This window comes from Phyllobates terribilis, unplaced genomic scaffold (assembly GCF_046119375.1).
Source record: "Phyllobates terribilis strain yellow unplaced genomic scaffold, ASM4611937v1 Scaffold_2__4_contigs__length_985480577, whole genome shotgun sequence".
NCBI lineage: Eukaryota > Metazoa > Chordata > Amphibia > Anura > Dendrobatidae > Phyllobates > Phyllobates terribilis.
In genome coordinates this window covers 593,926,028-593,998,116 of record NW_027362762.1, presented here as the reverse complement: position 1 = coordinate 593,998,116, position 72,089 = coordinate 593,926,028, and positions in this window count along the sequence as shown.

Sequence of the window (72,089 nt, the reverse complement as noted above, 5' to 3'; positions counted from 1 at the left end):
TTTTGGATTTTTGAAAATTTCACGTTTTTGTGAAAATATCCACTAAATGAGGGAATAATATGTGTGAGGGTACTCCATGAGAGTTCCAAATGTGTGTGTTTAGAATATATATCCCACGGGGTAAAATTAAAAAAAGTAAAAAAAAAAAATTCTTGGACTTAGTCATTTTTCCGGCGTTTATCAGACTTTCAGATAGGGGAAATGTGACTGAGCATTCTGATTTCAGTTCCAAAGCGATTCGCCCAATGAGTCCTTGATATTTAGTCGTTTTCAGCTAATATTTTGGATTTTTGAAAATTTCACTTTTTTGTGAAAATATCCACTAAATGAGGGAATAATATGTGTGAGGGTACCCCAGGAGAGTTCCAAATGTGTGTGGGTAGAATATATATCCCACGGGGGTAAAATTGAAAAAAGTTGAAAAATTTTTTTTTCGACTTAGTTATTTTTCCGACGTTTATCAGACTTTCAGATAGGGGAAATGTCAGTGAGCGTTCCGATTTCAGTTCCAGAGCGATTCGCCCAATGAGTCCTTGATATTTAGTCGTTTTCAGCCAATTTTCTGGATTTTTGAAAATTTCACTTTTTTGTGAAAATATCCACTAAATGAGGGAATAATATGTGTGAGGGTACCCCAGGAGAGTTCCAAATATGTGTGTTTAGAATATATATCCCACGGGGTAAAATTGTAAAAAGTTTAAGAAAATTTTTTCTTGGACTTAGTCATTTTTCCGGCGTTTATCAGACTTTCAGATAGGGGAAATGTCAGTGAGCATTCCGATTTCAGTTCCAGAGCGATTCTCCCATTGAGTCCTTGATATTTAGTCGTTTTCAGCTAATATTTTGGATTTTTGAAAATTTCACTTTTTTGTGAAAATATCCACTAAATGAGGGAATAATGTGAGTGAGGGTACCCCAGGAGAGTTCCAAATGTGTGTGGGTAGAATATATATCCCACGTGTGCAAAATTGAAAAAAGTTGAAAAAAATTTTTTTTTGGACTTAGTCATTTTTCCGGCGTTTATCAGACTTTCAGATAGGGGAAATGTCAGTGAGCGTTCCGATTTCAGTTCCAGAGCGATTCGCCCAATAAGTCCTTGATATTTAGTCGTTTTGAGACAATTTTTTTATGGATTTTTGAAAATTTCACTTTTTTGTGAAAATATTCACTAAATGAGGGAATAATATGTGTGAGGGTACCCCAGGAGAGTTCCAAATGTGTGTGTTTAGAATATATATCCCACGGGGTAAAATTGAAAAAAGTTTAAAAAAAATTTTTCTTGGACTTAGTCATTTTTCCGGCGTTTATCAGACTTTCAGATAGGGAAAATGTCAGTGAGCATTCCGATTTCAGTTCCAGAGCGATTCCCCCAATGAGTCCTTGATATTTAGGCGTTTTCAGCCAATATTTTGGATTTTTGAAAATTTCACCTTTTTGTGAAAATATCCACTAAATGAGGGAATAATATGTGTGAGGGTACCCCAGGAGAGTTCCAAATGTGATTGTTTAGAATATATATCCCACGGGGTAAAATTAAAAAAAGTAAAAAAAAAAAATTCTTAGACTTAGTCATTTTTCCGGCGTTTATCAGACTTTCAGATAGGGGAAATGTGAGTGAGCATTCTGATTTCAGTTCCAAAGCGATTTGCCCAATGAGTCCTTGATATTTAGTCGTTTTCAGCTAATATTTTGGATTTTTGAAAATTTCACTTTTTTGTGAAAATATCCACTAAATGAGGGAATAATATGTGTGAGGGTACCCCAGGAGAGTTCCAAATGTGTGTGGGTAGAATATATATCCCACGGGGGTAAAATTGAAAAAAGTTGAAAATTTTTTTTTTTGGGACTTAGTTATTTTTCCGACGTTTATCAGACTTTCAGATAGGGGAAATGTCAGTGAGCGTTCCGATTTCAGTTCCAGAGCGATTCTCAGATTGAGTCCTTGATATTTAGTCGTTTTCAGCTAATATTTTGGATTTTTGAAAATTTCACTTTTTTATGAAAATATCCACTAAATGAGGGAATAATATGTGTGAGGGTACCCCAGGAGAGTTCCAAATGTGTGTGGGTAGAATATATATCCCACGTGTGCAAAATTGAAAAAAGTTGAAAAAAATTTTTTTTGGACTTAGTCATTTTTCCGGCGTTTATCAGACTTTCAGATAGGGGAAATGTCAGTGAGCGTTCCGATTTCAGTTCCAGAGCGATTCGCCCAATGAGTCCTTGATATTTAGGCGTTTTCAGCCAATATTTTGGATTTTTGAAAATTTCACGTTTTTGTGAAAATATCCACTAAATGAGGGAATAATATGTGTGAGGGTACCCCAGGAGAGTTCCAAATGTGTGTGTTTAGAATATATATCCCACGGGGTAAAATTGAAAAAAGTTTAAAAAAATTTTTTCTTGGACTTAGTCATTTTTCCGGCGTTTATCAGACTTTCAGATAGGGAAAATGTCAGTGAGCATTCCGATTTCAGTTCCAGAGCGATTCGCCCAATGAGTCCTTGATATTTAGGCGTTTTCAGCCAATATTTTGGATTTTTGAAAATTTCACCTTTTTGTGAAAATATCCACTAAATGAGGGAATAATATGTGTGAGGGTACCCCAGGAGAGTTCCAAATGTGATTGTTTAGAATATATATCCCACGGGGTAAAATTAAAAAAAGTAAAAAAAAAAAATTCTTGGACTTAGTCATTTTTCCGGCGTTTATCAGACTTTCAGATAGGGGAAATGTGAGTGAGCATTCTGATTTCAGTTCCAAAGCGATTTGCCCAATGAGTCCTTGATATTTAGTCGTTTTCAGCTAATATTTTGGATTTTTGAAAATTTCACTTTTTTGTGAAAATATCCACTAAATGAGGGAATAATATGTGTGAGGGTACCCCAGGAGAGTTCCAAATGTGTGTGGGTAGAATATATATCCCACGGGGGTAAAATTGAAAAAAGTTGAAAATTTTTTTTTTTGGGACTTAGTTATTTTTCCGACGTTTATCAGACTTTCAGATAGGGGAAATGTCAGTGAGCGTTCCGATTTCAGTTCCAGAGCGATTCGCCCAATGAGTCCTTGATATTTAGTCGTTTTCAGCCAATTTTCTGGATTTTTGAAAATTTCACTTTTTTGTGAAAATATCCACTAAATGAGGGAATAATATGTGTGAGGGTACTCCATGAGAGTTCCAAATGTGTGTGTTTAGAATATATATCCCACGGGGTAAAATTGAAAAAAGTTTAAAAAAAAATTTTCTTGGACTTAGTCATTTTTCCGGCGTTTATCAGACTTTCAGATAGGGGAAATGTCAGTGAGCATTCCCATTTCAGTTCCAGAGCGATTCGCCCAATGATTCCTTGATATTTAGTCGTTTTCAGCCAATATTTTGGATTTTTGAAAATTTCACTTTTTTGTGAAAATATCCACTAAATGAGGGAATAATATGTGTGAGGGTACCCCAGGAGAGTTCCAAATGTGTGTGGGTAGAATATATATCCCACGGGTGTAAAATTGAAAAAAGTTGAAAAAAATTTTTTTTTGGACTTAGTCATTTTTCCGGCGTTTATCAGACTTTCAGATAGGGGAAATGTCAGTGAGCATTCCGATTTCAGTTCCAGAGCGATTCTCCCATTGAGTCCTTAATATTTAGTCGTTTTCAGCTAATATTTTGGATTTTTGAAAATTTCACTTTTTTATGAAAATATCCACTAAATGAGGGAATAATATGTGTGAGGGTACCCCAGGAGAGTTCCAAATGTGTGTGGGTAGAATATATATCCCACGTGTGCAAAATTGAAAAAAGTTGAAAAAAATTTTTTTTGGACTTAGTCATTTTTCCGGCGTTTATCAGACTTTCAGATAGGGGAAATGTCAGTGAGCGTTCCGATTTCAGTTCCAGAGCGATTCGCCCAATGAGTCCTTGATATTTAGGCGTTTTCAGCCAATATTTTGGATTTTTGAAAATTTCACGTTTTTGTGAAAATATCCACTAAATGAGGGAATAATATGTGTGAGGGTACCCCAGGAGAGTTCCAAATGTGTGTGTTTAGAATATATATCCCACGGGGTAAAATTGAAAAAAGTTTAAAAAGTTTTTTTCTTAGACTTAGTCATTTTTCCGGCGTTTATCAGACTTTCAGATAGGGGAAATGTCAGTGAGCCTTCCGATTTCAGTTCCAGAGCGATTCGCCCAATGAGTCCTTGATATTTAGTCATTTTCAGCCAATATTTTGGATTTTTGAAAATTTCACTTTTTTGTGAAAATATCCACTAAATGAGGGAATAATATGTGTGAGGGTACCCCAGGAGAGTTCCAAATATGTGTGTTTAGAATATATATCCCACGGGGTAAAATTGTAAAAAGTTTAAGAAAATTTTTTCTTGGACTTAGTCATTTTTCCGGTGTTTATCAGACTTTCAGATAGGGGAAATGTCAGTGAGCGTTCCGATTTCAGTTCCAGAGCGATTCGCCCAATGAGTCCTTGATATTTAGTCGTTTTCAGCCAATATTCTGGATTTTTGAAAATTTCACTTTTTTGTGAAAATATCCACTAAATGAGGGAATAATATGTGTGAGGGTACTCCATGAGAGTTCCAAATGTGTGTGTTTAGAATATATATCCCACGGGGTAAAATTGAAAAAAGTTTAAAAAAAATTTTTCTTGGACTTAGTCATTTTTCCGGCGTTTATCAGACTTTCAGATAGGGGAAATGTCAGTGAGCATTCCCATTTCAGTTCCAGAGCGATTCTCCCATTGAGTCCTTGATATTTAGTCGTTTTCAGCTAATATTTTGGATTTTTGAAAATTTCACTTTTTTATGAAAATATCCACTAAATGAGGGAATAATATGTGTGAGGGTACCCCAGGAGAGTTCCAATTGTGTGTGGGTAGAATATATATCCCACGTGTGCAAAATTGAAAAAAGTTGAAAAAAATTTTTTTTTGGACTTAGTCATTTTTCCGGCGTTTATCAGACTTTCAGATAGGGGAAATGTCAGTGAGCGTTCCGATTTCAGTTCCAGAGCGATTCGCCCAATAAGTCCTTGATATTTAGTCGTTTTCAGCCAATTTTTTTATGGATTTTTGAAAATTTCACTTTTTTGTGAAAATATTCACTAAATGAGGGAATAATATGTGTGAGGGTACCCCAGGAGAGTTCCAAATGTGTGTGTTTAGAATATATATCCCACGGGGTAAAATTGAAAAAAGTTTAAAAAATTTTTTTCTTGGACTTAGTTATTTTTCCGGCGTTTATCAGACTTTCAGATAGGGAAAATGTCAGTGAGCATTCCGATTTCAGTTCCAGAGCGATTCGCCCAATGAGTCCTTGATATTTAGGCGTTTTCATCTAATATTTTGGATTTTTGAAAATTTCACTTTTTTGTGAAAATATCCACTAAATGAGGGAATAATATGTGTGAGGGTACCCCAGGAGAGTTCCAAATGTGATTGTTTAGAATATATATCCCACGGGGTAAAATTAAAAAAAGTAAAAAAAAAAAATTCTTGGACTTAGTCATTTTTCCGGCGTATATCAGACTTTCAGATAGGGGAAATGTCAGTGAGTGTTCCGATTTCATTTCCAGAGCGATTCGCCCAATGAATCCTTGATATTTAGTCGTTTTCAGCCAATTTTCTGGATTTTTGAAAATTTCACTTTTTTGTGAAAATATCCACTAAATGAGGGAATAATATGTGTGAGGGTACTCCAGGAGAGTTCCAAATGTGTGTGTTTAGAATATATATCCCACGGGGTAAAATTGAAAAAAGTTTAAAAAAAAAAAATTCTTGGACTTAGTCATTTTTCCGGCGTTTATCAGACTTTCAGATAGGGGAAATGTCAGTGAGCATTCCCATTTCAGTTCCAGAGCGATTCGCCCAATGAGTCCTTGATATTTAATCGTTTTCAGCTAATAATTTGGATTTTTGAAAATTTCACTTTTTTGTGAAAATATCCACTAAATGAGGGAATAATATGTGTGAGGGTACCCCAGGAGAGTTCCAAATGTGTGTGGGTAGAATATATATCCCACGGGGGTAAAATTGAAAAAAGTTGAAAATTTTTTTTTTGGGACTTAGTTATTTTTCCGGCGTTTATCAGACTTTCAGATAGGGGAAATGTCAGTGAGCGTTCCGATTTCAGTTCCAGAGCGATTCGCCCAATGAGTCCTTGATATTTAGTCGTTTTCAGCCAATATTTTGCATTTTTGAAAATTTCACTTTTTTGTGAAAATATCCACTAAATGAGGGAATAATATGTGTGAGGGTACCCCAGGAGAGTTCCAAATGTGTGTGTTTAGAATATATATCCCACGGGGTAAAATTGAAAAAAGTTTAAGAAAATTTTTTCTTAGACTTAGTCATTTTTCCGGTGTTTATCAGACTTTCAGATAGGGGAAATGTCAGTGAGCTTTCCGATTTCAGTTCCAGAGCGATTCGCCCAATGAGTCCTTGATATTTAGTCGTTTTCAGCCAATATTTTGGATTTTTGAAAATTTCACGTTTTTGTGAAAATATCCACTAAATGAGGGAATAATATGTGTGAGGGTACCCCAGGAGATTTCCAAATGTGTGTGTTTACAATATATATCCCACGGGGTAAAATTAAAAAAAGTTTAAAAAAAAAATTTCTTGGACTTAGTCATTTTTCCGGCGTTTATCAGACTTTCAGATAGGGGAAATGTTAGTGAGCATTCCGATTTCAGTTCCAGAGCGATTCGCCCAATGAGTCCTTGATATTTAGTCGTTTTCAGCTAATATTTTGGATTTTTGAAAATTTCACTTTTTTGTGAAAATATCCACTAAATGAGGGAATAATATGTGTGAGGGTACCCCAGGAGAGATCCAAATGTGTGTGGGTAGAATATATATCCCACCGGGGTAAAATTGAAAAAAGTTTAAAAAAGAATTTTCTTGGACTTAGTCATTTTTCCGGCGTTTATCAGACTTTCAGATAGGGGAAATGTCAGTGAGCGTTCCGATTACAGTTCCAGAGCGATTCGCCCAATGAGTCCTTGATATTTAGTCGTTTTCAGCCAATTTTCTGGATTTTTGAAAATTTCACTTTCTTGTGAAAATATCCACTAAATGAGGGAATAATATGTGTGAGGGTACTCCAGGAGAGTTCCAAATGTGTGTGTTTAGAATATATATCCCACGGGGTAAAATTGAAAAAAGTTAAAAAATTTTTTTTTTTGGGACTTAGTTTTTTTCCGGCGTTTATCAGACTTTCAGATAGGGGAAATGTCAGTGAGCATTCCGATTTCAGTTCCAGAGTGATTCTCCCATTGAGTCCTTGATATTTAGTCGTTTTCAGCTAATATTTTGGATTTTTGAAAATTTCACTTTTTTGTGAAAATATCCACTAAATGAGGGAATAATATGTGTGAGGGTACCCCAGGAGAGTTCCAAATGTGTGTGGGTAGAATATATATCCCACGGGGGTAAAATTGAAAAAAGTTGAAAATTTTTTTTTGGGACTTAGTTATTTTTCCGGCGTTTATCAGACTTTCAGATAGGGGAAATGTTAGTGAGCGTTCCGATTTCAGTTCCAGAGCGATTCGCCCAATGAGTCCTTGATATTTAGTCGTTTTCAGCAAATTTTCTGGATTTTTGAAAATTTCACTTTTTTGTGAAAATATCCACTAAATGAGGGAATAATATGTGTGAGGGTACTCCAGGAGAGTTCCAAATGTGTGTGTTTAGAATATATATTCCACGGGGTAAAATTAAAAAAAGTTTAAAAAAAAAATTCTTGGACTTAGTCATTTTTCCGGCGTTTATCAGACTTTCAGATAGGGGAAATGTCAGTGAGCATTCCGATTTCAGTTCCAGAGCGATTCGCCCAATGATTCCTTGATATTTAGTCGTTTTCAGCTAATATTTTGGATTTTTGAAAATTTCACTTTTTTGTGAAAATATCCACTAAATGAGGGAATAATATGTGTGAGGGTACCCCAGGAGAGTTCCAAATGTGTGTGGGTAGAATATATTTCCCACGGGGGTAAAATTGAAAAAAGTTTAAGAAAATTTTTTTCTTGGACTTAGTCATTTTTCCGGCGTTTATCAGTCTTTCAGATAGGGGAAATGTCAGTGAGCACTCCGATTTCAGTTCCAGAGCGAGTCGCCCAATGAGTCCTTGATATTTAGTCGTTTTCAGCCAATATTTTGGATTTTTGAAAATTTCACGTTTTTGTGAAAATATCCACTAAATGAGGGAATAATATGTGTGAGGGTACCCCAGGAGATTTCCAAATGTGTGTGTTTAGAATATATATCCCACGGGGTAAAATTAAAAAAAGTTTAAAAAAAAAATTTCTTGGACTTAGTCATTTTTCCGGCGTTTATCAGACTTTCAGATAGGGGAAATGTTAGTGAGCATTCCGATTTCAGTTCCAGAGCGATTCGCCCAATGAGTCCTTGATATTTAGTCGTTTTCAGCTAATATTTTGGATTTTTGAAAATTTCACTTTTTTGTGAAAATATCCACTAAATGAGGGAATAATATGTGTGAGGGTACCCCAGGAGAGTTCCAAATGTGTGTGGGTAGAATATATATCCCACGGGGGTAAAATTGAAAAAAGTTGAAAATTTTTTTTTGGGACTTAGTTATTTTTCCGGCGTTTATCAGACTTTCAGATAGGGGAAATGTTAGTGAGCGTTCCGATTTCAGTTCCAGAGCGATTCGCCCAATGAGTCCTTGATATTTAGTCGTTTTCAGCCAATTTTCTGGATTTTTGAAAATTTCACTTTATTGTGAAAATATCCCCTAAATGAGGGAATAATATGTGTGAGGGTACCCCAGGAGAGATCCAAATGTGTGTGGGTAGAATATATATCCCACCGGGGTAAAATTGAAAAAAGTTTAAAAAAGAATTTTCTTGGACTTAGTCATTTTTCCGGCGTTTATCAGACTTTCAGATAGGGGAAATGTCAGTGAGCGTTCCGATTACAGTTCCAGAGCGATTCGCCCAATGAGTCCTTGATATTTAGTCGTTTTCAGCCAATTTTCTGGATTTTTGAAAATTTCACTTTTTTGTGAAAATATCCACTAAATGAGGGAATAATATGTGTGAGGGTACTCCAGGAGAGTTCCAAATGTGTGTGTTTAGAATATATATCCCACGGGGTAAAATTGAAAAAAGTTAAAAAATTTTTTTTTTTGGGACTTAGTTTTTTTTCCGGCGTTTATCAGACTTTCAGATAGGGGAAATGTCAGTGAGCATTCCGATTTCAGTTCCAGAGTGATTCTCCCATTGAGTCCTTGATATTTAGTCGTTTTCAGCTAATATTTTGGATTTTTGAAAATTTCACTTTTTTGTGAAAATATCCACTAAATGAGGGAATAATATGTGTGAGGGTACCCCAGGAGAGTTCCAAATGTGTGTGGGTAGAATATATATCCCACGGGGGTAAAATTGAAAAAAGTTGAAAATTTTTTTTTGGGACTTAGTTATTTTTCCGGCGTTTATCAGACTTTCAGATAGGGGAAATGTTAGTGAGCGTTCCGATTTCAGTTCCAGAGCGATTCGCCCAATGAGTCCTTGATATTTAGTCGTTTTCAGCCAATTTTCTGGATTTTTGAAAATTTCACTTTATTGTGAAAATATCCCCTAAATGAGGGAATAATATGTGTGAGGGTACCCCAGGAGAGATCCAAATGTGTGTGGGTAGAATATATATCCCACCGGGGTAAAATTGAAAAAAGTTTAAAAAAGAATTTTCTTGGACTTAGTCATTTTTCCGGCGTTTATCAGACTTTCAGATAGGGGAAATGTCAGTGAGCGTTCCGATTACAGTTCCAGAGCGATTCGCCCAATGAGTCCTTGATATTTAGTCGTTTTCAGCAAATTTTCTGGATTTTTGAAAATTTCACTTTTTTGTGAAAATATCCACTAAATGAGGGAATAATATGTGTGAGGGTACTCCAGGAGAGTTCCAAATGTGTGTGTTTAGAATATATATTCCACGGGGTAAAATTAAAAAAAGTTTAAAAAAAAAATTCTTGGACTTAGTAATTTTTCCGGCGTTTATCAGACTTTCAGATAGGGGAAATGTGAGTGAGCATTCTGATTTCAGTTCCAGAGCGATTCGCCCAATGAGTCCTTGATATTTAGTCGTTTTCAGCTAATATTTTGGATTTTTGAAAATTTCACTTTTTTGTGAAAATATCCACTAAATGAGGGAATAATATGTGTGAGGGTACCCCAGGAGAGTTCCAAATGTGTGTGGGTAGAATATATATCCCACGGGTGTAAAATTGAAAAAAGTTGAAAAAAAATTTTTTTTGGACTTAGTCATTTTTCCGGCTTTCAGATAGGGGAAATGTCAGTGAGCATTCCGATTTCAGTTCCAGAGCGATTCTCCTATTGAGTCCTTGATATTTAGTCATTTTCAGCTAATATTTTGGATTTTTGAAAATTTCACTTTTTTGTGAAAATATCCACTAAATGAGGGAATAATATGTGTGAGGGTACCCCAGGAGAGTTCCAAATGTGTGTGTTTAGAATATATATCCCACGGGGTAAAATTGAAAAAAGTTTAAAAAATTTTTTTCTTGGACTTAGTCATTTTTCCGGCGTTTATCAGACTTTCAGATAGGGGAAATGTCAGTGAGCATTCCGATTTCAGTTCCAGAGCGATTCGCCCAATGAGTCCTTGATATTTAGTCGTTTTCAGCCAATATTTTGGATTTTTGAAAATTTCACTTTTTTGTGAAAATATCCACTAAATGAGGGAATAATATGTGTGAGGGTACCCCAGGAGAGTTCCAAATATGTGTGTTTAGAATATATATCCCACGGGGTAAAATTGTAAAAAGTTTAAGAAAATTTTTTCTTGGACTTAGTCATTTTTCCGGCGTTTATCAGACTTTCAGATAGGGGAAATGTCAGTGAGCGTTCCGATTTCAGTTCCAGAGCGATTCGCCCAATGAGTCCTTGATATTTAGTCGTTTTCAGCCAATTTTCTGGTTTTTTGAAAATTTCACTTTTATGTGAAAATATCCACTAAATGAGGGAATAATATGTGTGAGGGTACCCCAGGAGAGTTCCAAATGTGTGTGGGTAGAATATATATCCCACGGGTGTAAAATTGAAAAAAGTTGAAAAAAATTTTTTTTTGGACTTAGTCATTTTTCCGGCGTTTATCAGACTTTCAGATAGGGGAAATGTCAGTGAGCATTCCGATTTCAGTTCCAGAGCGATTCGCCCAATGAGTCCTTGATATTTAGGCGTTTTCAGCCAATATTTTGGATTTTTGAAAATTTCACGTTTTTGTGAAAATATCCACTAAATGAGGGAATAATATGTGTGAGGGTACCCCAGGAGAGTTCCAAATGTGTGTGTTTAGAATATATATCCCACGGGGTAAAATTGAAAAAAGTTTAAAAAATTTTTTTCTTAGACTTAGTCATTTTTCCGGCGTTTATCAGACTTTCAGATAGGGGAAATGTCAGTGAGCATTCCGATTTCAGTTCCAGAGCGATTCGCCCAATGAGTCCTTGATATTTAGTCGTTTTCAGCCAATATTTTGGATTTTTGAAAATTTCACTTTTTTGTGAAAATATCCACTAAATGAGGGAATAATATGTGTGAGGGTACCCCAGGAGAGTTCCAAATATGTGTGTTTAGAATATATATCCCACGGGGTAAAATTGTAAAAAGTTTAAGAAAATTTTTTCTTGGACTTAGTCATTTTTCTGGCGTTTATCAGACTTTCAGATAGGGGAAATGTCAGTGAGCATTCCCATTTCAGTTCCAGAGCGATTCGCCCAATGATTCCTTGATATTTAGTCGTTTTCAGCCAATATTTTGGATTTTTGAAAATTTCACTTTTTTGTGAAAATATCCACTAAATGAGGGAATAATATGTGTGAGGGTACCCCAGGAGAGTTCCAAATGTGTGTGGGTAGAATATATATCCCACGGGTGTAAAATTGAAAAAAGTTGAAAAAAAATTTTTTTTGGACTTAGTCATTTTTCCGGCTTTCAGATAGGGGAAATGTCAGTGAGCATTCCAATTTCAGTTGCAGAGCGATTCTCCCATTGAGTCCTTGATATTTAGTCATTTTTAGCTAATATTTTGGATTTTTGAAAATTTTACTTTTTTGTGAAAATATCCACTAAATGAGGGAATAATATGTGTGAGGGTACCCCAGGAGAGTTCCAAATGTGTGTGTTTAGAATATATATCCCACGGGGTAAAATTGAAAAAAGTTTAAAAAATTTTTTTCTTGGACTTAGTCATTTTTCCGGCGTTTATCAGACTTTCAGATAGGGGAAATGTCAGTGAGCATTCCGATTTCAGTTCCAGAACGATTCGCCCAATGAGTCCTTGATATTTAGGCGTTTTCAGCCAATATTTTGGATTTTTGAAAATTTCACGTTTTTGTGAAAATATCCACTAAATGAGGGAATAATATGTGTGAGGGTACCCCAGGAGAGTTCCAAATGTGTGTGTTTAGAATATATATCCCACGGGGTAAAATTGAAAAAAGTTTTAAAATTTTTTTTCTTAGACTTAGTCATTTTTCCCGCGTTTATCAGACTTTCAGATAGGGGAAATGTCAGTGAGCATTCCGATTTCAGTTCCAGAGCGATTCGCCCAATGAGTCCTTGATATTTAGTCGTTTTCGGCCAATATTTTGGATTTTTGAAAATTTCACTTTTTTGTGAAAATATCCACTAAATGAGGGAATAATATGTGTGAGGGTACCCCAGGAGAGTTCCAAATGTGTGTGGGTAGAATATATATCCCACGGGTGTAAAATTGAAAAAAGTTGAAAAAAAATTTTTTTTGGACTTAGTCATTTTTCCGGCTTTCAGATAGGGGAAATGTCAGTGAGCATTCCGATTTCAGTTCCAGAGCGATTCTCCCATTGAGTCCTTGATATTTAGTCATTTTCAGCTAATATTTTGGATTTTTGAAAATTTCACTTTTTTGTGAAAATATCCACTAAATGAGGGAATAATATGTGTGAGGGTACCCCAGGAGAGTTCCAAATGTGTGTGTTTAGAATATATATCCCACGGGGTAAAATTGAAAAAAGTTTAAAAAATTTTTTTCTTAGACTTAGTCATTTTTCCGGCGTTTATCAGACTTTCAGATAGGGGAAATGTCAGTGAGCATTCCGATTTCAGTTCCAGAGCGATTCGCCCAATGAGTCCTTGATATTTAGTCGTTTCCGGCCAATATTTTGGATTTTTGAAAATTTCACTTTTTTGTGAAAATATCCACTAAATGAGGGAATAATATGTGTGAGGGTACCCCAGGAGAGTTCCAAATATGTGTGTTTAGAATATATATCCCACGGGGTAAAATTGTAAAAAGTTTAAGAAAATTTTTTCTTGGACTTAGTCATTTTTCCGGCGTTTATCAGATTTTCAGATAGGGGAAATGTCAGTGAGCGTTCCGATTTCAGTTCCAGAGCGATTCGCCCAATGAGTCCTTGATATTTAGTCGTTTTCAGCCAATTTTCTGGATTTTTGAAAATTTCACTTTTTTGTGAAAATATCCACTAAATGAGGGAATAATATGTGTGAGGGTACTCCATGAGAGTTCCAAATGTGTGTGTTTAGAATATATATCCCACGGGGTAAAATTAAAAAAAAGTTTAAAAAAATTTTTTCTTGGACTTAGTCATTTTTCCGGCGTTTATCAGACTTTCAGATAGGGGAAATGTCAGTGAGCATTCCCATTTCAGTTCCAGAGCGAATCGCCCAATGATTCCTTAATATTTAGTCGTTTTCAGCCAATATTTTGGATTTTTGAAAATTTCACTTTTTTGTGAAAATATCCACTAAATGAGGGAATAATATGTGTGAGGGTACCCCAGGAGAGTTCCAAATGTGTGTGGGTAGAATATATATCCCACGGGTGTAAAATTGAAAAAAGTTGAAAAAAATTTTTTTTTGGACTTAGTCATTTTTCCGGCGTTTATCAGACTTTCAGATAGGGGAAATGTCAGTGAGCATTCCGATTTCAGTTCCAGAGCGATTCTCCCATTGAGTCCTTGATATTTAGTCGTTTTCAGCTAATATTTTGGATTTTTGAAAATTTCACTTTTTTGTGAAAATATCCACTAAATGAGGGAATAATATGTGTGAGGGTACCCCAGGAGAGTTCCAAATGTGTGTGGGTAGAATATATATCCCACGGGGTAAAATTGTAAAAAGTTTAAGAAAATTTTTTCTTGGACTTAGTCATTTTTCCGGCTTTTATCAGACTTTCAGATAGGGGAAATGTCAGTGAGCATTCCCATTTCAGTTCCAGAGCGATTCGCCCAATGATTCCTTGATATTTAGTCGTTTTCAGCCAATATTTTGGATTTTTGAAAATTTCACTTTTTTGTGAAAATATCCACTAAATGAGGGAATAATATGTGTGAGGGTACCCCAGGAGAGTTCCAAATGTGTGTGGGTAGAATATATATCCCACGGGTGTAAAATTGAAAAAAGTTGAAAAAAATTTTTTTTTGGACTTATTCTTTTTTCCGGCGTTTATCAGACTTTCAGATAGGGGAAATGTCAGTGAGCATTCCGATTTCAGTTCCAGAGCGATTCTCCCATTGAGTCCTTGATATTTAGTCGTTTTCAGCTAATATTTTGGATTTTTGAAAATTTCACTTTTTTGTGAAAATATCCACTAAATGAGGGAATAATATGTGTGAGGGTACCCCAGGAGAGTTCCAAATGTGTGTGGGTAGAATATATATCCCACGGGGTAAAATTGTAAAAAGTTTAAGAAAATTTTTTCTTGGACTTAGTCATTTTTCCGGCTTTCAGATAGGGGAAATGTCAGTGAGCATTCCGATTTCAGTTCCAGAGCGATTCTCCCATTGAGTCCTTGATATTTAGTCATTTTCAGCTAATATTTTGGATTTTTGAAAATTTCACTTTTTTGTGAAAATATCCACTAAATGAGGGAATAATATGTGTGAGGGTACCCCAGGAGAGTTCCAAATGTGTGTGTTTAGAATATATATCCCACGGGGTAAAATTGAAAAAAGTTTAAAAAAAATTTTTCTTGGACTTAGTCATTTTTCCGGCGTTTATCAGACTTTCAGATAGGGAAAATGTCAGTGAGCATTCCGATTTCAGTTCCAGAGCGATTCGCCCAATGAGTCCTTGATATTTAGGCGTTTTCAGCCAATATTTTGGATTTTTGAAAATTTCACGTTTTTGTGAAAATATCCACTAAATGAGGGAATAATATGTCTGAGGGTACCCCAGGAGAGTTCCAAATGTGATTGTTTAGAATATACAGTGCCTACAAGTAGTATTCAACCCCCTGCAGATTTAGCTGGTTTGATAAGATGCAAATAAGTTAGAGCCTTCAAACTGCAAACGAGAGTAGGTTTTATGAACAGAAGCATAAATCTTACAAACCAAAAAGTTATGTTGCTCAGTTGAATTTTATTAAATTTTAAACATAAAAGTGTGGGTCAATTATTATTCAACCCCTATGTTTAATATTTTGTGGAATAACCCTTGTTTGCAATTACAGCTAATAATCGTCTTTTATAAGACCTGATCAGGCCGGCACAGGTCTGTGGAGTTATCTTGGCCCACTCCTCCATGCAGATCTTCTCCAAGTTACCTAGGTTCTTTGGGTGTCTCATGTGGACTTTATTCTTGAGCTCCTTCCACAAGTTTTCAATTGGGTTAAGGTCAGTAGACTGACTAGGCCACTCCAACACCTTGACTTTTTCCCTCTTGAGCCAGGCCTTGGTTTTCTTGGCTGTGTGCTTTGGGTCGTTGTCTTTTTGGAAGATGAAATTACGACCCATCTTAAGATCCTTGATGGAGGAGTGGAGGTTCTTGGCCAAAATCTCCAGGTAGGCCGTGCTATCCATCTTCCCGTGGATGCGGACCAGATGGCCAGGCCCCTTGGCAGAGAAACAGCCCCACAGCATGATGCTGCCACCACCATGCTTGACTGTAGGGATGGTATTCTTGGGGTCGTATGCAGTGCCATCCAGTCTCCAAACGTCACGTGTGTGGTTGGCACCAAAGATCTCGATCTTGATCTCATCAGACCATAGAACCTTGAACCAGTCTGTCTCAGAGTCCTCCAAGTGATCATGAGCAAACTGTAGACGAGCCTTGACATGACGCTTTGAAAGTAAAGGTACCTTACGGGCTCGTCTGGAACGGAGACCATTGCGGTGGAGTACGTTACTTATGGTATTGACTGAAAACAATGTCCCCACTGCCATGAGATCTTCCCGGAGCTCCTTCCTTGTTGTCCTTGGGTTAGCCTTGACTCTTCGGACAAGCCTGGCCTCGGCACGGGACGACACTTTCAAAGGCTGTCCTGGCCGTGGAAGGCTAACAGTAGTTCCATAAGCCTTCCACTTACGGATGATGCTCCCAACAGTGGAGACAGGTAGGCCCAACTCCTTGGAAAGGGTTTTGTACCCCTTGCCAGCCTTGTGACCCTCCACGATCTTATCTCTGATGGCCTTGGAATGCTCCTTTGTCTTTCCCATGTTGACCATGTCTGAGTGCTGTTCACAAGTTTGGGGAGGGTCTTAAATAGTAAGAAAAGGCTGGCAAAAGAGATCTTTAATCCACACATGTGAAGCTCATTATTCTTGGTGCCTGAACTACTTCTTAATACTTTAGGGGGACCAAACAGAATTCTTGTGGTTTGAGGGGTTGAATAATAAATGACACTCTGAATTAACTTTTAACATTTAAAAAAAAAAAAAAAAAAATCGAAAACAAAATTTGCTGCAGTGCATTTCCCACTTCCAGGCTGATCTACAGTACAAATGTCACAATGCCAAGTTAATTCCGCATGTGTCAACCAGCTAAATCTGCAGGGGGTTGAATACTACTTGTAGGCACTGTATATCCCACGGGGTAAAATTAAAAAAAGTAAAAAAAAAAAATTCTTGGACTTAGTCATTTTTCCGGCGTTTATCAGACTTTCAGATAGGGGAAATGTGAGTGAGCATTCTGATTTCAGTTCCAAAGCGATTCGCCCAATGAGTCCTTGATATTTAGTCGTTTTCAGCTAATATTTTGGATTTTTGAAAATTTCACTTTTTTGTGAAAATATCCACTAAATGAGGGAATAATATGTGTGAGGGTACCCCAGGAGAGTTCCAAATGTGTGTGGGTAGAATATATATCCCACGGGGGTAAAATTGAAAAAAGTTGAAAATTTTTTTTTTTGGGACTTAGTTATTTTTCCGACGTTTATCAGACTTTCAGATAGGGGAAATGTCAGTGAGCGTTCCGATTTCAGTTCCAGAGCGATTCGCCCAATGAGTCCTTGATATTTAGTCGTTTTCAGCCAATTTTCTGGATTTTTGAAAATTTCACTTTTTTGTGAAAATATCCACTAATTGAGGGAATAATATGTGTGAGGGTACCCCAGGAGAGTTCCAAATATGTGTGTTTAGAATATATATCCCACGGGGTAAAATTGTAAAAAGTTTAAGAAAATTTTTTCTTGGACTTAGTCATTTTTCCGGCGTTTATCAGACTTTCAGATAGGGGAAATGTCAGTGAGCATTCCCATTTCAGTTCCAGAGCGATTCGCCCAATGATTCCTTGATATTTAGTCGTTTTCAGCGAATATTTTGGATTTTTGAAAATTTCACTTTTTTGTGAAAATATCCACTAAATGAGGGAATAATATGTGTGAGGGTACCCCAGGAGAGTTCCAAATGTGTGTGGGTAGAATATATATCCCACGGGTGTAAAATTGAAAAAAGTTGAAAAAAATTTTTTTTTGGACTTATTCATTTTTCCGGCGTTTATCAGACTTTCAGATAGGGGAAATGTCAGTGAGCGTTCCGATTTCAGTTCCAGAGCGATTCGCCCAATGAGTACTTGATATTTAGTCGTTTTCAGCCAATTTTCTGGATTTTTGAAAATTTCACTTTTTTGTGAAAATATTCACTAAATTAGGGAATAATATGTGTGAGGGTACCCCAGGAGAGTTCCAAATGTGTGTGTTTAGAATATATATCCCACGGGGTAAAATTGAAAAAAGTTTAAAAATTTTTTTTCTTAGACTTAGTCATTTTTCCGGCGTTTATCAGACTTTCAGATAGGGGAAATGTCAGTGAGCATTCCGATTTCAGTTCCAGAGCGATTCGCCCAATGAGTCCTTGATATTTAGTCGTTTTCAGCCAATATTTTGGATTTTTGAAAATTTCACTTTTTTGTGAAAATATCCACTAAATGAGGGAATAATATGTGTGAGGGTACCCCAGCAGAGTTCCAAATGTGTGTGTTTAGAATATATATCCCACGGGGTAAAATTGAAAAAAGTTTTAAAAAAAAAATTCTTGGACTTAGTAATTTTTCCGGCGTTTATCACACTTTCAGATAGGGGAAATGTCAGTGAGCATTCCGATTTCAGTTCCAGAGCGATTCGCCCAATGATTCCTTGATATTTAGTCGTTTTCAGCTAATATTTTGGATTTTTGAAAATTTCACTTTTTTGTGAAAATATCCACTAAATGAGGGAATAATATGTGTGAGGGTACCCCAGGAGAGTTCCAAATGTGTGTGGGTAGAATATATTTCCCACGGGTGTAAAATTGAAAAAAGTTGAAAAAAATTTTTTTTTGGACTTAGTCATTTTTCCGGCGTTTATCAGACTTTCAGATAGGGGAAATGTCAGTGAGCGTTCCGATTTCAGTTCCAGAGCGATTCGCCCAATGAGTACTTGATATTTAGTCGTTTTCAGCCAATTTTCTGGATTTTTGAAAATTTCACTTTTTTGTGAAAATATTCACTAAATGAGGGAATAATATGTGTGAGGGTACCCCAGGAGAGTTCCAAATGTGTGTGTTTAGAATATATATCCCACGGGGTAAAATTGAAAAAAGTTTAAAAAATTTTTTTCTTAGACTTAGTCATTTTTCCGGCATTTATCAGACTTTCAGATAGGGGAAATGTCAGTGAGCATTCCGATTTCAGTTCCAGAGCGATTCGCCCAATGAGTCCTTGATATTTAGTCGTTTTCAGCCAATATTTTGGATTTTTGAAAATTTCACTTTTTTGTGAAAATATCCACTAAATGAGGGAATAATATGTGTGAGGGTACCCCAGGAGAGTTCCAAATGTGTGTGTTTAGAATATATATCCCACGGGGTAAAATTGAAAAAAGTTTAAAAAAAAAAATTCTTGGACTTAGTCATTTTTCCGGCGTTTATCAGACTTTCAGATAGGGGAAATGTCAGTGAGCATTCCGATTTCAGTTCCAGAGCGATTCGCCCAATGAGTCCTTGATATTTAATCGTTTTCAGCTAATATTTTGGATTTTTGAAAATTTCACTTTTTTGTGAAAATATCCACTAAATGAGGGAATAATATGTGTGAGGGTACCCCAGGAGAGTTCCAAATGTGTGTGTTTAGAATATATATCCCACGGGGTAAAATTGAAAAAAGTTTAAAAAAAAAAATTCTTGGACTTAGTCATTTTTCCGGCGTTTATCAGACTTTCAGATAGGGGAAATGTCAGTGAGCATTCCGATTTCAGTTCCAGAGCGATTCGCCCAATGAGTCCTTGATATTTAATCGTTTTCAGCTAATATTTTGGATTTTTGAAAATTTCACTTTTTTGTGAAAATATCCGCTAAATGAGGGAATAATATGTGTGAGGGTACCCCAGGAGAGTTCCAAATGTGTGTGGGTAGAATATATATCCCACGGGGGTAAAATTGAAAAAAGTTGAAAATTTTTTTTTTGGGACTTAGTTATTTTTCCGGCGTTTATCAGACTTTCAGATAGGGGAAATGTCAGTGAGCGTTCCGATTTCAGTTCCAGAGCGATTCGCCCAATGAGTCCTTGATATTTAGTCGTTTTCTGCCAATTTTCTGGATTTTTGAAAATTTCACTTTTTTGTGAAAATATCCACTAAATGAGGGAATAATATGTGTGAGGGTACCCCAGGAGAGTTCCAAATGTGTGTGTTTAGAATATATATCCCACGGGGTAAAATTGAAAAAAGTTTAAGAAAATTTTTTCTTAGACTTAGTCATTTTTCCGGTGTTTATCAGACTTTCAGATAGGGGAAATGTCAGTGAGCGTTCCGATTTCAGTTCCAGAGCGATTCGCCCAATGAGTCCTTGATATTTAGTCGTTTTCAGCCAATATTTTGGATTTTTGAAAATTTCACTTTTTTGTGAAAATATCCACTAAATGAGGGAATAATATGTGTGAGGGTACCCCAGCAGAGTTCCAAATGTGTGTGTTTAGAATATATATCCCACGGGGTAAAATTGAAAAAAGTTTAAAAAAAAAAATTCTTGGACTTAGTCATTTTTCCGGCGTTTATCAGACTTTCAGATAGGGGAAATGTCAGTGAGCATTCCGATTTCAGTTCCAGAGCGATTCGCCCAATGAGTCCTTGATATTTAATCGTTTTCAGCTAATATTTTGGATTTTTGAAAATTTCACTTTTTTGTGAAAATATCCACTAAATGAGGGAATAATATGTGTGAGGGTACCCCAGGAGAGTTCCAAATGTGTGTGGGTAGAATATATATCCCACGGGGGTAAAATTGAAAAAAGTTGAAAATTTTTTTTTTGGGACTTAGTTATTTTTCCGGCGTTTATCAGACTTTCAGATAGGGGAAATGTCAGTGAGCGTTCCGATTTCAGTTCCAGAGCGATTCGCCCAATGAGTCCTTGATATTTAGTCGTTTTCTGCCAATTTTCTGGATTTTTGAAAATTTCACTTTTTTGTGAAAATATCCACTAAATGAGGGAATAATATGTGTGAGGGTACCCCAGGAGAGTTCCAAATGTGTGTGTTTAGAATATATATCCCACGGGGTAAAATTGAAAAAAGTTTAAGAAAATTTTTTCTTAGACTTAGTCATTTTTCCGGTGTTCATCAGACTTTCAGATAGGGGAAATGTCAGTGAGCGTTCCGATTTCAGTTCCAGAGCGATTCGCCCAATGAGTCCTTGATATTTAGTTGTTTTCAGCCAATATTTTGGATTTTTGAAAATTTCACTTTTTTGTGAAAATATCCACTAAATGAGGGAATAATATGTGTGAGGGTACCCCAGGAGAGTTCCAAATGTGTGTGGGTAGAATATATTTCCCACGGGGGTAAAATTGAAAAAAGTTTAAGAAAAATTTTTCTTAGACTTAGTCATTTTTCCGGCGTTTATCAGACTTTCAGATAGGGGAAATGTCAGTGAGCGTTCCGATTTCAGTTCCAGAGCGATTCGCCCAATGAATCCTTGATATTTAGTCGTTTTCAGCCAATTTTTTTATGGATTTTTGAAAATTTCACTTTTTTGTGAAAATATTCACTAAATGAGGGAATAATATGTGTGAGGGTACCCCAGGAGAGTTCCAAATGTGTGTGTTTAGAATATATATCCCACGGGGTAAAATTGAAAAAAGTTAAAAAAAATTTTTTCTTAGACTTAGTCATTTTTCCGGTGTTTATCAGACTTTCAGATAGGGGAAATGTCAGTGAGCGTTCCGATTTCAGTTCCAGAGCGATTCGCCCAATGAGTCCTTGATATTTAGTCGTTTTCAGCCAATATTTTGGATTTTTGAAAATTTCACTTTTTTGTGAAAATATCCACTAAATGAGGGAATAATATGTGTGAGGGTACCCCAGCAGAGTTCCAAATGTGTGTGTTTAGAATATATATCCCACGGGGTAAAATTGAAAAAAGTTTTAAAAAAAAAATTCTTGGACTTAGTCATTTTTCCGGCGTTTATCAGACTTTCAGATAGGGGAAATGTCAGTGAGCATTCCGATTTCAGTTCCAGAGCGATTCGCCCAATGATTCCTTGATATTTAGTCGTTTTCAGCTAATATTTTGGATTTTTGAAAATTTCACTTTTTTGTGAAAATATCCACTAAATGAGGGAATAATATGTGTGAGGGTACCCCAGGAGAGTTCCAAATGTGTGTGGGTAGAATATATTTCCCACGGGGGTAAAATTGAAAAAAGTTTAAGAAAAATTTTTCTTAGACTTAGTCATTTTTCCGGCGTTTATCAGACTTTCAGATAGGGGAAATGTCAGTGAGCGTTCCGATTTCAGTTCCAGAGCGATTCGCCCAATGAATCCTTGATATTTAGTCGTTTTCAGCCAATTTTTTTATGGATTTTTGAAAATTTCACTTTTTTGTGAAAATATTCACTAAATGAGGGAATAATATGTGTGAGGGTACCCCAGGAGAGTTCCAAATGTGTGTGTTTAGAATATATATCCCACGGGGTAAAATTGAAAAAAGTTAAAAAAAAATTTTTCTTGGACTTACTCATTTTTCCGGCGTTTATCAGACTTTCAGATAGGGGAAATGTCAGTGAGCATTCCGATTTCAGTTCCAGAGCGATTCGCCCAATGAGTCCTTGATATTTAGTCGTTTTCAGCTAATATTTTGGATTTTTGAAAATTTCACTTTTTTGTGAAAATATCCACTAAATGAGGGAATAATATGTGTGAGGGTACCCCAGGAGAGTTCCAAATGTGTGTGGGTAGAATATATATCCCACGGGGGTAAAATTGAAAAAAGTTGAAAATTTTTTTTTGGGACTTAGTTATTTTTCCGGCGTTTATCAGACTTTCAGATAGGGGAAATGTTAGTGAGCGTTCCGATTTCAGTTCCAGAGCGATTCGCCCAATGAGTACTTGATATTTAGTCGTTTTCAGCCAATTTTCTGGATTTTTGAAAATTTCACTTTTTTGTGAAAATATTCACTAAATGAGGGAATAATATGTGTGAGGGTACCCCAGGAGAGTTCCAAATGTGTATGTTTAGAATATATATCCCACGGGGTAAAATTGAAAAAAGTTTAAAAAATTTTTTTCTTAGACTTAGTCATTTTTCCGGCGTTTATCAGACTTTCAGATAGGGGAAATGTCAGTGAGCATTCCGATTTCAGTTCCAGAGCGATTCGCCCAATGAGTCCTTGATATTTAGTCGTTTTCAGCCAATATTTTGGATTTTTGAAAATTTCACTTTTTTGTGAAAATATCCACTAAATGAGGGAATAATATGTGTGAGGGTACCCCAGGAGAGTTCCAAATGTGTGTGTTTAGAATATATATCCCACGGGGTAAAATTGAAAAAAGTTTAAAAAAAAAAATTCTTGGACTTAGTCATTTTTCCGGCGTTTATCAGCCTTTCAGATAGGGGAAATGTCAGTGAGCATTCCGATTTCAGTTCCAGAGCGATTCGCCCAATGAGTCCTTGATATTTAATCGTTTTCAGCTAATATTTTGGATTTTTGAAAATTTCACTTTTTTGTGAAAATATCCACTAAATGAGGGAATAATATGTGTGAGGGTACCCCAGGAGAGTTCCAAATGTGTGTGGGTAGAATATATATCCCACGGGGGTAAAATTGAAAAAAGTTGAAAATTTTTTTTTTGGGACTTAGTTATTTTTCCGGCGTTTATCAGACTTTCAGATAGGGGAAATGTCAGTGAGCGTTCCGATTTCAGTTCCAGAGCGATTCGTCCAATGAGTCCTTGATATTTAGTAGTTTTCTACCAATTTTCTGGATTTTTGAAAATTTCACTTTTTTGTGAAAATATCCACTAAATGAGGGAATAATATGTGTGAGGGTACCCCAGGAGAGTTCCAAATGTGTGTGGGTAGAATATATTTCCCACGGGGGTAAAATTGAAAAAAGTTTAAGAAAAATTTTTCTTAGACTTAGTCATTTTTCCGGCGTTTATCAGACTTTCAGATATGGGAAATGTCAGTGAGCGTTCCGATTTCAGTTCCAGAGCGATTCGCCCAATGAATCCTTGATATTTAGTCGTTTTCAGCCAATTTTTTTATGGATTTTTGAAAATTTCACTTTTTTGTGAAAATATTCACTAAATGAGGGAATAATATGTGTGAGGGTACCCCAGGAGAGTTCCAAATGTGTGTGTTTAGAATATATATCCCACGGGGTAAAATTGAAAAAAGTTAAAAAAAATGTTTTCTTGGACTTAGTCATTTTTCCGGTGTTTATCAGACTTTCAGATAGGGGAAATGTCAGTGAGCGTTCTGATTTCAGTTATAGAGCGATTCGCCCAATGAGTCCTTGATATTTAGTCGTTTTCAGCCAATATTTTGGATTTTTAAAAATTTCACGTTTTTGTGAAAATATCCACTAAATGAGGGAATAATATGTGTGAGGGTACCCCAGGAGATTTCCAAATGTGTGTGTTTAGAATATATATCCCACGGGGTAAAATTAAAAAAAGTTTAAAAAAAAAATTTCTTGGACTTAGTCATTTTTCCGGCGTTTATCAGATTTTCAGATAGGGGAAATGTTAGTGAGCATTCCTATTTCAGTTCCAGAGCGATTCGCCCAATGAGTCCTTGATATTTAGTCGTTTTCAGCAAATATTTTGGATTTTTGAAAATTTCACTTTTTTGTGAAAATATCCACTAAATGAGGGAATAATATGTGTGAGGGTACCCCAGGAGAGTTCCAAATGTGTGTGGGTAGAATATATATCCCACGGGGGTAAAATTGAAAAAAGTTGAAAATTTTTTTTTGGGACTTAGTTATTTTTCCGGCGTTTATCAGACTTTCAGATAGGGGAAATGTTAGTGAGCGTTCCGATTTCAGTTCCAGAGCGATTCGCCCAATGAGTCCTTGATATTTAGTCGTTTTCAGCCAATTTTCTGGATTTTTGAAAAGTTCACTTTATTGTGAAAATATCCCCTAAATGAGGGAATAATATGTGTGAGGGTACCCCAGGAGAGATCCAAATGTGTGTGGGTAGAATATATATCCCACCGGGGTAAAATTGAAAAAAGTTTAAAAAAGAATTTTCTTGGACTTAGTCATTTTTCCGGCGTTTATCAGACTTTCAGATAGGGGAAATGTCAGTGAGCATTCCGATTTCAGTTCCAGAGCGATTCGCCCAATGAGTCCTTGATATTTAGTCGTTTTCAGCCAATATTTTAAATTTTTGAAAATTTCACTTTTTTGTGAAAATATCCACTAAATGAGGGAATAATATGTGTGAGGGTACCCAGGAGAGTTCCAAATGTGTGTGTTTAGAATATATATCCCACGGGGTAAAATTGAAAAAAGTTTAAAAAAAAAAAAATTCTTGGACTTAGTCATTTTTCCGGCGTTTATCAGACTTTCAGATAGGGGAAATGTCAGTGAGCATTCCGATTTCAGTTCCAGAGCGATTCGCCCAATGAGTCCTTGATATTTAATCGTTTTCAACTAATATTTTGGATTTTTGAAAATTTCACTTTTTTGTGAAAATATCCACTAAATGAGGGAATAATATGTGTGAGGGTACCCCAGGAGAGTTCCAAATGTGTGTGTTTAGAATATATATCCCACGGGGTAAAATTGAAAAAAGTTTTAAAAAAAAATTTCTTGGACTTAGTCATTTTTCCGGCGTTTAACAGACTTTCAGATAGGGGAAATGTCAGTGAGCATTCCGATTTCAGTTCCAGAGCGATTCGCCCAATGATTCCTTGATATTTAGTCGTTTTCAGCTAATATTTTGGATTTTTGAAAATTTCACTTTTTTGTGAAAATATCCACTAAATGAGGGAATAATATGTGTGAGGGTACCCCAGGAGAGTTCCAAATGTGTGTGGGTAGAATATATTTCCCACGGGGGTAAAATTGAAAAAAGTTTAAGAAAAATTTTTCTTAGACTTAGTCATTTTTCCGGCGTTTATCAGACTTTCAGATAGGGGAAATGTCAGTGAGCATTCCGATTTCAGTTCCAGAGCGATTCGCCCAATGATTCCTTGATATTTAGTCGTTTTCAGCCAATATTTTGGATTTTTGAAAATTTCACTTTTTTGTGAAAATATCCACTAAATGAGGGAATAATATGTGTGAGGGTACCCCAGGAGAGTTCCAAATGTGTGTGTTTAGAATATATATCCCACGGGGTAAAATTGAAAAAAGTTTAAGAAAATTTTTTCTTAGACTTAGTCATTTTTCCGGTGTTTATCAGACTTTCAGATAGGGGAAATGTCAGTGAGCGTTCCGATTTCAGTTCCAGAGCGATTCGCGCAATGAGTCCTTGATATTTAGTCGTTTTCAGCCAATTTTCTGGATTTTTGAAAATTTCACTTTTTTGTGAAAATATCCACTAAATGAGGGAATAATATGTGTGAGGGAACCCCAGGAGAGTTCCAAATGTGTGTGGGTAGAATATATTTCCCACGGGGGTAAAATTGAAAATAGTTTAAGAAAAATTTTTCTTAGACTTAGTCATTTTTCCGGCGTTTATCAGACTTTCAGATAGGGGAAATGTCAGTGAGCGTTCCGATTACAGTTCCAGAGCGATTCGCCCAATGAGTCCTTGATATTTAGTCGTTTTCAGCCAATTTTCTGGATTTTTGAAAATTTCACTTTTTTGTGAAAATATCCACTAAATGAGGGAATAATATGTGTGAGGGTACTCCAGGAGAGTTCCAAATGTGTGTGTTTAGAATATATATCCCACGGGGTAAAATTGAAAAAAGTTTAAAAAAATTTTTTCTTGGACTTAGTCATTTTTCCGGCGTTTATCAGACTTTCAGATAGGGGAAATGTCAGTGAGCATTCCGATTTCAGTTCCAGAGCGATTCGCCCAATGATTCCTTGATATTTAGTCGTTTTCAGCCAATATTTTGGATTTTTGAAAATTTCACTTTTTTTGTGAAAATATCCACTAAATGAGGGAATAATATGTGTGAGGGTACCCCAGGAGAGTTCCAAATGTGTGTGGGTAGAATATATTTCCCACGGGGGTAAAATTGAAAAAAGTTTAAGAAAAATTTTTCTTAGACTTAGTCATTTTTCCGGCGTTTATCAGACTTTCAGATAGGGGAAATGTCAGTGAGCATTCCGATTTCAGTTCCAGAGCGATTCGCCCAATGATTCCTTGATATTTAGTCGTTTTCAGCCAATATTTTGGATTTTTGAAAATTTCACTTTTTTGTGAAAATATCCACTAAATGAGGGAATAATATGTGTGAGGGTACCCCAGGAGAGTTCCAAATGTGTGTGGGTAGAATATATATACCACGGAGGTAAAATTGAAAAAAGTTGAAAATTTTTTTTTTTGGGACCTAGTTATTTTTCCGACGTTTATCAGACTTTCAGATAGGGGAAATGTCAGTGAGCGTTCCGATTTCAGTTCCCGAGCGATTCGCCCAATGAGTCCTTGATATTTAGTCGTTTTCAGCCAATTTTCTGGATTTTTGAAAATTTCACTTTTTTGTGAAAATATCCACTAAATGAGGGAATAATATGTGTGAGGGAACCCCAGGAGAGTTCCAAATGTGTGTGTTTAGAATATATATCCCACGGGGTAAAATTGAAAAAAGTTTAAGAAAATTTTTTCTTAGACTTAGTCATTTTTCCAGTGTTTATCAGACTTTCAGATAGGGGAAATGTCAGTGAGCGTTCCGATTTCAGTTCCAGAGCGATTCGCGCAATGAGTCCTTGATATTTAGTCGTTTTCAGCCAATTTTCTGGATTTTTGAAAATTTCACTTTTTTGTGAAAATATCCACTAAATGAGGGAATAATATGTGTGAGGGTACCCCAGGAGAGTTCCAAATGTGTGTGTTTAGAATATATATCCCACGGGGTAAAATTGAAAAAAGTTTTAAAAAAAAATTTCTTGGACTTAGTCATTTTTCCGGCGTTTATCAGACTTTCAGATAGGGGAAATGTCAGTGAGCATTCCGATTTCAGTTCCAGAGCGATTCGCCCAATGATTCCTTGATATTTAGTCGTTTTCAGCTAATATTTTGGATTTTTGAAAATTTCACTTTTTTGTGAAAATATCCACTAAATGAGGGAATAATATGTGTGAGGGAACCCCAGGAGAGTTCCAAATGTGTGTGGGTAGAATATATTTCCCACGGGGGTAAAATTGAAAAAAGTTTAAGAAAAATTTTTCTTAGACTTAGTCATTTTTCCGGCGTTTATCAGACTTTCAGATAGGGGAAATGTCAGTGAGCGTTCTGATTACAGTTCCAGAGCGATTCGCCCAATGAGTCCTTGATATTTAGTCGTTTTCAGCCAATTTTCTGGATTTTTGAAAATTTCACTTTTTTGTGAAAATATCCACTAAATGAGGGAATAATATGTGTGAGGGTACTCCAGGAGAGTTCCAAATGTGTGTGTTTAGAATATATATCCCATGGGGTAAAATTGAAAAAAGTTTAAAAAAATTTTTTCTTGGACTTAGTCATTTTTCCGGCGTTTATCAGACTTTCAGATAGGGGAAATGTCAGTGAGCATTCCGATTTCAGTTCCAGAGCGATTCGCCCAATGAATCCTTGATATTTAGTCGTTTTCAGCCAATATTTTGGATTTTTGAAAATTTCACTTTTTTGTGAAAATATCCACTAAATGAGGGAATAATATGTGTGAGGGTACCCCAGGAGAGTTCCAAATGTGTGTGCTTAGAATATATATCCCACGGGTGTAAAATTGAAAAAAGTTGAAAAAAATTTTTTTTTGGACTTAGTCATTTTTCCGGCGTTTATCAGACTTTCAGATAGGGGAAATGTCAGTGAGCGTTCCGATTTCAGTTCCAGAGCGATTCGCCCAATGAGTAATTGATATTTAGTCGTTTTCAGCCAATTTTCTGGATTTTTGAAAATTTCACTTTTTTGTGAAAATATTCACTAAATGAGGGAATAATATGTGTGAGGGTACCCCAGGAGAGTTCCAAATGTGTGTGTTTAGAATATATATCCCACGGGGTAAAATTGAAAAAAGTTTAAGAAAATTTTTTCTTAGACTTAGTCATTTTTCCGGTGTTTATCAGACTTTCAGATAGGGGAAATGTCAGTGAGCGTTCCGATTTCAGTTCCAGAGCTATTCGCCCAATGAGTCCTTGATATTTAGTCGTTTTCAGCCAATATTTTGGATTTTTGAAAATTTCACGTTTTTGTGAAAATATCCACTAAATGAGGGAATAATATGTGTGAGGGTACCCCAGGAGAGTTCCAAATGTGTGTGTTTAGAATATATATCCCATGGGGTAAAATTAAAACAAGTTTAAAAAAAAAATTTCTTGGACTTAGTCATTTTTCCGGCGTTTATCAGACTTTCAGTTAGGGGAAATGTCAGTGAGCATTCCGATTTCAGTTCCAGAGCGAATCGCCCAATGAGTCCTTGATATTTAGTCGTTTTCAGCTAATATTTTGGATTGTTGAAAATTTCACTTTTTTGTGAAAATATCCACTAAATGAGGGAATAATATGTGTGAGGGTACCCCAGGAGAGTTCCAAATGTGTGTGGGTAGAATATATATCCCACGGGAGTAAAATTGAAAAAAGTTGAAAATTTTTTTTTGGAACTTAGTTATTTTTCCGGCGTTTATCAGACTTTCAGATAGGGGAAATGTTAGTGAGCGTTCCGATTTCAGTTCCAGAGTGATTCGCCCAATGAGTCCTTGATATTTAGTCGTTTTCAGCCAATTTTCTGGATTTTTGAAAATTTCACTTTTTTGTGAAAATATCCACTAAATGAGGGAATAATATGTGTGAGGGTACTCCAGGAGAGTTCCAAATGTGTGTGTTTAGAATATATATCCCACGGGGTAAAATTGAAAAAAGTTTTAAAAAAAAATTTCTTGGACTTAGTCATTTTTCCGGCGTTTATCAGACTTTCAGATAGGGGAAATGTCAGTGAGCATTCCGATTTCAGTTCCAGAGCGATTCGCCCAATGATTCCTTGATATTTAGTCGTTTTCAGCTAATATTTTGGATTTTTGAAAATTTCACTTTTTTGTGAAAATATCCACTAAATGAGGGAATAATATGTGTGAGGGAACCCCAGGAGAGTTCCAAATGTGTGTGGGTAGAATATATTTCCCACGGGGGTAAAATTGAAAAAAGTTTAAGAAAAATTTTTCTTAGACTTAGTCATTTTTCCGGCGTTTATCAGACTTTCAGATAGGGGAAATGTCAGTGAGCGTTCCGATTACAGTTCCAGAGCGATTCGCCCAATGAGTCCTTGATATTTAGTCGTTTTCAGCCAATATTTTGGATTTTTGAAAATTTCACTTTTTTGTGAAAATATCCACTAAATGAGGGAATAATATGTGTGAGGGTACCCCAGGAGAGTTCCAAATGTGTGTGGGTAGAATATATATACCACGGGGGTAAAATTGAAAAAAGTTGAAAATTTTTTTTTTTGGGACCTAGTTATTTTTCCGACGTTTATCAGACTTTCAGATAGGGGAAATGTCAGTGAGCGTTCCGATTTCAGTTCCCGAGCGATTCGCCCAATGAGTCCTTGATATTTAGTCGTTTTCAGCCAATTTTCTGGATTTTTGAAAATTTCACTTTTTGTGAAAATATCCACTAAATGAGGGAATAATATGTGTGAGGGAACCCCAGGAGAGTTCCAAATGTGTGTGTTTAGAATATATATCCCACGGGGTAAAATTGAAAAAAGTTTAAGAAAATTTTTTCTTAGACTTAGTCATTTTTCCGGTGTTTATCAGACTTTCAGATAGGGGAAATGTCAGTGAGCGTTCCGATTTCAGTTCCAGAGCGATTCGCGCAATGAGTCCTTGATATTTAGTCGTTTTCAGCCAATTTTCTGGATTTTTGAAAATTTCACTTTTTTGTGAAAATATCCACTAAATGAGGGAATAATATGTGTGAGGGTATCCCAGGAGAGTTCCAAATGTGTGTGTTTAGAATATATATCCCACGGGGTAAAATTGAAAAAAGTTTTTAAAAAATATTTCTTGGACTTAGTCATTTTTCCGGCGTTTATCAGACTTTCGGATAGGGGAAATGTCAGTGAGCATTCCGATTTCAGTTCCAGAGCGATTCGACCAATGAGTCCTTGATATTTAGTCGTTTTCAGCTAATATTTTGGATTTTTGAAAATTTCACTTTTTTGTGAAAATATCCACTAAATGAGGGAATAATATGTGTGAGGGTACCCCAGGAGAGTTCCAAATGTGTGTGTTTAGAATATATATCCCACGGGGTAAAATTGAAAAAAGTTTAAGAAAATTTTTTCTTAGACTTAGTCATTTTTCCGGTGTTTATCAGACTTTCAGATAGGGGAAATGTCAGTGAGCGTTCCGATTTCAGTTCCAGAGCTATTCGCCCAATGAGTCCTTGATATTTAGTCGTTTTCAGCCAATATTTTGGATTTTTGAAAATTTCACGTTTTTGTGAAAATATCCACTAAATGAGGGAATAATATGTGTGAGGGTACCCCAGGAGAGTTCCAAATGTGTGTGTTTAGAATATATATCCCATGGGGTAAAATTAAAACAAGTTTAAAAAAAAAATTTCTTGGACTTAGTCATTTTTCCGGCGTTTATCAGACTTTCAGTTAGGGGAAATGTCAGTGAGCATTCCGATTTCAGTTCCAGAGCGAATCGCCCAATGAGTCCTTGATATTTAGTCGTTTTCAGCTAATATTTTGGATTGTTGAAAATTTCACTTTTTTGTGAAAATATCCACTAAATGAGGGAATAATATGTGTGAGGGTACCCCAGGAGAGTTCCAAATGTGTGTGGGTAGAATATATATCCCACGGGAGTAAAATTGAAAAAAGTTGAAAATTTTTTTTTGGAACTTAGTTATTTTTCCGGCGTTTATCAGACTTTCAGATAGGGGAAATGTTAGTGAGCGTTCCGATTTCAGTTCCAGAGTGATTCGCCCAATGAGTCCTTGATATTTAGTCGTTTTCAGCCAATTTTCTGGATTTTTGAAAATTTCACTTTTTTGTGAAAATATCCACTAAATGAGGGAATAATATGTGTGAGGGTACTCCAGGAGAGTTCCAAATGTGTGTGTTTAGAATATATATCCCACGGGGTAAAATTGAAAAAAGTTTAAAAAATTTTTTTCTTGGACTTAGTCATTTTTCCGACGTTTATCAGACTATCAGATAGGGGAAATGTCAGTGAGCGTTCCAATTTCAGTTCCAGAGCGATTCGCCCAATGAGTCCTTGATATTTAGTCGTTTTCAGCCAATTTTCTGGATTTTTGAAAATTTCACTTTTTTGTGAAAATATCCACTAAATGAGGGAATAATATGTGTGAGGGAACCCCAGGAGAGTTCCAAATGTGTGTGTTTAGAATATATATCCCACGGGGTAAAATTGAAAAAAGTTTAAGAAAATTTTTTCTTAGACTTAGTCATTTTTCCGGTGTTTATCAGACTTTCAGATAGGGGAAATGTCAGTGAGCGTTCCGATTTCAGTTCCAGAGCGATTCGCGCAATGAGTCCTTGATATTTAGTCGTTTTCAGCCAATTTTCTGGATTTTTGAAAATTTCACTTTTTTGTGAAAATATCCACTAAATGAGGGAATAATATGTGTGAGGGTACCCCAGGAGAGTTCCAAATGTGTGTGTTTAGAATATATATCCCACGGGGTAAAATTGAAAAAAGTTTTAAAAAAAAATTTCTTGGACTTAGTCATTTTTCCGGCGTTTATCAGACTTTCAGATAGGGGAAATGTCAGTGAGCATTCCGATTTCAGTTCCAGAGCGATTCGCCCAATGATTCCTTGATATTTAGTCGTTTTCAGCTAATATTTTGGATTTTTGAAAATTTCACTTTTTTGTGAAAATATCCACTAAATGAGGGAATAATATGTGTGAGGGAACCCCAGGAGAGTTCCAAATGTGTGTGGGTAGAATATATTTCCCACGGGGGTAAAATTGAAAAAAGTTTAAGAAAAATTTTTCTTAGACTTAGTCATTTTTCCGGCGTTTATCAGACTTTCAGATAGGGGAAATGTCAGTGAGCGTTCCGATTACAGTTCCAGAGCGATTCGCCCAATGAGTCCTTGATATTTAGTCGTTTTCAGCCAATATTTTGGATTTTTGAAAATTTCACTTTTTTGTGAAAATATCCACTAAATGAGGGAATAATATGTGTGAGGGTACCACAGGAGAGTTCCAAATGTGTGTGGGTAGAATATATATACCACGGGGGTAAAATTGAAAAAAGTTGAAAATTTTTTTTTTTGGGACCTAGTTATTTTTCCGACGTTTATCAGACTTTCAGATAGGGGAAATGTCAGTGAGCGTTCCGATTTCAGTTCCCGAGCGATTCGCCCAATGAGTCCTTGATATTTAGTCGTTTTCAGCCAATTTTCTGGATTTTTGAAAATTTCACTTTTTGTGAAAATATCCACTAAATGAGGGAATAATATGTGTGAGGGAACCCCAGGAGAGTTCCAAATGTGTGTGTTTAGAATATATATCCCACGGGGTAAAATTGAAAAAAGTTTAAGAAAATTTTTTCTTAGACTTAGTCATTTTTCCGGTGTTTATCAGACTTTCAGATAGGGGAAATGTCAGTGAGCGTTCCGATTTCAGTTCCAGAGCGATTCGCGCAATGAGTCCTTGATATTTAGTCGTTTTCAGCCAATTTTCTGGATTTTTGAAAATTTCACTTTTTTGTGAAAATATCCACTAAATGAGGGAATAATATGTGTGAGGGTATCCCAGGAGAGTTCCAAATGTGTGTGTTTAGAATATATATCCCACGGGGTAAAATTGAAAAAAGTTTTTAAAAAATATTTCTTGGACTTAGTCATTTTTCCGGCGTTTATCAGACTTTCGGATAGGGGAAATGTCAGTGAGCATTCCGATTTCAGTTCCAGAGCGATTCGACCAATGAGTCCTTGATATTTAGTCGTTTTCAGCTGATATTTTGGATTTTTGAAAATTTCACTTTTTTGTGAAAATATCCACTAAATGAGGGAATAATATGTGTGAGGGTACCCCAGGAGAGTTCCAAATGTGTGTGTTTAGAATATATATCCCACGGGGTAAAATTGAAAAAAGTTTAAGAAAATTTTTTCTTAGACTTAGTCATTTTTCCGGTGTTTATCAGACTTTCAGATAGGGGAAATGTCAGTGAGCGTTCCGATTTCAGTTCCAGAGCTATTCGCCCAATGAGTCCTTGATATTTAGTCGTTTTCAGCCAATATTTTGGATTTTTGAAAATTTCACGTTTTTGTGAAAATATCCACTAAATGAGGGAATAATATGTGTGAGGGTACCCCAGGAGAGTTCCAAATGTGTGTGTTTAGAATATATATCCCACGGGGTAAAATTAAAACAAGTTTAAAAAAAAAATTTCTTGGACTTAGTCATTTTTCCGGCGTTTATCAGACTTTCAGTTAGGGGAAATGTCAGTGAGCATTCCGATTTCAGTTCCAGAGCGAATCGCCCAATGAGTCCTTGATATTTAGTCGTTTTCAGCTAATATTTTGGATTGTTGAAAATTTCACTTTTTTGTGAAAATATCCACTAAATGAGGGAATAATATGTGTGAGGGTACCCCAAGAGAGTTCCAAATGTGTGTGGGTAGAATATATATCCCACGGGAGTAAAATTGAAAAAAGTTGAAAATTTTTTTTTGGGACTTAGTTATTTTTCCGGCGTTTATCAGACTTTCAGATAGGGGAAATGTTAGTGAGCGTTCCGATTTCAGTTCCAGAGTGATTCGCCCAATGAGTCCTTGATATTTAGTCGTTTTCAGCCAATTTTCTGGATTTTTGAAAATTTCACTTTTTTGTGAAAATATCCACTAAATGAGGGAATAATATGTGTGAGGGTACTCCAGGAGAGTTCCAAATGTGTGTGTTTAGAATATATATCCCACGGGGTAAAATTGAAAAAAGTTTAAAAAATTTTTTTCTTGGACTTAGTCATTTTTCCGGCGTTTATCAGACTTTCAGATAGGGGAAATGTCAGTGAGCGTTCCAATTTCAGTTCCAGAGCGATTCGCCCAATGAGTCCTTGATATTTAGTCGTTTTCAGCCAATATTTTGGATTTTTGAAAATTTCACTTTTTTGTGAAAATATCCACTAAATGAGGGAATAATATGTGTGAGGGTACCCCAGGAGAGTTCCAAATGTGTGTGGGTAGAATATATATACCACGGGGGTAAAATTGAAAAAAGTTGAAAATTTTTTTTTTTGGGACCTAGTTATTTTTCCGACGTTTATCAGACTTTCAGATAGGGGAAATGTCAGTGAGCGTTCCGATTTCAGTTCCCGAGCGATTCGCCCAATGAGTCCTTGATATTTAGTCGTTTTCAGCCAATTTTCTGGATTTTTGAAAATTTCACTTTTTGTGAAAATATCCACTAAATGAGGGAATAATATGTGTGAGGGAACCCCAGGAGAGTTCCAAATGTGTGTGTTTAGAATATATATCCCACGGGGTAAAATTGAAAAAAGTTTAAGAAAATTTTTTCTTAGACTTAGTCATTTTTCCGGTGTTTATCAGACTTTCAGATAGGGGAAATGTCAGTGAGCGTTCCGATTTCAGTTCCAGAGCGATTCGCGCAATGAGTCCTTGATATTTAGTCGTTTTCAGCCAATTTTCTGGATTTTTGAAAATTTCACTTTTTTGTGAAAATATCCACTAAATGAGGGAATAATATGTGTGAGGGTATCCCAGGAGAGTTCCAAATGTGTGTGTTTAGAATATATATCCCACGGGGTAAAATTGAAAAAAGTTTTTAAAAAATATTTCTTGGACTTAGTCATTTTTCCGGCGTTTATCAGACTTTCGGATAGGGGAAATGTCAGTGAGCATTCCGATTTCAGTTCCAGAGCGATTCGCCCAATGAGTCCTTGATATTTAGTCGTTTTCAGCTAATATTTTGGATTTTTGAAAATTTCACTTTTTTGTGAAAATATCCACTAAATGAGGGAATAATATGTGTGAGGGTACCCCAGGAGAGTTCCAAATGTGTGTGTTTAGAATATATATCCCACGGGGTAAAATTGAAAAAAGTTTAAGAAAATTTTTTCTTAGACTTAGTCATTTTTCCGGTGTTTATCAGACTTTCAGATAGGGGAAATGTCAGTGAGCGTTCCGATTTCAGTTCCAGAGCTATTCGCCCAATGAGTCCTTGATATTTAGTCGTTTTCAGCCAATATTTTGGATTTTTGAAAATTTCACGTTTTTGTGAAAATATCCACTAAATGAGGGAATAATATGTGTGAGGGTACCCCAGGAGAGTTCCAAATGTGTGTGTTTAGAATATATATCCCACGGGGTAAAATTAAAACAAGTTTAAAAAAAAAATTTCTTGGACTTAGTCATTTTTCCGGCGTTTATCAGACTTTCAGTTAGGGGAAATGTCAGTGAGCATTCCGATTTCAGTTCCAGAGCGAATCGCCCAATGAGTCCTTGATATTTAGTCGTTTTCAGCTAATATTTTGGATTGTTGAAAATTTCACTTTTTTGTGAAAATATCCACTAAATGAGGGAATAATATGTGTGAGGGTACCCCAAGAGAGTTCCAAATGTGTGTGGGTAGAATATATATCCCACGGGAGTAAAATTGAAAAAAGTTGAAAATTTTTTTTTGGGACTTAGTTATTTTTCCGGTGTTTATCAGACTTTCAGATAGGGGAAATGTTAGTGAGCGTTCCGATTTCAGTTCCAGAGTGATTCGCCCAATGAGTCCTTGATATTTAGTCGTTTTCAGCCAATTTTCTGGATTTTTGAAAATTTCACTTTTTTGTGAAAATATCCACTAAATGAGGGAATAATATGTGTGAGGGTACTCCAGGAGAGTTCCAAATGTGTGTGTTTAGAATATATATCCCACGGGGTAAAATTGAAAAAAGTTTAAAAAATTTTTTTCTTGGACTTAGTCATTTTTCCGGCGTTTATCAGACTTTCAGATAGGGGAAATGTCAGTGAGCGTTCCAATTTCAGTTCCAGAGCGATTCGCCCAATGAGTCCTTGATATTTAGTCGTTTTCAGCCAATTTTCTGGATTTTTGAAAATTTCACTTTTTTGTGAAAATATCCACTAAATGAGGGAATAATATGTGTGAGGGTACCCCAGGAGAGTTCCAAATGTGTGTGTTTAGAATATATATCCCACGGGGTAAAATTGAAAAAAGTTTAAAAAAGTTTTTTCTTGGACTTAGTCATTTTTCCGGCGTTTATCAGACTTTCAGATAGGGGAAATGTCAGTGAGCATTCCGATTTCAGTTCCAGAGCGATTCGCCCAATGAGTTCTTGATATTTAGTCGTTTTCAGCCAATATTTTTGATTTTTGAAAATTTCACTTTTTTGTGAAATTATCCACTAAATGAGGGAATAATATGTGTGAGGGTACCCCAGGAGAGTTCCAAATGTGTGTGTTTAGAATATATATCCCACGGGGTAAAATTGAAAAAAGTTTAAAAAAATTTTTTCTTGGACTTAGTCATTTTTCCGGCGTTTATCAGACTTTCAGATAGGGGAAATGTCAGTGAGCATTCCGATTTCAGTTCCAGAGCGAATCGCCCAATGAGTCCTTGATATTTAGTCGTTTTCAGCTAATATTTTGGATTTTTGAAAATTTCACTTTTTTGTGAAAATATCCACTAAATGAGGGAATAATATGTGTGAGGGTACTCCAGGAGAGTTCCAAATGTGTGTGTTTAGAATATATATCCCACGGGGTAAAATTGAAAAAAGTTTAAAAAATTTTTTTCTTGGACTTAGTCATTTTTCCGGCATTTATCAGACTTTCAGATAGGGGAAATGTCAGTGAGCATTCCGATTTCAGTTCCAGAGCGATTCGCCCAATGATTCCTTGATATTTAGTCGTTTTCAGCCAATATTTTGGATTTTTGAAAATTTCACTTTTTTGTGAAAATATCCACTAAATGAGGGAATAATATGTGTGAGGGTACCCCAGGAGAGTTCCAAATGTGTGTGGGTAGAATATATATACCACGGGGGTAAAATTGAAAAAAGTTGAAAATTTTTTTTTTTGGGACTTAGTTATTTTTCCGACGTTTATCAGACTTTCAGATAGGGGAAATGTCAGTGAGCGTTCCGATTTCAGTTCCCGAGCGATTCGCCCAATGAGTCCTTGATATTTAGTCGTTTTCAGCCAATTTTCTGGATTTTTGAAAATTTCACTTTTTTGTGAAAATATCCACTAAATGAGGGAATAATATGTGTGAGGGTAGCCCAGGAGAGTTCCAAATGTGTGTGTTTAGAATATATATCCCACGGGGTAAAATTGAAAAAAGTTTAAGAAAATTTTTTCTTAGACTTAGTCATTTTTCCGGTGTTTATCAGACTTTCAGATAGGGGAAATGTCAGTGAGCATTCCGATTTCAGTTCCCGAGCGATTCGCCCAATGATTCCTTGATATTTAGTCGTTTTCAGCTAATATTTTGGATTTTTGAAAATTTCACTTTTTTGTGAAAATATCCACTAAATGAGGGAATAATATGTGTGAGGGTACCCCAGGAGAGTTCCAAATGTGTGTGGGTAGAATATATTTCCCACGGGGGTAAAATTGAAAAAAGTTTAAGAAAAATTTTTCTTAGACTTAGTCATTTTTCCGGCGTTTATCAGACTTTCAGATAGGGGAAATGTCAGTGAGCGTTCCGATTACAGTTCCAGAGCGATTCGCCCAATGAGTCCTTGATATTTAGTCGTTTTCAGCCAATTTTCTGGATTTTTGAAAATTTCACTTTTTTGTGAAAATATCCACTAAATGAGGGAATAATATGTGTGAGGGTATCCCAGGAGAGTTCCAAATGTGTGTGTTTAGAATATATATCCCACGGGGTAAAATTGAAAAAAGTTTTTAAAAAATATTTCTTGGACTTAGTCATTTTTCCGGCGTTTATCAGACTTTCGGATAGGGGAAATGTCAGTGAGCATTCCGATTTCAGTTCCAGAGCGATTCGCCCAATGAGTCCTTGATATTTAGTCGTTTTCAGCTAATATTTTGGATTTTTGAAAATTTCACTTTTTTGTGAAAATATCCACTAAATGAGGGAATAATATGTGTGAGGGTACCCCAGGAGAGTTCCAAATGTGTGTGTTTAGAATATATATCCCACGGGGTAAAATTGAAAAAAGTTTAAGAAAATTTTTTCTTAGACTTAGTCATTTTTCCGGTGTTTATCAGACTTTCAGATAGGGGAAATGTCAGTGAGCGTTCCGATTTCAGTTCCAGAGCTATTCGCCCAATGAGTCCTTGATATTTAGTCGTTTTCAGCCAATATTTTGGATTTTTGAAAATTTCACGTTTTTGTGAAAATATCCACTAAATGAGGGAATAATATGTGTGAGGGTACCCCAGGAGAGTTCCAAATGTGTGTGTTTAGAATATATATCCCACGGGGTAAAATTAAAACAAGTTTAAAAAAAAAATTTCTTGGACTTAGTCATTTTTCCGGCGTTTATCAGACTTTCAGTTAGGGGAAATGTCAGTGAGCATTCCGATTTCAGTTCCAGAGCGAATCGCCCAATGAGTCCTTGATATTTAGTCGTTTTCAGCTAATATTTTGGATTGTTGAAAATTTCACTTTTTTGTGAAAATATCCACTAAATGAGGGAATAATATGTGTGAGGGTACCCCAAGAGAGTTCCAAATGTGTGTGGGTAGAATATATATCCCACGGGAGTAAAATTGAAAAAAGTTGAAAATTTTTTTTTGGGACTTAGTTATTTTTCCGGTGTTTATCAGACTTTCAGATAGGGGAAATGTTAGTGAGCGTTCCGATTTCAGTTCCAGAGTGATTCGCCCAATGAGTCCTTGATATTTAGTCGTTTTCAGCCAATTTTCTGGATTTTTGAAAATTTCACTTTTTTGTGAAAATATCCACTAAATGAGGGAATAATATGTGTGAGGGTACTCCAGGAGAGTTCCAAATGTGTGTGTTTAGAATATATATCCCACGGGGTAAAATTGAAAAAAGTTTAAAAAATTTTTTTCTTGGACTTAGTCATTTTTCCGGCGTTTATCAGACTTTCAGATAGGGGAAATGTCAGTGAGCGTTCCAATTTCAGTTCCAGAGCGATTCGCCCAATGAGTCCTTGATATTTAGTCGTTTTCAGCCAATTTTCTGGATTTTTGAAAATTTCACTTTTTTGTGAAAATATCCACTAAATGAGGGAATAATATGTGTGAGGGTACCCCAGGAGAGTTCCAAATGTGTGTGTTTAGAATATATATCCCACGGGGTAAAATTGAAAAAAGTTTAAAAAAGTTTTTTCTTGGACTTAGTCATTTTTCCGGCGTTTATCAGACTTTCAGATAGGGGAAATGTCAGTGAGCATTCCGATTTCAGTTCCAGAGCGATTCGCCCAATGAGTTCTTGATATTTAGTCGTTTTCAGCCAATATTTTTGATTTTTGAAAATTTCACTTTTTTGTGAAATTATCCACTAAATGAGGGAATAATATGTGTGAGGGTACCCCAGGAGAGTTCCAAATGTGTGTGTTTAGAATATATATCCCACGGGGTAAAATTGAAAAAAGTTTAAAAAAATTTTTTCTTGGACTTAGTCATTTTTCCGGCGTTTATCAGACTTTCAGATAGGGGAAATGTCAGTGAGCATTCCGATTTCAGTTCCAGAGCGAATCGCCCAATGAGTCCTTGATATTTAGTCGTTTTCAGCTAATATTTTGGATTTTTGAAAATTTCACTTTTTTGTGAAAATATCCACTAAATGAGGGAATAATATGTGTGAGGGTACTCCAGGAGAGTTCCAAATGTGTGTGTTTAGAATATATATCCCACGGGGTAAAATTGAAAAAAGTTTAAAAAATTTTTTTCTTGGACTTAGTCATTTTTCCGGCATTTATCAGACTTTCAGATAGGGGAAATGTCAGTGAGCATTCCGATTTCAGTTCCAGAGCGATTCGCCCAATGATTCCTTGATATTTAGTCGTTTTCAGCCAATATTTTGGATTTTTGAAAATTTCACTTTTTTGTGAAAATATCCACTAAATGAGGGAATAATATGTGTGAGGGTACCCCAGGAGAGTTCCAAATGTGTGTGGGTAGAATATATATACCACGGGGGTAAAATTGAAAAAAGTTGAAAATTTTTTTTTTTGGGACTTAGTTATTTTTCCGACGTTTATCAGACTTTCAGATAGGGGAAATGTCAGTGAGCGTTCCGATTTCAGTTCCCGAGCGATTCGCCCAATGAGTCCTTGATATTTAGTCGTTTTCAGCCAATTTTCTGGATTTTTGAAAATTTCACTTTTTTGTGAAAATATCCACTAAATGAGGGAATAATATGTGTGAGGGTAGCCCAGGAGAGTTCCAAATGTGTGTGTTTAGAATATATATCCCACGGGGTAAAATTGAAAAAAGTTTAAGAAAATTTTTTCTTAGACTTAGTCATTTTTCCGGTGTTTATCAGACTTTCAGATAGGGGAAATGTCAGTGAGCATTCCGATTTCAGTTCCCGAGCGATTCGCCCAATGATTCCTTGATATTTAGTCGTTTTCAGCTAATATTTTGGATTTTTGAAAATTTCACTTTTTTGTGAAAATATCCACTAAATGAGGGAATAATATGTGTGAGGGTACCCCAGGAGAGTTCCAAATGTGTGTGGGTAGAATATATTTCCCACGGGGGTAAAATTGAAAAAAGTTTAAGAAAAATTTTTCTTAGACTTAGTCATTTTTCCGGCGTTTATCAGACTTTCAGATAGGGGAAATGTCAGTGAGCGTTCCGATTACAGTTCCAGAGCGATTCGCCCAATGAGTCCTTGATATTTAGTCGTTTTCAGCCAATTTTCTGGATTTTTGAAAATTTCACTTTTTTGTGAAAATATCCACTAAATGAGGGAATAATATGTGTGAGGGTACCCCAGGAGAGTTCCAAATGTGTGTGGGTAGAATATATATACCACGGGGGTAAAATTGAAAAAAGTTGAAAATTTTTTTTTTTGGGACCTAGTTATTTTTCCGACGTTTATCAGACTTTCAGATAGGGGAAATGTCAGTGAGCGTTCCGATTTCAGTTCCCGAGCGATTCGCCCAATGAGTCCTTGATATTTAGTCGTTTTCAGCCAATTTTCTGGATTTTTGAAAATTTCACTTTTTGTGAAAATATCCACTAAATGAGGGAATAATATGTGTGAGGGAACCCCAGGAGAGTTCCAAATGTGTGTGTTTAGAATATATATCCCACGGGGTAAAATTGAAAAAAGTTTAAGAAAATTTTTTCTTAGACTTAGTCATTTTTCCGGTGTTTATCAGACTTTCAGATAGGGGAAATGTCAGTGAGCGTTCCGATTTCAGTTCCAGAGCGATTCGCGCAATGAGTCCTTGATATTTAGTCGTTTTCAGCCAATTTTCTGGATTTTTGAAAATTTCACTTTTTTGTGAAAATATCCACTAAATGAGGGAATAATATGTGTGAGGGTATCCCAGGAGAGTTCCAAATGTGTGTGTTTAGAATATATATCCCACGGGGTAAAATTGAAAAAAGTTTTTAAAAAATATTTCTTGGACTTAGTCATTTTTCCGGCGTTTATCAGACTTTCGGATAGGGGAAATGTCAGTGAGCATTCCGATTTCAGTTCCAGAGCGATTCGACCAATGAGTCCTTGATATTTAGTCGTTTTCAGCTAATATTTTGGATTTTTGAAAATTTCACTTTTTTGTGAAAATATCCACTAAATGAGGGAATAATATGTGTGAGGGTACCCCAGGAGAGTTCCAAATGTGTGTGTTTAGAATATATATCCCACGGGGTAAAATTGAAAAAAGTTTAAGAAAATTTTTTCTTAGACTTAGTCATTTTTCCGGTGTTTATCAGACTTTCAGATAGGGGAAATGTCAGTGAGCGTTCCGATTTCAGTTCCAGAGCTATTCGCCCAATGAGTCCTTGATATTTAGTCGTTTTCAGCCAATATTTTGGATTTTTGAAAATTTCACGTTTTTGTGAAAATATCCACTAAATGAGGGAATAATATGTGTGAGGGTACCCCAGGAGAGTTCCAAATGTGTGTGTTTAGAATATATATCCCACGGGGTAAAATTAAAACAAGTTTAAAAAAAAAATTTCTTGGACTTAGTCATTTTTCCGGCGTTTATCAGACTTTCAGTTAGGGGAAATGTCAGTGAGCATTCCGATTTCAGTTCCAGAGCGAATCGCCCAATGAGTCCTTGATATTTAGTCGTTTTCAGCTAATATTTTGGATTGTTGAAAATTTCACTTTTTTGTGAAAATATCCACTAAATGAGGGAATAATATGTGTGAGGGTACCCCAAGAGAGTTCCAAATGTGTGTGGGTAGAATATATATCCCACGGGAGTAAAATTGAAAAAAGTTGAAAATTTTTTTTTGGGACTTAGTTATTTTTCCGGCGTTTATCAGACTTTCAGATAGGGGAAATGTTAGTGAGCGTTCCGATTTCAGTTCCAGAGTGATTCGCCCAATGAGTCCTTGATATTTAGTCGTTTTCAGCCAATTTTCTGGATTTTTGAAAATTTCACTTTTTTGTGAAAATATCCACTAAATGAGGGAATAATATGTGTGAGGGTACTCCAGGAGAGTTCCAAATGTGTGTGTTTAGAATATATATCCCACGGGGTAAAATTGAAAAAAGTTTAAAAAATTTTTTTCTTGGACTTAGTCATTTTTCCGGCGTTTATCAGACTTTCAGATAGGGGAAATGTCAGTGAGCGTTCCAATTTCAGTTCCAGAGCGATTCGCCCAATGAGTCCTTGATATTTAGTCGTTTTCAGCCAATATTTTGGATTTTTGAAAATTTCACTTTTTTGTGAAAATATCCACTAAATGAGGGAATAATATGTGTGAGGGTACCCCAGGAGAGTTCCAAATGTGTGTGGGTAGAATATATATACCACGGGGGTAAAATTGAAAAAAGTTGAAAATTTTTTTTTTTGGGACCTAGTTATTTTTCCGACGTTTATCAGACTTTCAGATAGGGGAAATGTCAGTGAGCGTTCCGATTTCAGTTCCCGAGCGATTCGCCCAATGAGTCCTTGATATTTAGTCGTTTTCAGCCAATTTTCTGGATTTTTGAAAATTTCACTTTTTGTGAAAATATCCACTAAATGAGGGAATAATATGTGTGAGGGAACCCCAGGAGAGTTCCAAATGTGTGTGTTTAGAATATATATCCCACGGGGTAAAATTGAAAAAAGTTTAAGAAAATTTTTTCTTAGACTTAGTCATTTTTCCGGTGTTTATCAGACTTTCAGATAGGGGAAATGTCAGTGAGCGTTCCGATTTCAGTTCCAGAGCGATTCGCGCAATGAGTCCTTGATATTTAGTCGTTTTCAGCCAATTTTCTGGATTTTTGAAAATTTCACTTTTTTGTGAAAATATCCACTAAATGAGGGAATAATATGTGTGAGGGTATCCCAGGAGAGTTCCAAATGTGTGTGTTTAGAATATATATCCCACGGGGTAAAATTGAAAAAAGTTTTTAAAAAATATTTCTTGGACTTAGTCATTTTTCCGGCGTTTATCAGACTTTCGGATAGGGGAAATGTCAGTGAGCATTCCGATTTCAGTTCCAGAGCGATTCGCCCAATGAGTCCTTGATATTTAGTCGTTTTCAGCTAATATTTTGGATTTTTGAAAATTTCACTTTTTTGTGAAAATATCCACTAAATGAGGGAATAATATGTGTGAGGGTACCCCAGGAGAGTTCCAAATGTGTGTGTTTAGAATATATATCCCACGGGGTAAAATTGAAAAAAGTTTAAGAAAATTTTTTCTTAGACTTAGTCATTTTTCCGGTGTTTATCAGACTTTCAGATAGGGGAAATGTCAGTGAGCGTTCCGATTTCAGTTCCAGAGCTATTCGCCCAATGAGTCCTTGATATTTAGTCGTTTTCAGCCAATATTTTGGATTTTTGAAAATTTCACGTTTTTGTGAAAATATCCACTAAATGAGGGAATAATATGTGTGAGGGTACCCCAGGAGAGTTCCAAATGTGTGTGTTTAGAATATATATCCCACGGGGTAAAATTAAAACAAGTTTAAAAAAAAAATTTCTTGGACTTAGTCATTTTTCCGGCGTTTATCAGACTTTCAGTTAGGGGAAATGTCAGTGAGCATTCCGATTTCAGTTCCAGAGCGAATCGCCCAATGAGTCCTTGATATTTAGTCGTTTTCAGCTAATATTTTGGATTGTTGAAAATTTCACTTTTTTGTGAAAATATCCACTAAATGAGGGAATAATATGTGTGAGGGTACCCCAAGAGAGTTCCAAATGTGTGTGGGTAGAATATATATCCCACGGGAGTAAAATTGAAAAAAGTTGAAAATTTTTTTTTGGGACTTAGTTATTTTTCCGGCGTTTATCAGACTTTCAGATAGGGGAAATGTTAGTGAGCGTTCCGATTTCAGTTCCAGAGTGATTCGCCCAATGAGTCCTTGATATTTAGTCGTTTTCAGCCAATTTTCTGGATTTTTGAAAATTTCACTTTTTTGTGAAAATATCCACTAAATGAGGGAATAATATGTGTGAGGGTACTCCAGGAGAGTTCCAAATGTGTGTGTTTAGAATATATATCCCACGGGGTAAAATTGAAAAAAGTTTAAAAAATTTTTTTCTTGGACTTAGTCATTTTTCCGGCGTTTATCAGACTTTCAGATAGGGGAAATGTCAGTGAGCGTTCCAATTTCAGTTCCAGAGCGATTCGCCCAATGAGTCCTTGATATTTAGTCGTTTTCAGCCAATTTTCTGGATTTTTGAAAATTTCACTTTTTTGTGAAAATATCCACTAAATGAGGGAATAATATGTGTGAGGGTACCCCAGGAGAGTTCCAAATGTGTGTGTTTAGAATATATATCCCACGGGGTAAAATTGAAAACAGTTTAAAAAAATTTTTTCTTTTACTTAGTCATTTTTCCGGCGTTTATCAGACTTTCAGATAGGGGAAATGTCAGTGAGCATTCCGATTTCAGTTCCAGAGCGAATCGCCCAATGAGTCCTTGATATTTAGTCGTTTTCAGCTAATATTTTGGATTTTTGAAAATTTCACTTTTTTGTGAAAATATCCACTAAATGAGGGAATAATATGTGTGAGGGTACTCCAGGAGAGTTCCAAATGTGTGTGTTTAGAATATATATCCCACGGGGTAAAATTGAAAAAAGTTTAAAAAATTTTTTTCTTGGACTTAGTCATTTTTCCGGCATTTATCAGACTTTCAGATAGGGGAAATGTCAGTGAGCATTCCGATTTCAGTTCCAGAGCGATTCGCCCAATGATTCCTTGATATTTAGTCGTTTTCAGCCAATATTTTGGATTTTTGAAAATTTCACTTTTTTGTGAAAATATCCACTAAATGAGGGAATAATATGTGTGAGGGTACCCCAGGAGAGTTCCAAATGTGTGTGGGTAGAATATATATACCACGGGGGTAAAATTGAAAAAAGTTGAAAATTTTTTTTTTTGGGACTTAGTTATTTTTCCGACGTTTATCAGACTTTCAGATAGGGGAAATGTCAGTGAGCGTTCCGATTTCAGTTCCCGAGCGATTCGCCCAATGAGTCCTTGATATTTAGTCGTTTTCAGCCAATTTTCTGGATTTTTGAAAATTTCACTTTTTTGTGAAAATATCCACTAAATGAGGGAATAATATGTGTGAGGGTACCCCAGGAGAGTTCCAAATGTGTGTGTTTAGAATATATATCCCACGGGGTAAAATTGAAAAAAGTTTAAGAAAAATTTTTCTTAGACTTAGTCATTTTTCCGGTGTTTATCAGACTTTCAGATAGGGGAAATGTCAGTGAGCATTCCGATTTCAGTTCCCGAGCGATTCGCCCAATGATTCCTTGATATTTAGTCGTTTTCAGCTAATATTTTGGATTTTTGAAAATTTCACTTTTTTGTGAAAATATCCACTAAATGAGGGAATAATATGTGTGAGGGTACCCCAGGAGAGTTCCAAATGTGTGTGGGTAGAATATATTTCCCACGGGGGTAAAATTGAAAAAAGTTTAAGAAAAATTTTTCTTAGACTTAGTCATTTTTCCGGCGTTTATCAGACTTTCAGATAGGGGAAATGTCAGTGAGCGTTCCGATTACAGTTCCAGAGCGATTCGCCCAATGAGTCCTTGATATTTAGTCGTTTTCAGCCAATTTTCTGGATTTTTGAAAATTTCACTTTTTTGTGAAAATATCCACTAAATGAGGGAATAATATGTGTGAGGGTACTCCAGGAGAGTTCCAAATGTGTGTGTTTAGAATATATATCCCACGGGGTAAAATTGAAGAAAGTTTAAAAAAAATTTTTCTTGGACTTAGTCATTTTTCCGGCGTTTATCAGACTTTCAGATAGGGGAAATGTCAGTGAGCATTCCGATTTCAGTTCCAGAGCGATTCGCCCAATGATTCCTTGATATATAGTCGTTTTCAGCCAATATTTTGGATTTTTGAAAATTTCACTTTTTTGTGAAAATATCCACTAAATGAGGGAATAATATGTGTGAGGGTACCCCAGGAGAGTTCCAAATGTGTGTGGGTAGAATATATATACCACGGGGGTAAAATTGAAAAAAGTTGAAAATTTTTTTTTTTGGGACCTAGTTATTTTTCCGACGTTTATCAGACTTTCAGATAGGGGAAATGTCAGTGAGCGTTCCGATTTCAGTTCCCGAGCGATTCGCCCAATGAGTCCTTGATATTTAGTCGTTTTCAGCCAATTTTCTGGATTTTTGAAAATTTCACTTTTTTGTGAAAATATCCACTAAATGAGGGAATAATATGTGTGAGGGAACCCCAGGAGAGTTCCAAATGTGTGTGTTTAGAATATATATCCCACGGGGTAAAATTGAAATAAGTTTAAGAAAATTTTTTCTTAGACTTAGTCATTTTTCCGGTGTTTATCAGACTTTCAGATAGGGGAAATGTCAGTGAGCGTTCCGATTTCAGTTCCAGAGCGATTCGCGCAATGAGTCCTTGATATTTAGTCGTTTTCAGCCAATTTTCTGGATTTTTGAAAATTTCACTTTATTGTGAAAATATCCACTAAATGAGGGAATAATATGTGTGAGGGTACCCCAGGAGAGTTCCAAATGTGTGTGTTTAGAATATATATCCCACGGGGTAAAATTGAAAAAAGTTTTAAAAAAAAATTTCTTGGACTTAGTCATTTTTCCGGCGTTTATCAGACTTTCAGATAGGGGAAATGTCAGTGAGCATTCCGATTTCAGTTCCAGAGCGATTCGCCCAATGATTCCTTGATATTTAGTCGTTTTCAGCTAATATTTTGGATTTTTGAAAATTTCACTTTTTTGTGAAAATATCCACTAAATGAGGGAATAATATGTGTGAGGGTACCCCAGGAGAGTTCCAAATGTGTGTGGGTAGAATATATTTCCCACGGGGGTAAAATTGAAAAAAGTTTAAGAAAAATTTTTCTTAGACTTAGTCATTTTTCCGGCGTTTATCAGACTTTCAGATAGGGGAAATGTCAGTGAGCGTTCCGATTACAGTTCCAGAGCGATTCGCCCAATGAGTCCTTGATATTTAGTCGTTTTCAGCCAATTTTCTGGATTTTTGAAAATTTCACTTTTTTGTGAAAATATCCACTAAATGAGGGAATAATATGTGTGAGGGTACTCCAGGAGAGTTCCAAATGTGTGTGTTTAGAATATATATCCCACGGGGTAAAATTGAAAAAAGTTAAAAAAAAATTTTTCTTGGACTTAGTCATTTTTCCGGCGTTTATCAGACTTTCAGATAGGGGAAATGTCAGTGAGCATTCCGATTTCAGTTCCAGAGCGATTCGCCCAATGATTCCTTGATATTTAGTCGTTTTCAGCCAATATTTTGGATTTTTGAAAATTTCACTTTTTTGTGAAAATATCCACTAAATGAGGGAATAAAATGTGTGAGGGTACCCCAGGAGAGTTCCAAATGTGTGTGGGTAGAATATATATTCCACGGGGGTAAAATTGAAAAAAGTTGAAAATTTTTTTTTTTGGGACCTAGTTATTTTTCCGACGTTTATCAGACTTTCAGATAGGGGAAATGTCAGTGAGCGTTCCGATTTCGGTTCCCGAGCGATTCGCCCAATGAGTCCTTGATATTTAGTCGTTTTCAGCCAATTTTCTGGATTTTTGAAAATTTCACTTTTTTGTGAAAATATCCACTAAATGAGGGAATAATATGTGTGAGGGAACCCCAGGAGAGTTCCAAATGTGTGTGTTTAGAATATATATCCCACGGGGTAAAATTGAAAAAAGTTTAAGAAAATTTTTTCTTAGACTTAGTCATTTTTCCGGTGTTTATCAGACTTTCAGATAAGGGAAATGTCAGTGAGCGTTCCGATTTCAGTTCCAGAGCGATTCGCGCAATGAGTCCTTGATATTTAGTCGTTTTCAGCCAATTTTCTGGATTTTTGAAAATTTCACTTTTTTGTGAAAATATCCACTAAATGAGGGAATAATATGTGTGAGGGTACTCCAGGAGAGTTCCAAATGTGTGTGTTTAGAATATATATCCCACGGGGTAAAATTGAAAAAAGGTTAAAAAAAATTTTTCTTGGACTTAGTCATTTTTCCGGCGTTTATCAGACTTTCAGATAGGGGAAATGTCAGTGAGCGTTCCGATTACAGTTCCAGAGCGATTCGCCCAATGAGTCCTTGATATTTAGTCGTTTTCAGCCAATTTTCTGGATTTTTGAAAATTTCACTTTTTTGTGAAAATATCCACTAAATGAGGGAATAATATGTGTGAGGGTACTCCAGGAGAGTTCCAAATGTGTGTGTTTAGAATATATATCCCACGGGGTAAAATTGAAGAAAGTTAAAAAAAAATTTTTCTTGGACTTAGTCATTTTTCCGGCGTTTATCAGACTTTCAGATAGGGGAAATGTCAGTGAGCATTCCGATTTCAGTTCCAGAGCGATTCGCCCAATGATTCCTTGATATATAGTCGTTTTCAGCCAATATTTTGGATTTTTGAAAATTTCACTTTTTTGTGAAAATATCCACTAAATGAGGGAATAATATGTGTGAGGGTACCCCAGGAGAGTTCCAAATGTGTGTGGGTAGAATATATATACCACGGGGGTAAAATTGAAAAAAGTTGAAAATTTTTTTTTTTGGGACCTAGTTATTTTTCCGACGTTTATCAGACTTTCAGATAGGGGAAATGTCAGTGAGCGTTCCGATTTCAGTTCCCGAGCGATTCGCCCAATGAGTCCTTGATATTTAGTCGTTTTCAGCCAATTTTCTGGATTTTTGAAAATTTCACTTTTTTGTGAAAATATCCACTAAATGAGGGAATAATATGTGTGAGGGAACCCCAGGAGAGTTCCAAATGTGTGTGTTTAGAATATATATCCCACGGGGTAAAATTGAAATAAGTTTAAGAAAATTTTTTCTTAGACTTAGTCATTTTTCCGGTGTTTATCAGACTTTCAGATAGGGGAAATGTCAGTGAGCGTTCCGATTTCAGTTCCAGAGCGATTCGCGCAATGAGTCCTTGATATTTAGTCGTTTTCAGCCAATTTTCTGGATTTTTGAAAATTTCACTTTTTTGTGAAAATATCCACTAAATGAGGGAATAATATGTGTGAGGGTACCCCAGGAGAGTTCCAAATGTGTGTGTTTAGAATATATATCCCACGGGGTAAAATTGAAAAAAGTTTTAAAAAAAAATTTCTTGGACTTAGTCATTTTTCCGGCGTTTATCAGACTTTCAGATAGGGGAAATGTCAGTGAGCATTCCGATTTCAGTTCCAGAGCGATTCGCCCAATGATTCCTTGATATTTAGTCGTTTTCAGCTAATATTTTGGATTTTTGAAAATTTCACTTTTTTGTGAAAATATCCACTAAATGAGGGAATAATATGTGTGAGGGTACCCCAGGAGAGTTCCAAATGTGTGTGGGTAGAATATATTTCCCACGGGGGTAAAATTGAAAAAAGTTTAAGAAAAATTTTTCTTAGACTTAGTCATTTTTCCGGCGTTTATCAGACTTTCAGATAGGGGAAATGTCAGTGAGCGTTCCGATTACAGTTCCAGAGCGATTCGCCCAATGAGTCCTTGATATTTAGTCGTTTTCAGCCAATTTTCTGGATTTTTGAAAATTTCACTTTTTTGTGAAAATATCCACTAAATGAGGGAATAATATGTGTGAGGGTACTCCAGGAGAGTTCCAAATGTGTGTGTTTAGAATATATATCCCACGGGGTAAAATTGAAAAAAGTTAAAAAAAAATTTTTCTTGGACTTAGTCATTTTTCCGGCGTTTATCAGACTTTCAGATAGGGGAAATGTCAGTGAGCATTCCGATTTCAGTTCCAGAGCGATTCGCCCAATGATTCCTTGATATTTAGTCGTTTTCAGCCAATATTTTGGATTTTTGAAAATTTCACTTTTTTGTGAAAATATCCACTAAATGAGGGAATAAAATGTGTGAGGGTACCCCAGGAGAGTTCCAAATGTGTGTGGGTAGAATATATATTCCACGGGGGTAAAATTGAAAAAAGTTGAAAATTTTTTTTTTTGGGACCTAGTTATTTTTCCGACGTTTATCAGACTTTCAGATAGGGGAAATGTCAGTGAGCGTTCCGATTTCGGTTCCCGAGCGATTCGCCCAATGAGTCCTTGATATTTAGTCGTTTTCAGCCAATTTTCTGGATTTTTGAAAATTTCACTTTTTTGTGAAAATATCCACTAAATGAGGGAATAATATGTGTGAGGGAACCCCAGGAGAGTTCCAAATGTGTGTGTTTAGAATATATATCCCACGGGGTAAAATTGAAAAAAGTTTAAGAAAATTTTTTCTTAGACTTAGTCATTTTTCCGGTGTTTATCAGACTTTCAGATAAGGGAAATGTCAGTGAGCGTTCCGATTTCAGTTCCAGAGCGATTCGCGCAATGAGTCCTTGATATTTAGTCGTTTTCAGCCAATTTTCTGGATTTTTGAAAATTTCACTTTTTTGTGAAAATATCCACTAAATGAGGGAATAATATGTGTGAGGGTACTCCAGGAGAGTTCCAAATGTGTGTGTTTAGAATATATATCCCACGGGGTAAAATTGAAAAAAGGTTAAAAAAAATTTTTCTTGGACTTAGTCATTTTTCCGGCGTTTATCAGACTTTCAGATAGGGGAAATGTCAGTGAGCGTTCCAATTTCAGTTCCAGAGCGATTCGCCCAATGAGTCCTTGATATTTAGTCGTTTTCAGCCAATTTTCTGGATTTTTGAAAATTTCACTTTTTTGTGAAAATATCCACTAAATGAGGGAATAATATGTGTGAGGGTACTCCAGGAGAGTTCCAAATGTGTGTGTTTAGAATATATATCCCACGGGGTAAAATTGAAAAAAGTTTAAAAAATTTTTTTCTTGGACTTAGTCATTTTTCCGGCATTTATCAGACTTTCAGATAGGGGAAATGTCAGTGAGCATTCCGATTTCAGTTCCAGAGCGATTCGCCCAATGATTCCTTGATATTTAGTCGTTTTCAGCCAATATTTTGGATTTTTGAAAATTTCACTTTTTTGTGAAAATATCCACTAAATGAGGGAATAATATGTGTGAGGGTACCCCAGGAGAGTTCCAAATGTGTGTGGGTAGAATATATATACCACGGGGGTAAAATTGAAAAAAGTTGAAAATTTTTTTTTTTGGGACTTAGTTATTTTTCCGACGTTTATCAGACTTTCAGATAGGGGAAATGTCAGTGAGCGTTCCGATTTCAGTTCCCGAGCGATTCGCCCAATGATTCCTTGATATTTAGTCGTTTTCAGCCAATTTTCTGGATTTTTGAAAATTTCACTTTTTTGTGAAAATATCCACTAAATGAGGGAATAATATGTGTGAGGGTACCCCAGGAGAGTTCCAAATGTGTGTGTTTAGAATATATATCCCACGGGGTAAAATTGAAAAAAGTTTAAGAAAATTTTTTCTTTGACTTAGTCATTTTTCCGGTGTTTATCAGACTTTCAGATAGGGGAAATGTCAGTGAGCGTTCCGATTTCAGTTCCAGAGCGATTCGCGCAATGAGTCCTTGATATTTAGTCGTTTTCAGCTAATATTTTGGATTTTTGAAAATTTCACTTTTTTGTGAAAATATCCACTAAATGAGGGAATAATATGTGTGAGGGTACCCCAGGAGAGTTCCAAATGTGTGTGCTTAGAATATATATCCCACGGGTGTAAAATTGAAAAAAGTTTCAGAAAATTTTTTCTTAGACTTAGTCATTTTTCCGGTGTTTATCAGACTTTCAGATAGGGGAAATGTCAGTGAGCGTTCCGATTTCAGTTCCAGAGCTATTCGCCCAATGAGTCCTTGATATTTAGTCGTTTTCAGCCAATATTTTGGATTTTTGAAAATTTCACGTTTTTGTGAAAATATCCACTAAATGAGGGAATAATATGTGTGAGGGTACCCCAGGAGAGTTCCAAATGTGTTTGTTTAGAATATATATCCCACGGGGTAAAATTAAAAAAATTTAAAAAAAAAAATTTCTTGGACTTAGTCATTTTTCCGGCGTTTATCAGACTTTCAGATAGGGGAAATGTCAGTGAGCGTTCCGATTTCAGTTCCAGAGCGATTCGCCCAATGAGTCCTTGATATTTAGTCGTTTTCAGCCAATTTTCTGGATTTTTGAAAATTTCACTTTATTGTGAAAATATCCCCTAAATGAGGGAATAATATGTGTGAGGGTACCCCAGGAGAGATCCAAATGTGTGTGGGTAGAATATATATCCCACCGGGGTAAAATTGAAAAAAGTTTAAAAAAGAATTTTCTTGGACTTAGTCATTTTTCCGGCGTTTATCAGACTTTCAGATAGGGGAAATGTCAGTGAGGGTTCAGATTACAGTTCCAGAGCGATTCGCCCAATGAGTCCTTGATATTTAGTCGTTTTCAGCCAATTTTCTGGATTTTTGAAAATTTCACTTTTTTGTGAAAATATCCACTAAATGAGGGAATAATATGTGTGAGGGTACTCCAGGAGAGTTCCAAATGTGTGTGTTTAGAATATATATCCCACGGGGTAAAATTGAAAAAAGTTTAAAAATTTTTTTTCTTGGACTTAGTCATTTTTCCGGCGTTTATCAGACTTTCAGATAGGGGAAATGTCAGTGAGCATTCCGATTTCAGTTCCAGAGCAATTCGCCCAATGAGTCCTTGATATTTAGTCGTTTTCAGCTAATATTTTGGATTTTTGAAAATTTCACTTTTTTGTGAAAATATCCACTAAATGAGGGAATAATATGTGTGAGGGTACCCCAGGAGAGTTCCAAATGTGTGTGGGTAGAATATATATCCCACGGGTGTAAAATTGAAAAAAGTTGAAAAAAATTTTTTTTTGGACTTAGTCATTTTTCCGGCGTTTATCAGACTTTCAGATAGGGGAAATGTCAGTGAGCGTTCCAATTTCAGTTCCAGAGCGATTCGCCCAATGAGTCCTTGATATTTAGTCGTTTTCAGCCAATTTTCTGGATTTTTGAAAATTTCACTTTTTTGTGAAAATATCCACTAAATGAGGGAATAATATGTGTGAGGGTACCCCAGGAGAGTTCCAAATGTGTGTGTTTAGAATATATATCCCACGGGGTAAAATTGAAAAAAGTTTAAAAAAGTTTTTTCTTGGACTTAGTCATTTTTCCGGCGTTTATCAGACTTTCAGATAGGGGAAATGTCAGTGAGCATTCCGATTTCAGTTCCAGAGTGATTCGCCCAATGAGTCCTTGATATTTAGTCGTTTTCAGCCAATATTTTTGATTTTTGAAAATTTCACTTTTTTGTGAAAATATCCACTAAATGAGGGAATAATATGTGTGAGGGTACCCCAGGAGAGTTCCAAATGTGTGTGTTTAGAATATATATCCCACGGGTTAAAATTGAAAAAAGTTTAAAAAAATTTTTTCTTGGACTTAGTCATTTTTCCGGCGTTTATCAGACTTTCAGATAGGGCAAATGTCAGTGAGCATTCCGATTTCAGTTCCAGAGCGATTCGCCCAATGATTCCTTGATATTTAGTCGTTTTCAGCCAATATTTTGGATTTTTGAAAATTTCACTTTTTTGTGAAAATATCCACTAAATGAGGGAATAATATGTGTGAGGGTACCCCAGGAGAGTTCCAAATGTGTGTGTTTAGAATATATATCCCACGGGGTAAAATTGAAAAAAGTTTCAGAAAATTTTTTCTTAGACTTAGTCATTTTTACGGTGTTTATCAGACTTTCAGATAGGGGAAATGTCAGTGAGCGTTCCGATTTCAGTTCCAGAGCTATTCGCCCAATGAGTCCTTGATATTTAGTCGTTTTCAGCCAATATTTTGGATTTTTGAAAATTTCACGTTTTTGTGAAAATATCCACTAAATGAGGGAATAATATGTGTGAGGGTACCCCAGGAGAGTTCCAAATGTGTGTGTTTAGAATATATATCCCACGGGGTAAAATTAAAACAAGTTTAAAAAAAAAATTTCTTGGACTTAGTCATTTTTCCGGCGTTTATCACACTTTCAGTTAGGGGAAATGTCAGTGAGCATTCCGATTTCAGTTCCAGAGCGAATCGCCCAATGAGTCCTTGATATTTAGTAGTTTTCAGCTAATATTTTGGATTGTTGAAAATTTCACTTTTTTGTGAAAATATCCACTAAATGAGGGAATAATATGTGTGAGGGTACCCCAAGAGAGTTCCAAATGTGTGTGGGTAGAATATATATCCCACGGGGGTAAAATTGAAAAAAGTTGAAAATTTTTTTTTGGGACTTAGTTATTTTTCCGGCGTTTATCAGACTTTCAGATAGGGGAAATGTTAGTGAGCGTTCCGATTTCAGTTCCAGAGTGATTCGCCCAATGAGTCCTTGATATTTAGTCGTTTTCAGCCAATTTTCTGGATTTTTGAAAATTTCACTTTATTGTGAAAATATCCCCTAAATGAGGTAATAATATGTGTGAGGGTACCCCAGGAGAGATCCAAATGTGTGTGGGTAGAATATATATCCCACCGGGGTAAAATTGAAAAAAGTTTAAAAAAGAATTTTCTTGGACTTAGTCATTTTTCCGGCGTTTATCAGACTTTCAGATAGGGGAAATGTCAGTGAGGGTTCAGATTACAGTTCCAGAGCGATTCGCCCAATGAGTCCTTGATATTTAGTCGTTTTCAGCCAATTTTCTGGATTTTTGAAAATTTCCCTTTTTTATGAAAATATCCACTAAATGAGGGAATAATATGTGTGAGGGTACTCCAGGAGAGTTCCAAATGTGTGTGTTTAGAATATATATCCCACGGGGTAAAATTGAAAAAAGTTTAAAAAATTTTTTTCTTGGACTTAGTCATTTTTCCGGCGTTTATCAGACTTTCAGATAGGGGAAATGTCAGTGAGCGTTCCAATTTCAGTTCCAGAGCGATTCGCCCAATGAGTCCTTGATATTTAGTCGTTTTCAGCCAATTTTCTGGATTTTTGAAAATTTCACTTTTTTGTGAAAATATCCACTAAATGAGGGAATAATATGTGTGAGGGTACCCCAGGAGAGTTCCAAATGTGTGTGTTTAGAATATATATCCCACGGGGTAAAATTGAAAAAAGTTTAAAAAAGTTTTTTCTTGGACTTAGTCATTTTTCCGGCGTTTATCAGACTTTCAGATAGGGGAAATGTCAGTGAGCATTCCGATTTCAGTTCCAGAGCGATTCGCCCAATGAGTCCTTGATATTTAGTCGTTTTCAGCCAATATTTTTGATTTTTGAAAATTTCACTTTTTTGTGAAAATATCCACTAAATGAGGGAATAATATGTGTGAGGGTACTCCAGGAGAGTTCCAAATGTGTGTGTTTAGAATATATATCCCACGGGGTAAAATTGAAAAAAGTTTAAAAAATTTTTTTCTTGGACTTAGTCATTTTTCCGGCATTTATCAGACTTTCAGATAGGGGAAATGTCAGTGAGCATTCCGATTTCAGTTCCAGAGCGATTCGCCCAATGATTCCTTGATATTTAGTCGTTTTCAGCCAATATTTTGGATTTTTGAAAATTTCACTTTTTTGTGAAAATATCCACTAAATGAGGGAATAATATGTGTGAGGGTACCCCAGGAGAGTTCCAAATGTGTGTGGGTAGAATATATATACCACGGGGGTAAAATTGAAAAAAGTTGAAAATTTTTTTTTTTGGGACTTAGTTATTTTTCCGACGTTTATCAGACTTTCAGATAGGGGAAATGTCAGTGAGCGTTCCGATTTCAGTTCCCGAGCGATTCGCCCAATGAGTCCTTGATATTTAGTCGTTTTCAGCCAATTTTCTGGATTTTTGAAAATTTCACTTTTTTGTGAAAATATCCACTAAATGAGGGAATAATATGTGTGAGGGTACCCCAGGAGAGTTCCAAATGTGTGTGTTTAGAATATATATCCCACGGGGTAAAATTGAAAAAAGTTTAAGAAAATTTTTTCTTAGACTTAGTCATTTTTCCGGTGTTTATCAGACTTTCAGATAGGGGAAATGTCAGTGAGCGTTCCGATTTCAGTTCCAGAGCGATTCGCGCAATGAGTCCTTGATATTTAGTCGTTTTCAGCTAATATTTTGGATTTTTGAAAATTTCACTTTTTTGTGAAAATATCCACTAAATGAGGGAATAATATGTGTGAGGGTACCCCAGGAGAGTTCCAAATGTGTGTGGGTAGAATATATATACCACGGGGGTAAAATTGAAAAAAGTTGAAAATTTTTTTTTTTGGGACTTAGTTATTTTTCCGACGTTTATCAGACTTTCAGATAGGGGAAATGTCAGTGAGCGTTCCGATTTCAGTTCCCGAGCGATTCGCCCAATGAGTCCTTGATATTTAGTCGTTTTCAGCCAATTTTCTGGATTTTTGAAAATTTCACTTTTTTGTGAAAATATCCACTAAATGAGGGAATAATATGTGTGAGGGTACCCCAGGAGAGTTCCAAATGTGTGTGTTTAGAATATATATCCCACGGGGTAAAATTGAAAAAAGTTTAAGAAAATTTTTTCTTAGACTTAGTCATTTTTCCGGTGTTTATCAGACTTTCAGATAGGGGAAATGTCAGTGAGCGTTCCGATTTCAGTTCCAGAGCGATTCGCGCAATGAGTCCTTGATATTTAGTCGTTTTCAGCTAATATTTTGGATTTTTGAAAATTTCACTTTTTTGTGAAAATATCCACTAAATGAGGGAATAATATGTGTGAGGGTACCCCAGGAGAGTTCCAAATGTGTGTGCTTAGAATATATATCCCACGGGTGTAAAATTGAAAAAAGTTTAAGAAAATTTTTTCTTAGACTTAGTCATTTTTCCGGTGTTTATCAGACTTTCAGATAGGGGAAATGTCAGTGAGCGTTCCTATTTCAGTTCCAGAGCTATTCGCCCAATGAGTCCTTGATATTTAGTCGTTTTCAGCCAATATTTTGGATTTTTGAAAATTTCACGTTTTTGTGAAAATATCCACTAAATGAGGGAATAATATGTGTGAGGGTACCCCAGGAGAGTTCCAAATGTGTGTGTTTAGAATATATATCCCACGGGGTAAAATTAAAAAAAGTTTAAAAAAAAAATTTCATGGACTTAGTCATTTTTCCGGCGTTTATCAGACTTTCAGTTAGGGGAAATGTCAGTGAGCATTCCGATTTCAGTTCCAGAGCGATTCGCCCAATGAGTCCTTGATATTTAGTCGTTTTCAGCCAATTTTCTGTATTTTTGAAAATTTCACTTTATTGTGAAAATATCCCCTAAATGAGGGAATAATATGTGTGAGGGTACCCCAGGAGAGATCCAAATGTGTGTGGGTAGAATATATATCCCACCGGGTAAAATTGAAAAAAGTTTAAAAAAATTTTTTCTTGGACTTAGTCATTTTTCCGGCGTTTATCAGACTTTCAGATAGGGGAAATGTCAGTGAGCATTCCGATTTCAGTTCCAGAGCGATTCGCCCAATGAGTCCTTGATATTTAGTCGTTTTCAGCCAATATTTTGGATTTTTGAAAATTTCACTTTTTTGTGAAAATATCCACTAAATGAGGGAATAATATGTGTGAGGGTACCCCAGGAGAGTTCCAAATGTGTGTGTTTAGAATATATATCCCACGGGGTAAAATTGAAAAAAGTTTAAGAAAATTTTTTCTTAGACTTAGTCATTTTTCCGGTGTTTATCAGACTTTCAGATAGGGGAAATGTCAGTGAGCGTTCCGATTTCAGTTCCAGAGCTATTCGCCCAATGAGTCCTTGATATTTAGTCGTTTTCAGCCAATATTTTGGATTTTTGAAAATTTCACATTTTTGTGAAAATATCCACTAAATGAGGGAATAATATGTGTGAGGGTACCCCAGGAGAGTTCCAAATGTGTGTGTTTAGAATATATATCCCACGGGGTAAAATTAAAACAAGTTTAAAAAAAAAATTTCTTGGACTTAGTCATTTTTCCGGCGTTTATCAGACTTTCAGTTAGGGGAAATGTCAGTGAGCATTCCGATTTCAGTTCCAGAGCGAATCGCCCAATGAGTCCTTGATATTTAGTAGTTTTCAGCTAATATTTTGGATTGTTGAAAATTTCACTTTTTTGTGAAAATATCCACTAAATGAGGGAATAATATGTGTGAGGGTACCCCAAGAGAGTTACAAATGTGTGTGGGTAGAATATATATCCCACGGGGGTAAAATTGAAAAAAGTAGAAAATTTTTTTTTGGGACTTAGTTATTTTTCCGGCGTTTATCAGACTTTCAGATAGGGGAAATGTTAGTGAGCGTTCCGATTTCAGTTCCAGAGTGATTCGCCCAATGAGTCCTTGATATTTAGTCATTTTCAGCCAATTTTCTGGATTTTTGAAAATTTCACTTTATTGTGAAAATATCCCCTAAATGAGGGAATAATATGTGTGAGGGTACCCCAGGAGAGATCCAAATGTGTGTGGGTAGAATATATATCCCACCGGGGTAAAATTGAAAAAAGTTTAAAAAAGAATTTTCTTGGACTTAGTCATTTTTCCGGCGTTTATCAGACTTTCAGATAGGGGAAATGTCAGTGAGGGTTCAGATTACAGTTCCAGAGCGATTCGCCCAATGAGTCCTTGATATTTAGTCGTTTTCAGCCAATTTTCTGGATTTTTGAAAATTTCACTTTTTTGTGAAAATATCCACTAAATGAGGGAATAATATGTGTGAGGGTACTCCAGGAGAGTTCCAAATGTGTGTGTTTAGAATATATATCCCACGGGGTAAAATTGAAAAAAGTTTAAAAAATTTTTTTCTTGGACTTAGTCATTTTTCCGGCGTTTATCAGACTTTCAGATAGGGGAAATGTCAGTGAGCGTTCCAATTTCAGTTCCAGAGCGATTCGCCCAATAAGTCCTTGATATTTAGTTGTTTTCAGCCAATTTTCTGGATTTTTGAAAATTTCACTTTTTTGTGAAAATATCCACTAAATGAGGGAATAATATGTGTGAGGGTACCCCAGGAGAGTTCCAAATGTGTGTGTTTAGAATATATATCCCACGGGGTAAAATTGAAAAAAGTTTAAAAAAGTTTTTTCTTGGACTTAGTCATTTTTCCGGCGTTTATCAGACTTTCAGATAGGGGAAATGTCAGTGAGCATTCCGATTTCAGTTCCAGAGCGATTCGCCCAATGAGTCCTTGATATTTAGTCGTTTTCAGCCAATATTTTTGATTTTTGAAAATTTCACTTTTTTGTGAAAATATCCACTAAATGAGGGAATAATATGTGTGAGGGTACCCCAGGAGAGTTCCAAATGTGTGTGTTTAGAATATATATCCCACGGGGTAAAATTGAAAAAAGTTTAAAAAATTTTTTTCTTGGACTTAGTCATTTTTCCGGCGTTTATCAGACTTTCAGATAGTGGAAATGTCAGTGAGCATTCCGATTTCAGTTCCAGAGCGAATCGCCCAATGAGTCCTTGATATTTAGTCGTTTTCAGCTAATATTTTGGATTTTTGAAAATTTCACTTTTTTGTGAAAATATCCACTAAATGAGGGAATAATATGTGTGAGGGTACTCCAGGAGAGTTCCAAATGTGTGTGTTTAGATTATATATCCCACGGGGTAAAATTGAAAAAAGTTTAAAAAAAATTTTTCTTGGACTTAGTCATTTTTCCGGCATTTATCAGACTTTCAGATAGGGGAAATGTCAGTGAGCATTCCGATTTCAGTTCCAGAGCGATTCGCCCAATGATTCCTTGATATTTAGTCGTTTTCAGCCAATATTTTGGATTTTTGAAAATTTCACTTTTTTGTGAAAATATCCACTAAATGAGGGAATAATATGTGTGAGGGTACCCCAGGAGAGTTCCAAATGTGTGTGGGTAGAATCTATATACCACGGGGGTAAAATTGAAAAAAGTTGAAAATTTTTTTTTTTGGGACTTAGTTATTTTTCCGACGTTTATCAGACTTTCAGATAGGGGAAATGTCAGTGAGCGTTCCGATTTCAGTTCCCGAGCGATTCGCCCAATGAGTCCTTGATATTTAGTCGTTTTCAGCCAATTTTCTGGATTTTTGAAAATTTCACTTTTTTGTGAAAATATCCACTAAATGAGGGAATAATATGTGTGAGGGTACCCCAGGAGAGTTCCAAATGTGTGTGTTTAGAATATATATCCCACGGGGTAAAATTGAAAAAAGTTTAAGAAAATTTTTTCTTAGACTTAGTCATTTTTCCGGTGTTTATCAGACTTTCAGATAGGGGAAATGTCAGTGAGCGTTCCGATTTCAGTTCCAGAGCGATTCGCGCAATGAGTCCTTGATATTTAGTCGTTTTCAGCTAATATTTTGGATTTTTGAAAATTTCACTTTTTTGTGAAAATATCCACTAAATGAGGGAATAATATGTGTGAGGGTACCCCAGGAGAGTTCCAAATGTGTGTGCTTAGAATATATATCCCACGGGTGTAAAATTGAAAAAAGTTTAAGAAAATTTTTTCTTAGACTTAGTCATTTTTCCGGTGTTTATCAGACTTTCAGATAGGGGAAATGTCAGTGAGCGTTCCGATTTCAGTTCCAGAGCGATTCGCCCAATGAGTCCTTGATATTTAGTCGTTTTCAGCCAATATTTTTGATTTTTGAAAATTTCACTTTTTTGTGAAAATATCCACTAAATGAGGGAATAATATGTGTGAGGGTACCCCAGGAGAGTTCCAAATGTGTGTGTTTAGAATATATATCCCACGGGGTAAAATTGAAAAAAGTTTAAAAAATTTTTTTCTTGGACTTAGTCATTTTTCCGGCGTTTATCAGACTTTCAGATAGTGGAAATGTCAGTGAGCATTCCGATTTCAGTTCCAGAGCGAATCGCCCAATGAGTCCTTGATATTTAGTCGTTTTCAGCTAATATTTTGGATTTTTGAAAATTTCACTTTTTTGTGAAAATATCCACTAAATGAGGGAATAATATGTGTGAGGGTACTCCAGGAGAGTTCCAAATGTGTGTGTTTAGATTATATATCCCACGGGGTAAAATTGAAAAAAGTTTAAAAAAAATTTTTCTTGGACTTAGTCATTTTTCCGGCATTTATCAGACTTTCAGATAGGGGAAATGTCAGTGAGCATTCCGATTTCAGTTCCAGAGCGATTCGCCCAATGATTCCTTGATATTTAGTCGTTTTCAGCCAATATTTTGGATTTTTGAAAATTTCACTTTTTTGTGAAAATATCCACTAAATGAGGGAATAATATGTGTGAGGGTACCCCAGGAGAGTTCCAAATGTGTGTGGGTAGAATCTATATACCACGGGGGTAAAATTGAAAAAAGTTGAAAATTTTTTTTTTTGGGACTTAGTTATTTTTCCGACGTTTATCAGACTTTCAGATAGGGGAAATGTCAGTGAGCGTTCCGATTTCAGTTCCCGAGCGATTCGCCCAATGAGTCCTTGATATTTAGTCGTTTTCAGCCAATTTTCTGGATTTTTGAAAATTTCACTTTTTTGTGAAAATATCCACTAAATGAGGGAATAATATGTGTGAGGGTACCCCAGGAGAGTTCCAAATGTGTGTGTTTAGAATATATATCCCACGGGGTAAAATTGAAAAAAGTTTAAGAAAATTTTTTCTTAGACTTAGTCATTTTTCCGGTGTTTATCAGACTTTCAGATAGGGGAAATGTCAGTGAGCGTTCCGATTTCAGTTCCAGAGCGATTCGCGCAATGAGTCCTTGATATTTAGTCGTTTTCAGCTAATATTTTGGATTTTTGAAAATTTCACTTTTTTGTGAAAATATCCACTAAATGAGGGAATAATATGTGTGAGGGTACCCCAGGAGAGTTCCAAATGTGTGTGCTTAGAATATATATCCCACGGGTGTAAAATTGAAAAAAGTTTAAGAAAATTTTTTCTTAGACTTAGTCATTTTTCCGGTGTTTATCAGACTTTCAGATAGGGGAAATGTCAGTGAGCGTTCCGATTTCAGTTCCAGAGCGATTCGCCCAATGAGTCCTTGATATTTAGTCGTTTTCAGCTAATATTTTGGATTTTTGAAAATTTCACTTTTTTGTGAAAATATCCACTAAATGAGGGAATAATATGTGTGAGGGTACCCCAGGAGAGTTCCAAATGTGTGTGGGTAGAATATATATCCCACGGGTGTAAAATTGAAAAAAGTTGAAAAAAATTTTTTTTTGGACTTAGTCATTTTTCCGGTGTTTATCAGACTTTCAGATAGGGGAAATGTCAGTGAGCGTTCCAATTTCAGTTCCAGAGCGATTCGCCCAATGAGTCCTTGATATTTAGTCATTTTCAGCCAATTTTCTGGATTTTTGAAAATTTCACTTTTTTGTGGAAATATCCACTAAATGAGGGAATAATATGTGTGAGGGTACCCCAGGAGAGTTCCAAATGTGTGTGTTTAGAATATATTTCCCACGGGGTAAAATTGAAAAAAGTTTAAAAAAGTTTTTTCTTGGACTTAGTCATTTTTCCGGCGTTTATCAGACTTTCAGATAGGGGAAATGTCAGTGAGCATTCCGATTTCAGTTCCAGAGTGATTCGCCCAATGAGTCCTTGATATTTAGTCGTTTTCAGCCAATATTTTTGATTTTTGAAAATTTCACTTTTTTGTGAAAATATCCACTAAATGAGGGAATAATATGTGTGAGGGTACCCCAGGAGAGTTCCAAATGTGTGTGTTTAGAATATATATCCCACGGGTTAAAATTGAAAAAAGTTTAAAAAAATTTTTTCTTGGACTTAGTCATTTTTCCGGCGTTTATCAGACTTTCAGATAGGGGAAATGTCAGTGAGCATTCCGATTTCAGTTCCAGAGCGATTCGCCCAATGATTCCTTGATATTTAGTCGTTTTCAGCCAATATTTTGGATTTTTGAAAATTTCACTTTTTTGTGAAAATATCCACTAAATGAGGGAATAATATGTGTGAGGGTACCCCAGGAGAGTTCCAAATGTGTGTGTTAAGAATATATATCCCACGGGGTAAAATTGAAAAAAGTTTAAGAAAATTTTTTCTTAGACTTAGTCATTTTTCCGGTGTTTATCAGACTTTCAGATAGGGGAAATGTCAGTGAGCGTTCCGATTTCAGTTCCAGAGCGATTCGCCCAATGAGTCCTTGATATTTAGTCGTTTTCAGCCAATTTTCTGGATTTTTGAAAATTTCACTCTTTTGTGAAAATATCCACTAAATGAGGGAATAATATGTGTGAGGGTACCCCAGGAGAGTTCCAAATGTGTTTGTTTAGAATATATATCCCACGGGGTAAAATTGAAAAAAGTTTTTAAAAAAAATTTCTTGGACTTAGTCATTTTTCCGGCGTTTATCAGACTTTCAGATAGGGGAAATGTCAGTGAGCATTCCGATTTCAGTTCCAGAGCGATTCGCCCAATGAGTCCTTGATATTTAGTCGTTTTCAGCTAATATTTTGGATTTTTGAAAATTTCACTTTTTTGTGAAAATATCCACTAAATGAGGGAATAATATGTGTGAGGGTACCCCAGGAGAGTTCCAAATGTGTGTGGGTAGAATATATATCCCACGGGGGTAAAATTGAAAAAATTTGAAAAAAAATTTTTTTTGGACTTAGTCATTTTTCCGGCATTTATCAAACTTTCAGATAGGGGAAATGTCAGTGAGCATTCCGATTTCAGTTCCAGAGCGATTCGCCCAATGATTCCTTGATATTTAGTCGTTTTCAGCCAATATTTTGGATTTTTGAAAATTTCACTTTTTTGTGAAAATATCCACTAAATGAGGGAATAATATGTGTGAGGGTACCCCAGGAGAGTTCCAAATGTGTGTGTTTAGAAAATATATCCCACGGGGTAAAATTGAAAAAAGTTTAAAAATTTTTTCTTAGACTTAGTCATTTTTCCGGTGTTTATCAGACTTTCAGATAGGGGAAATGTCACTGAGCGTTCCGATTTCAGTTCCAGAGCGATTCGCCCAATGAGTCCTTGATATTTAGTCGTTTTCAGTCAATTTTCTGGATTTTTGAAAATTTCACTTTTTTGTGAAAATATCCACTAAATGAGGGAATAATATGTGTGAGGGTACCCCAGGAGAGTTCCAAATGTGTGTGTTTAGAATATATATCCCACGGGGTAAAATTGAAAAAAGTTTAAAAAAAAAAATTCTTGGACTTAGTCATTTTTCCAGCGTTTATCAGACTTTCAGATAGGGGAAATGTCAGTGAGCATTCCAATTTCAGTTCCAGAGCGATTCGCCCAATGAGTCCTTGATATTTAGTCGTTTTAAGCCAATTTTCTGGATTTTTGAAAATTTCACTTTTTTGTGAAAATATCCACTAAATGAGGGAATAATATGTGTGAGGGTACCCCAGGAGAGTTCCAAATGTGTGTGTTTAGAATATATATCCCACGGGGTAAAATTGAAAAAAGTTTAAAAAAAAAAATTCTTGGACTTAGTCATTTTTCCGGCGTTTATCAGACTTTCAGATAGGGGAAATGTCAGTGAGCATTCCGATTTCAGTTCCAGAGCGATTCGCCCAATGAGTCCTTGATATTTAGTCATTTTCAGCTAATATTTTGGATTTTTGAAAATTTCACTTTTTTGTGAAAATATCCACTAAATGAGGGAATAATATGTGTGAGGGTACCCCAGGAGAGTTCCAAATGTGTGTGTTTAGAATATATATCCCACGGGGTAAAATTGAAAAAAGTTTAAGAATTTTTTTTCTTAGACTTAGTCATTTTTCCGGTGTTTATCAGACTTTCAGATAGGGGAAATGTCAGTGAGCGTTCCGATTTCAGTTCCAGAGCGATTCGCCCAATGAGTCCTTGAAATTTAGTCGTTTTCAGCCAATTTTCTGGATTTTTGAAAATTTCACTTTTTTGTGAAAATATCCACTAAATGAGGGAATAATATGTGTGAGGGTACCCCAGGAGAGTTCCAAATGTGTGTGGGTAGAATATATATCCCACGGGTGTAAAATTGAAAAAAGTTGAAAAAAAATTTTTTTTTGGACTTAGTCATTTTTCCGGCGTTTATCAGACTTTCAGATAGGGGAAATGTCAGTGAGCGTTCCAATTTCAGTTCCAGAGCGATTCGCCCAATGAGTCCTTGATATTTAGTCGTTTTCAGCCAATTTTCTGGATTTTTGAAAATTTCACTTTTTTGTGAAAATATCCACTAAATGAGGGAATAATATGTGTGAGGGTACCCCAGGAGAGTTCCAAATGTGTGTGTTTAGAATATATTTCCCACGGGGTAAAATTGAAAAAAGTTTAAAAAAGTTTTTTCTTGGACTTAGTCATTTTTCCGGCGTTTATCAGACTTTCAGATAGGGGAAATGTCAGTGAGCATTCCGATTTCAGTTCCAGAGTGATTCGCCCAATGAGTCCTTGATATTTAGTCGTTTTCAGCCAATATTTTGGATTTTTGAAAATTTCACTTTTTTGTGAAAATATCCACTAAATGAGGGAATAATATGTGTGAGGGTACCCCAGGAGAGTTCCAAATGTGTGTGTTTAGAATATATATCCCACGGGTTAAAATTGAAAAAAGTTTAAAAAAATTTTTTCTTGGACTTAGTCATTTTTCCGGCGTTTATCAGACTTTCAGATAGGGGAAATGTCAGTGAGCATTCCGATTTCAGTTCCAGAGCGATTCGACCAATGATTCCTTGATATTTAGTCGTTTTCAGCCAATATTTTGGATTTTTGAAAATTTCACTTTTTTGTGAAAATATCCACTAAATGAGGGAATAATATGTGTGAGGGTACCCCAGGAGAGTTCCAAATGTGTGTGTTTAGAATATATATCCCACGGGGTAAAATTGAAAAAAGTTTAAGAAAATTTTTTCTTAGACTTAGTCATTTTTCCGGTGTTTATCAGACTTTCAGATAGGGGAAATGTCAGTGAGCGTTCCGATTTCAGTTCCAGAGCGATTCGCCCAATGAGTCCTTGATATTTAGTCGTTTTCAGCCAATTTTCTGGATTTTTGAAAATTTCACTCTTTTGTGAAAATATCCACTAAATGAGGGAATAATATGTGTGAGGGTACCCCAGGAGAGTTCCAAATGTGTTTGTTTAGAATATATATCCCACGGGGTAAAATTGAAAAAAGTTTTTAAAAAAAATTTCTTGGACTTAGTCATTTTTCCGGCGTTTATCAGACTTTCAGATAGGGGAAATGTCAGTGAGCATTCCGATTTCAGTTCCAGAGCGATTCGCCCAATGAGTCCTTGATATTTAGTCGTTTTCAGCTAATATTTTGGATTTTTGAAAATTTCACTTTTTTGTGAAAATATCCACTAAATGAGGGAATAATATGTGTGAGGGTACCCCAGGAGAGTTCCAAATGTGTGTGGGTAGAATATATATCCCACGGGGGTAAAATTGAAAAAATTTGAAAAAAAATTTTTTTTGGACTTAGTCATTTTTCCGGCATTTATCAAACTTTCAGATAGGGGAAATGTCAGTGAGCATTCCGATTTCAGTTCCAGAGCGATTCGCCCAATGATTCCTTGATATTTAGTCGTTTTCAGCCAATATTTTGGATTTTTGAAAATTTCACTTTTTTGTGAAAATATCCACTAAATGAGGGAATAATATGTGTGAGGGTACCCCAGGAGAGTTCCAAATGTGTGTGTTTAGAAAATATATCCCACGGGGTAAAATTGAAAAAAGTTTAAAAATTTTTTCTTAGACTTAGTCATTTTTCCGGTGTTTATCAGACTTTCAGATAGGGGAAATGTCAGTGAGCGTTCCGATTTCAGTTCCAGAGCGATTCGCCCAATGAGTCCTTGATATTTAGTCGTTTTCAGTCAATTTTCTGGATTTTTGAAAATTTCACTTTTTTGTGAAAATATCCACTAAATGAGGGAATAATATGTGTGAGGGTACCCCAGGAGAGTTCCAAATGTGTGTGTTTAGAATATATATCCCACGGGGTAAAATTGAAAAAAGTTTAAAAAAAAAAATTCTTGGACTTAGTCATTTTTCCAGCGTTTATCAGACTTTCAGATAGGGGAAATGTCAGTGAGCATTCCAATTTCAGTTCCAGAGCGATTCGCCCAATGAGTCCTTGATATTTAGTCGTTTTAAGCCAATTTTCTGGATTTTTGAAAATTTCACTTTTTTGTGAAAATATCCACTAAATGAGGGAATAATATGTGTGAGGGTACCCCAGGAGAGTTCCAAATGTGTGTGTTTAGAATATATATCCCACGGGGTAAAATTGAAAAAAGTTTAAAAAAAAAAATTCTTGGACTTAGTCATTTTTCCGGCGTTTATCAGACTTTCAGATAGGGGAAATGTCAGTGAGCATTCCGATTTCAGTTCCAGAGCGATTCGCCCAATGAGTCCTTGATATTTAGTCATTTTCAGCTAATATTTTGGATTTTTGAAAATTTCACTTTTTTGTGAAAATATCCACTAAATGAGGGAATAATATGTGTGAGGGTACCCCAGGAGAGTTCCAAATGTGTGTGTTTAGAATATATATCCCACGGGGTAAAATTGAAAAAAGTTTAAGAATTTTTTTTCTTAGACTTAGTCATTTTTCCGGTGTTTATCAGACTTTCAGATAGGGGAAATGTCAGTGAGCGTTCCGATTTCAGTTCCAGAGCGATTCGCCCAATGAGTCCTTGAAATTTAGTCGTTTTCAGCCAATTTTCTGGATTTTTGAAAATTTCACTTTTTTGTGAAAATATCCACTAAATGAGGGAATAATATGTGTGAGGGTACCCCAGGAGAGTTCCAAATGTGTGTGGGTAGAATATATATCCCACGGGTGTAAAATTGAAAAAAGTTGAAAAAAAATTTTTTTTTGGACTTAGTCATTTTTCCGGCGTTTATCAGACTTTCAGATAGGGGAAATGTCAGTGAGCGTTCCAATTTCAGTTCCAGAGCGATTCGCCCAATGAGTCCTTGATATTTAGTCGTTTTCAGCCAATTTTCTGGATTTTTGAAAATTTCACTTTTTTGTGAAAATATCCACTAAATGAGGGAATAATATGTGTGAGGGTACCCCAGGAGAGTTCCAAATGTGTGTGTTTAGAATATATATCCCACGGGGTAAAATTGAAAAAAGTTTAAAAAAGTTTTTTCTTGGACTTAGTCATTTTTCCGGCGTTTATCAGACTTTCAGATAGGGGAAATGTCAGTGAGCATTCCGATTTCAGTTCCAGAGCGATTCGCCCAATGAGTCCTTGATATTTAGTCGTTTTCAGCCAATATTTTGGATTTTTGAAAATTTCACTTTTTTGTGAAAATATCCACTAAATGAGGGAATAATATGTGTGAGGGTACCCCAGGAGAGTTCCAAATGTGTGTGTTTAGAATATATATCCCACGGGGTAAAATTGAAAAAAGTTTAAAAATTTTTTTTCTTGGACTTAGTCATTTTTCCGGCGTTTATCAGACTTTCAGATAGGGGAAATGTCAGTGAGCATTCCGATTTCAGTTCCAGAGCGATTCGCCCAATGATTCCTTGATATTTAGTCGTTTTCAGCCAATATTTTGGATTTTTGAAAATTTCACTTTTTTGTGAAAATATCCACTAAATGAGGGAATAATATGTGTGAGGGTACCCCAGGAGAGTTCCAAATGTGTGTGTTTAGAATATATATCCCACGGGGTAAAATTGAAAAAAGTTTTTAAAAAAAATTTCTTGGACTTAGTCATTTTTCCGGCGTTTATCAGACTTTCAGAGAGGGGAAATGTCAGTGAGCATTCCGATTTCAGTTCCAGAGTGATTCGCCCAATGAGTCCTTGATATTTAGTCGTTTTCAGCTAATATTTTGGATTTTTGAAAATTTCACTTTTTTGTGAAAATATCCACTAAATGAGGGAATAATATGTGTGAGGGTACCCCAGGAGAGTTCCAAATGTGTGTGGGTAGAATATATATCCCACGGGTGTAAAATTGAAAAAAGTTGAAAAAAATTTTTTTTTGGACTTAGTCATTTTTCCGGCGTTTATCAGACTTTCAGATAGGGGAAATGTCAGTGAGCGTTCCAATTTCAGTTCCAGAGCGAATCGCCCAATGAGTCCTTGATATTTAGTCGTTTTCAGCCAATTTTCTGGATTTTTGAAAATTTCACTTTTTTGTGAAAATATCCACTAAATGAGGGAATAATATGTGTGAGGGTACCCCAGGAGAGTTCCAAATGTGTGTGTTTAGAATATATATCCCACGGGGTAAAATTGAAAAAAGTTTAAAAAAGTTTTTTCTTGGACTTAGTCATTTTTCCGGCGTTTATCAGACTTTCAGATAGGGGAAATGTCAATGAGCATTCCGATTTCAGTTCCAGAGCGATTCGCCCAATGAGTCCTTGATATTTAGTCGTTTTCAGCCAATATTTTGGATTTTTTAAAATTTCACTTTTTTGTGAAAATATCCACTAAATGAGGGAATAATATGTGTGAGGGTACCCCAGGAGAGTTCCAAATGTGTGTGTTTAGAATATATATCCCACGGGGTAAAATTGAAAAAAGTTTAAAAAATTTTTTTCTTGGACTTAGTCATTTTTCCGGCGTTTATCAGACTTTCAGATAGGGGAAATGTCAGTGAGCATTCCGATTTCAGTTCCAGAGCGATTCGCCCAATGATTCCTTGATATTTAGTCGTTTTCAGCCAATATTTTGGATTTTTGAAAATTTCACTTTTTTGTGAAAATATCCACTAAATGAGGGAATAATATGTGTGAGGGTACCCCAGGAGAGTTCCAAATGTGTGTGTTTAGAATATATATCCCACGGGGTAAAATTGAAAAAAGTTTTTATAAAAAATTTCTTGGACTTAGTCATTTTTCCGGCGTTTATCAGACTTTCAGATAGGGGAAATGTCAGTGAGCATTCCGATTTCAGTTCCAGAGCGATTCGCCCAATGAGTCCTTGATATTTAGTCGTTTTCAGCTAATATTTTGGATTTTTGAAAATTTCACTTTTTTGTGAAAATATCCACTAAATGAGGGAATAATATGTGTGAGGGTACCCCAGGAGAGTTCCAAATGTGTGTGGGTAGAATATATATCCCACGGGGGTAAAATTGAAAAAAGTTGAAAAAAATTTTTTTTTTGACTTAGTCATTTTTCCGGCATTTATCAGATTTTCAGATAGGGGAAATGTCAGTGAGCATTCCGATTTCAGTTCCAGAGCGATTCGCCCAATGATTCCTTGATATTTAGTCGTTTTCAGCCAATATTTTGGATTTTTGAAAATTTCACTTTTTTGTGAAAATATCCACTAAATGAGGGAATAATATGTGTGAGGATACCCCAGGAGAGTTCCAAATGTGTGTGTTTAGAATATATATCCCACGGGGTAAAATTGAAAAAAGTTTAAAAAAGTTTTTTCTTGGACTTAGTCATTTTTCCGGCGTTTATCAGACTTTCAGATAGGGGAAATGTCAGTGAGCATTCCGATTTCAGTTCCAGAGCGATTCGCCCAATGAGTCCTTGATATTTAGTCGTTTTCAGCTAATATTTTGGATTTTTGAAAATTTCACTTTTTTGTGAAAATATCCACTAAATGAGGGAATAATATGTGTGAGGGTACCCCAGGAGAGTTCCAAATGTGTGTGGGTAGAATATATATCCCACGGGGGTAAAATTGAAAAAAGTTGAAAAAAATTTTTTTTTTGACTTAGTCATTTTTCCGGCATTTATCAGATTTTCAGATAGGGGAAATGTCAGTGAGCATTCCGATTTCAGTTCCAGAGCGATTCGCCCAATGATTCCTTGATATTTAGTCGTTTTCAGCCAATATTTTGGATTTTTGAAAATTTCACTTTTTTGTGAAAATATCCACTAAATGAGGGAATAATATGTGTGAGGATACCCCAGGAGAGTTCCAAATGTGTGTGTTTAGAATATATATCCCACGGGGTAAAATTGAAAAAAGTTTAAAAAAGTTTTTTCTTGGACTTAGTCATTTTTCCGGCGTTTATCAGACTTTCAGATAGGGGAAATGTCAGTGAGCATTCCGATTTCAGTTC